At 41.5% G+C, this 72089-nt stretch overlaps 3 protein-coding genes across 4 annotated transcripts in view; 1 reads left to right on the plus strand and 2 right to left on the minus strand.

Moving 5' to 3' along the window:
• Nucleotides 1–5492: 5492 nt before the first annotated feature.
• On the minus strand, nt 5493–21820 carry LOC143288562 (uncharacterized). 2 transcript variants are annotated; one of them, XM_076597168.1, is made up of 4 exons: nt 21687–21820; nt 17871–18980; nt 14438–14555; nt 5493–11417 (listed from the first exon to the last, which is right to left on the minus strand). In XM_076597168.1, the coding sequence occupies exons 2-4, from the start codon at nt 18120–18122 to the stop codon at nt 9907–9909; spliced, it is 1881 nt and encodes a 626-aa protein (XP_076453283.1). In that variant the 5' UTR covers nt 18123–18980; nt 21687–21820; the 3' UTR covers nt 5493–9906. The 2 variants fall into 2 exon arrangements, with proteins under 2 accessions (XP_076453283.1, XP_076453282.1); XM_076597167.1 differs by lacking the exon at nt 21687–21820 and adding an exon at nt 21526–21675.
• Nucleotides 21821–22931: 1111 nt separating this feature from the next.
• Nucleotides 22932–43332, minus strand: LOC143288563 (malectin-B-like). Its single transcript, XM_076597169.1, has 4 exons — nt 42920–43332; nt 39522–39704; nt 34338–34395; nt 22932–31876 (listed from the first exon to the last, which is right to left on the minus strand). The coding sequence occupies exons 1-4, from the start codon at nt 43307–43309 to the stop codon at nt 31635–31637; spliced, it is 873 nt and encodes a 290-aa protein (XP_076453284.1). The 5' UTR covers nt 43310–43332; the 3' UTR covers nt 22932–31634.
• A 21823-nt stretch (nt 43333–65155) lies between these two features.
• Nucleotides 65156–72089, plus strand: part of LOC143288566 (mevalonate kinase-like) — a 15118-nt gene continuing 8184 nt past the window's right edge. The window contains exons 1-5 of the mRNA XM_076597178.1: nt 65156–65324; nt 66729–66888; nt 69564–69711; nt 70249–70556; nt 71598–71643. Of these exons, the coding sequence (XP_076453293.1) occupies nt 65250–65324; nt 66729–66888; nt 69564–69711; nt 70249–70556; nt 71598–71643 (737 nt within the window). The 5' untranslated portion in view covers nt 65156–65249. The remainder of the gene's footprint in view (nt 65325–66728; nt 66889–69563; nt 69712–70248; nt 70557–71597; nt 71644–72089) is intronic.

Below are 72089 nucleotides of genomic sequence, written 5' to 3' on the forward strand. Positions count from 1 at the left end.
TTTTTTTTTAAGTAAACTTGTACAGGTTGATTTGGAATCATGATACCAGAATCCAAAACTGGTTAATTACAATCTCTTGGTCCTATTTGTTTGTATTTATATTCGTATTTGTTTTATCACAACAGATTTCTCTGTGTGAAATTCGGGCTGCTCTCCCCAGGGAGAGCGCGTCGCTGTACTACAGCGCCATCCTTTTATTTTCTTTTTTGTGTGTGTGTATTTTTTCCTGCGTGCAGTTTTATTTGTTTTTCCTATCGATTTTGTTTTTGTTTTTGCCCATAGTTTGATCCCCTCTTACTTCTGGTTTTAGATGATTGACAGCTTAGTATAAGAGCATCGTTGAAATTCATTTACTGCGTAGGGTATATAGTCTTTTGTGAAGGACTTTGACTCTTAATTAACTCACTCAGTACGGCCAGTCCTCTCTTCTCCTCTACACAGACCCCTCGGATGTCCGGTGGGTGTCTGAATGACCCAGCCTTTAGCTTCCGTCGTCAGAATTGTGGTATTCTTTGTCAACATTCACCTTTTCTGTATAAGAGCCTTCCGCTTGCAATATTTTGATGGTGGTAATTGGGGGTGAAACGCTGTTAACGTCGTCTCTTTCGCCGTTCGTATGGAGAGAGTTAAATTAGGAGGCAAGATAGCATTGGCTCCTTGAGCTGCAGCATCGGGGGCTTTTTGATCTTTGCATGTGGACCATCCCAACACCGTCTGTCCAAAGCCCTCTTGGCCCAGAGAGAGGGGATGTAACTTGGGCAAGCCACTCTCCACAAAAATCAAATTCTGCCTCAGTCAAATAGTTGGAAAGGCAGTTGCTTCCTTCGCTGTTCTGATGGTCATAGTCGAACAAAACTGGCTATCATAATGTATGTAAGCACCATCCCTTCCTTCTGGAAATTCTATGCTAGAATTTTCCTCTTTTTCTATTGATCTCTATTTATTCTGCTTTTTTCCCTCCTGACTATTTGCTTTTTCTGCCTTTCCTTTCTTTCTAGCGAGCTTGTCTTGACACATTTTTCTATCTCTTTTCCGCAGTCTATGATGTAGTACATACCTGTGCTCTTTTTGCTCGTATGATCAGGTGAGAATATTGTAAACACTGGGGTGGGTATTAGCTGTTAAGTTCTGCAGTGTTATTGACCTGTAAAAAAATATATATATATTAATATCGATTTTTTTTTTTCAAAGTATTGTACTTTTGTCTGTCTTTGAAGCATTCTTTACTCTTTTTCACGATCTTTTTGTTATAATCTGGAGATGATGAACTAAGCATAAGGACTGACGTCCTGAGCACAGCCTGGGTTTGTACAGAAATAGCCCTTAACAGCTAAATGGCTATAATATGTCATAAACTGCGTTCTTTTACAAGATTTCTTTATGTGACCAAATGTCGTGTTTAATGCCGCTGAGTTTTCATTTAGTTTTGAAAGTCCTGATATCCGCCTTGTACGGGTGACTGGACTACGACTACAAACAACAATGTTAACTCACTCAGTACGGCCAGTCCTCTCTTCTCCTCTCCACAGACCCCTCGGATGTCCAGTGGGTGTCTGAATGACCCAACCTTTAGCCTCCATCGTCAGACTTGTGGTTTTTCTTTGTCAACATTTACCTCTTCAGTAAAAGAGCCTTCCGCTTGCAACATTTTGATGATGGTAATTGGGGTGAAACGCTGTTAACGTCGTCTCTTTCGCCGTTCATATGGAGAGAGTTAAATGTAAAAAAATCAGCATTCAGTTTTGCACGCTGCAAGCAGCCTTTGCTCGACACACGTACGAAGGGGAGCAACTTAACTGTAAGTCTAACATGGAAGGGACTATTTTGTTAGACATTACTTCCCTTTAACAGTGGAATATCCATGTCTTCACCATCATTATCGTCATCACAACCATCATCATCAGTTTGATCGTACTGTATTCAGCAGAGAGAAACAGAGGGAGGCTGGGGGGAGAAGAGAGAAAGAGGCGAGAAGAACAGGAGGAGGAAACAAAGGGAAATCCACAGACAGGAAGAAAAAAATGACGTAATGATGACGTCAGTCTGTCAGGCAGCGTCACTACACACATTTACTTCATGTTCTGAAACGTCTCCAGGGTTTCGTATTGACAAAAAGTGTTATGTCTCGGTCATACACACACACACACACACACACACACACACACATGCACACACGTACTATCACACACACACACACACACACACACACACACACACACACACATACACATATGCACACACGTACTATCACACACACACACACACACACACACACACACATGCACACACGTACTATCACACACACACACACACACACATGCACACACGTACTATCACACACACACACACACACATGCACACACGTACTATCACACACACACACACACACATGCACACACGTACTATCACACACACACACACACACATGCACACACGTACTATCACACACACACACACACACACACACACACACACATACACATATGCACACACGTACTATCACACACACACACACACACACACACACACACACACACACACACACATGCACACACGTACTATCACACACACACACACATGCACACACGTACTATCACACACACACACACACATGCACACACGTACTATTACACACACACACACACACATGCACACACGTACTATCACACACACACACACACACACACACACACACACACACACACACACACACATATGCACACACGTACTATCACACACACACACACACACACACACACACACACACACACACACACACACACACACACGTACTATCACACACACACACACACACATGCACACACGTACTATCACACACACACACACACACATGCACACACGTACTATCACACACACACACACACACACACACACACACACACACACACATACATGCACACACGTACTATCACACACACACACACACACACACACACACACACACACACATGCACACACGTACTATCACACACACACACACACACACACATGCACACACGTACTATCACACACACACACACACACACACATGCACACACGTACTATCACACACACACACACACACACACACACACACACACGTACTATCACACACACACACACACACATGCACACACGTACTATCACACACACACACACACACACACACACACACACACACACATGCACACACGTACTATCACACACACACACACACACACACGTACTATCACACACACACACACACATACATGCACACACGTACTATCACACACACACACACACACACACACACACACACACACACACGCGCAAGCATACATGCGGATACACGTACAGGTAGTTTCTAAAGATTACCTAAAATTTCATTTTACACACGTGCTGTGTTATTCTTTTTATTGGTGCAAAACGGTATGAATCTGATAAATGTGTGTGAACGTGACATTTGGTGAAACTGAGGTCATGTATGTATATGTTTTACTATACGATTTTGCTGGTCGTGTTTTGTTGTTGTTTTTTGAAGGAGTGCGCGCGGGTGAGGAGGCGGGGGTGTTCAAGTGTATTATTTTTCTTCTTTTTTTCTTTTTTTTTTTTTTTTTTATCTCATCTTTGTGTGTGTGTGTGGAGTGATGGCCAGCCTAGAGGTAACACCACGTCCACAGGATAAGCGAGAAAAATACATAAACACACCAGAACTTTCTCCCCTTCCACCAGACCTTGAGCGGTAGTCTGGACTGACGCTGGTCATTAGGATGTGGTGAGATGACAAACGGAAATCCCGTGTGTACTTATGCACGTAAGATAATCCATTGAGACAAAGGGGTTGTTCCTGGCAAAATTCTTTCGCAAAATCCATATGACTGAAAACAAATACGCTTATGGGCAGAAGAAAAAACAAGAGAGGCAAGGCCTTCAAGACTCATTTGTGATACACTTTAAAAAAAAAAAATTTAATCCAAGCTTTTTATGTATTGAGTATAATTTCAAAATGTAATGTTTAAGATGACAAAGATCAGTTTAAAGCAAATTAAGTCCCCTAGCATTAATTACAGAGTAATTTCCCTTTTTTACTATCTGCACCAAAACGTTTGCAAAATAAATAAAACTTCCATGCTTAGCAAAAGAAGTTCCTGTTTGAACAAAAAATGATAATAATGACTGCTCTTGTTGTTGGGTCAGAATATCAGATCAAAGTGCCAAGTTTAGAGAATACAAAAAATATAAATATAACAGTAAATGCAGTTTGCATATAATTAGGCTTCATTTTTTTGGGTTTTTTTGTGCCCATCCCAGAGGTGGAATATTGTTTTAAACAAGATGACTGGAAAGAACTGAATTTTTCCTATTTTTATGCCTAATTTGGTGTCAACTGACAAAGTATTTGCAGAGAAAATGTCAATGTTAAAGTTTACCACACACACACACACACACACACACACACACAACCGAACACTGGGTTTAAACATACTCACTTTGTTTACACAAGTGAGTCAAAAAAGCTGTGCTGCACTAAAGCGACACATTCTGCCAATGGAGAGCAGCCGAATTTTACTCACAGAAATCTGTTGTGACAAAATTGTAACAGAGTACAATACTTCTTTTTTTTCAACATTTTCTTCTTTATCATATTGTGAAAGTTGTATGAAATTACCATGAGACAGTCAGGTCGGTGAGTGCTGGCGAGTTGGGTATGGGTGGTAGGGTGAACATTCATTCTTTGTGTTGTTTAACTCTTTCCATACGAACGGCGAAAGAGACGACGTTAACAGCGTTTCACCCCAATTACCACCATCAAAATTTTGCAAGCGGAAGGCTCTTATACTGAAGACGTGAATGTTGACAAAGAATACCACAATTCTCACGACGGAAGCTAAAGGTTGGGTCATTCAGACACCCACTGGACATCCGAGGGGTCTGTGTAAAGGAGAAGAGAGGACTGGCCGTACTGAGTGAGTTAAACTGTGTGTCATTGTTAGTATTTGTTCTCAATGTGTACACCTTAATACATGTGTGTGTGTGCGTGCCTGGGTATCTGTGGGATTGTGTGTAAGTGCACTTGTCTTAGACATACTGAGCATTGTTCTGTTTCACATCTTCTACATGGCATTGTAAACGCGTCGTGTTCTGTAGGTCAACACAACAATCATATTCTTTAATAATAATCATCATGTCAGCATGACAAAAGCGCATGAAAGGCACACAATTATGAGACACGTTTGGCTCCTGTGTGTGAACAAAGTGAGTCTATGTAATATAATGTTTCAGGTGTGTGTGTCGAACTTCTGCAAAATAATTTTATCTGAAAATACCTTGTCAACACCAATTTTGGCTTAAAAACAGAGAGAGAGAAATCTGTCGTGTAGTTCACACAATCTGATTTGACATTGTTGTTTTAAGTCCATCCGACTGCACAGGGACATACCAGGATTGCACACATTCCAGTTATGATGGCAATGCACTTCCAGAAAAAGCACAAGAAACAATCATTTTAATATTACATTTTTATTTCTTTTCACAAAACTTTGACAGCACTTTTTCTTACACATTGACAAAAAAAGCAGTCATTCTAACATTTTAGTTTAGCAGTTTGTCTTTTTCCTATTTTCAATCAATAAGAAAATTTTACACATAAGCCATAAAATTATAAGGGCTTTGCCTCCAGTCCCTTGTTTCTGTTAACTCTCTCCATACGAACGGCGAAAGAGACGACGTTAACAGCGTTTCACCCCAATTACCACCATCAAAATATTGCAAGTGGAAGGCTCTTATACTGAAGAGGTGAATGTTGACAAAGAATACCACAATTCTGACGACAGAAGCTAAAGGTTGGGTCATTCACACACCCACTGGACATCCGAGGGGTCTGTGTAGAGGAGAAGAGAGGACTGTCCGTACTGAGTGAGTTAAAATGTTACAATGAGATGATGACGATGCTGACTGGGAATTGTGTGGCAATGCTGCTCTCAACATTTCCTTTCATAATATATTCTAGCATCAACCAGGCTTTAGAAATCACACAGACACATGAAGCGTTGGTCAAGAAATTTGAGCACCACCACCACTCCCCAAAAAGACGCATTCGTGAAGTGGATGATGCTGGACAGTGTGATCTGTGTCTTCCCATTTGAACCCACAGCACGACGGGCGCTATAGCCGAGTGGTTAAAGCGTTGGACTTTCTATCTGAGGGTCCTGGGTTCGAATCACGGTGACGGCGCCTGGTGGGTAAAGGGTGGAGATTTTTACGATCTCCCAGGTCAACATATGTGCAGACATGCCAGTGCCTGAACCCCCTTCGTGTGTATACGCAAGCAGAAGATCAAATACGCACGTTAAAGATCCTGTAAACCATGTCAGCGTTCGGTGGGTTATGGAACAAGAACATACCCAGCATGCACATCCCCGAAAACGGAGTATGGCTGCCTACATGGCGGGATAAAAACGGTCATTCACTTAAAAGCCCACTCGAGTAAATACGAGTGAACATGGGAGTTGCAGCCCACGAACACAGAAGAAGAAGAAAAAGAAGAACCCACAGCACTCTCATCTGTTGGTACGAGCTGGTCCATGGCCACACAAAATCCCAACCTCTGATGGGGCGTGAACCCATGACCTCCCAGTCGAGTTGTAAGTCCTCAACGCTTTGATCACTTTGCCACAGCCGCTGGTTTGTCCAGGCGGTCCTTCACATCCAAAGACGGCACAATGTGTTCCATGGCTGAATTCATATCCAGTGTCTGGAACTCAGCGCAGGAAGGCGGGGGGTGCAATTCTTCTCTTTCCCAATTTCAGCCATCCCCTACCGAAGTCAGCTACCCGTTCATACCCGGGTGGGGTGAGGATCACAATCAAAGTGCCTTTCCCAAGGACAAAACACCAGATGCCAAAACACGGCCTCAAACCTTGGTCACTGGTGATCAGTGGATCAGAAGTCCCAGTTTCAGTTTCAGTAGCTCAAGGAGGCGTCACTGCGTTCGGACAAATCCATATACGCTACACCACATCTGCCAAGCAGATGCCTGACCAGCAGCGTAACCCAACGCGCTTAGTCAGGCTTTGAGTCCCAACTCTGATCCACTCTCAAACCATTCACACATGACAAAGACAATGCATCACCCGAAAGCAGAAACGTGTTCTTACATCGTCTGTCCATTCAAGGTCTGGTGTGTCTTGTCTTCACAAAATGAACTCAAGAGTTTCAGTCTACAGGAAAACAGATTTTTTTTTTTTTTTAATGATAGGAAAAAAAATACACTTGCAGAAAAAAAAAGCACAAAAAAACATGGGTGGCTCTACACAGTGCATTGTGCCGTTGCGCTCTCCCCAGGGAGAGAAGCCCAAATTTCACACAGAGAAAATCTGTTGTGACAAAAATGTAATACAATACAATATAGCCATGGGAATGTGGCTATAAGCAATAAACGTTAAACAATAAACAAGTCCAGTAACTCATGCTCAAACACATGCACAGGACTTCAAAAGCCACTGTTGTTTAAAATTTTACCTTCTGCTCAATTAGCGAAGGCACCGGGAAACCAAGTGAGTGCTCATGAACTCTCTGTGTCTATAGCTTTCACACCATGAACCCTCTATGTTTAGAAAAACCACACCATGAACCCTCTGTGCCTGGTGAATTCACACTATGAACCCTGCATCTATAGCATTCACGCTATGAACCCTGTTTGTAGTATTCATTCCATGAACCCTGCGTCTATAACATTCACACTTTGAGCCCTTTGTGTCTATAGATAGTATCCACAGTATAAATCATCTTCGTTTGTACCATGAACTGTGTCTCTCTTTTTCACCCTCTCTGTGGCTGGACAGAATTCATTCAAGTCACCACACCACCCATTACATTGTGTCCCGACGTATTTATCCATGAATTTGGCAAAACATTTAAAATATGTCATGACAAGATTTAGGTTTGGGCTTTCAGATATTGCAATTCATCATTTTCGATACACACAGCATAGTGATCATGATCTTATTTGTCCATTGTGCACAAATGCAGAAGAAAACGAATTACATTTCATGTTTTGTTGTCCAAAGTTATGTGAACTAAGGTATAATTTCATACCCCAGAAATATTACTCTCAGCCTTCTATGCTTAAACTAGTTTTGCTTATGACGTCACGTCGTGGAGAAGAAGTCAGACGGTTTGCAACTTATCTACACAAAGCATTCAAAATCCGGTCATTTAGTTGTTCCTGATTATCAGTCTAGTATTGTTTTGTTTATTGCTATCATATACCGTATGTCATAATGTTTTCGAAATAAGTTTACACACCACCCCTTCATAAGGGGCTAAGGCCTTTTTTGAATAAACCATCCGAAAGGAAATTTTCTATCTAAAATTACGTTTAAATAACATACTTACCGTGACCCAAATAAAAATTTTAAAAATGCAGACTCCGGCAGGGGTCTGACATTCCTCTTTTCCGGCAGCCATTATGACTCCTGTTCCTGTGCTCTTCACACGGCTAAGTTTTTTCGTATTTTCTGCCTGTCTGTCGATTCTCTGGCGTTCTTGTTTGTTGTCAAATTATGTCTCCAATCAGGTCACATAATTATGTAGCTCGATTGGGCAATCGTGCTAAAATTAAGGCGCGATCGCAATCGATTCGCTGACACTCTGGGCCCTCTACTCCTGGCCCTCTCAACAACGCCAACCCACCGCCTCCTCCACTAACTCCGCTCCCTCCGGTCGACTCCAGACCTCCGCCACCTCCTCTGATGACTTCTAGAGGTTTGTGGTCACACACTCAGGTCAGTGTTACCTTTAATGTCATTTTTATCGATCCACGAACGCACTCGACGCGATCCGTGTTTTCTCGGCCCTGCCAGTCGGCAGTGTGTACGAATCCGAATCAGACAGAATTCATTCCATGTTTCTTTCCTCAGCGTCTATAGCACTCATACCACACACCCTCTGTGTCAGTAGTGTCAGTAATTTACAGTGTGAGCCCTGTGTCTAGCGTAGCCTGTCTCTTTTGCATTCACATCCTCTGTGTCTATGGTATCCACACCGTGAAACCTCTTGTGTCTATAGTGTCCACACACTCTTCTGTGCGTAGTATGAACAACTCCTTGACTGCTGTGCCCGTTGAACTCAGGGTCACAGTGACATCACTGATGACATCCATAGAAGGGAAATGACTGTGGAATGCTGAAAAATCACACACTTGATTTAGAGAGGTAATATCTCCAGGCCATTTTCTCACTTTTTGACTGAGTGTTCTGGCTACTGACTTATGACTTGAAACACCACTTTTTGCTGCGTTTTTTGTTTGTTTTTTGTTGGGGAATTTTTTTGGTTAACATCATAAATAAGACCTATGGACACATATCGTTTTCTTTTCAATCGCCAAAGACGTGGAACAAGCTCCCTGATAACCTCCGCCATTCTGATTCCCTCGCATCTTTTAAATCTCGTCTCAAAACTCTCCTTTTCCCTCAGCAATAAGTTCAATTGTGGCAGGTCCACTTCCTTTGCGTTAGCTGTGCTTGACTATGTGTGTATACATATGTATGTGTATATAACTTCCTACATGTATATGAATGTGTATTGTGTGTGTGTGTGTGTGTGTGTGTGTGTGTGTGTGTGTTTATGTAAGTTTGTGCCTGCCTATGTGTGCATATGTGTTAGGATAGCTGTTAGATACACATGTATGTTAAAATGTATGTATGCAGTGTGTGTGTGTGTGTGTGTGTGTGTGTGTGTGTGTGTGTGCAGTCACATTTTGGTGTGTGTATGTAACATAGATATAATGTTTTATGTTAACAAAAGCGTTTTTGTAAGGCACCTAGAGCAGATTTCTGGATAGTGTGCTATATAAGTATCCATTATTATTATTATTATTATTAAACTTTCTGTCACACAACACACACACACACACAGAGTTCTTTAGTCAGTGAGCAGCATCTCCGCTGTCAAAGGCTGCGGGTTCTCGATCTTCATCTGCTTCAGGAAGTGAGACTCCTGGCTGCCCAGCGAGTGAAGCGTGACCAGCACATCCATCAGGACGCTGAAGTAGCGGTCGGCGTGCTGGAAGGAGTACTCCGACTCCAGGTAGTGCTTCAGCAGGATGACGTACTTGTCGCGGAAGCGGTTGATCCACTGCCGGTCATCCACGCCCCGCTCCCTGGGGTCGAACAGCACGATGCAGTGCAGCAACGAGTACAGGGTGATGTCGTTCTTGGCGATCAGTTTCAAACGGCGGCAGAAGTTCGTCACCTCGACCATAAACTCGTCAGGGGAGACGCCGGGTCTTGTTGGTGGCAAATGCTCCTCGGCCACCTCCCCTAGCATTGTCAGCCAAACGTTGCGCTCAACGACAAAGATGGCGGCGATGACGATGCCGTAGCTGTGCAGGGAGGAAGCCTTGAGTATGGAGATCTGGTCGGCCTGCTGGAGCCGCGCAAACTCTGGGACCTGCTTGGCGAAGCGCACGCACAGGTGGAGCACCTTGTCCAGCATGGTCATGTACTCCTGCAGGCTGACGCGGTGCTGCCTGGGCAGACGGCCCGCCGGAACCCCCGGCTGTCGCTCCGAGAGCTTCATCATGGTGTTCTGGTAGGCCATGGCCAGGTGGGTCAGCTCCAGCCGCTCCTCCTGGCTCAGCGACCAGTACTGCTGCATGTCCGAGGGCAGGTCCTCGTGCAGCACGTGCCGGAACACCCCACCACCCCCTCCACAGGTGGGGCACCCCGTTTCCCCTACCACCTTTTGAACCGCGCTTGCATGCCCTTGGCTAACAACAACAGACGTGGCCATGCTTTTTGTGGTGGTGGTGGTGGTGGTGGAGGTGGTGGAATCTCCTCCGAACATTCCTGAAGGGGACGCCTGGCAGAGCACAGCTGAAGCTGGTGGCGCAGACTCCAGCACCGTCACCTCCGGCTTGGGGCATGCCCAGTACTGCACGGCCACTGGGCAGTCCAGGTTGAACTGGGAGCTGGAAGGGCTGGAGCCGTCCAGAGTCTGCTGAAGAAAAGCGTCAATGAAGGACAGGGGGCAGGAGGGAGAGGCAGCAGCAGTGGCGGGGGTGGTGGTGGGGGGAAGCTGGGTGTCTGACGTCGCAGAGAACGATGATGGCGTCGACAGCCCTGAGGATGGAAACGCCTGTGTGGGCAGTTCCGGTGAACAGTGAGGATCTGAGAACACGTCGGGAGAAAAGGGATCCGAGGACCCCCGGGACCCGTAAGGTGCTGAGGACGAAACGGCCGCAGGTGACTGAGAAAGAAGGTCTGCTTCGGTGCCGGTGGACGACTGTGGCAATGGAGACTGCTGGTGGTGGTGGTGGTGGTGGTGGTGAGGGGGAGCGCCGTCAGAGGCTGTTTCAGCCATGTGTTGGTCTTGCTCTCGCTCTCGGCGCTTCTCTTGTCTCTTCTCCTTCCTCGCCTTCTTGGCCTCATCATCTGCACACAGACATCAACTTTTTGCTGTTGCTGTTTTTTTAAGATTTTTTTTTTTTTTGATTCACTCACCACATTGGAAAGACAGGCTGTGTAATAAACTCTTGTCAAACACACACACACACACACACATACACACACACACACACAATTATCCACATTGCACAACATTACACCACACTACACCAAATTATACTACACCACAACACACATCCATTACACAATACAACACCTCTACACAACACCAAACTGCACTAAACACTGCAACAAATTACTCGACACAACAATATGCCACACCAAATTAAACAACACAAAAACTACAATTTAAACTACTGGTACACTTGCCACACCAAATTACACAACATTATGCACCGCATCACACCAGTTACACTACACAACAACATACCAGTTACTACACCAAATTACACTCTGCAACACTACACCAAATTACACTACACTACATGCCACCAAACACCACAATACAACACTAAACCACACCTTCTTCTTCTCCTTCTTCTTCTTTTTCGTTCATGAACTGCAACTCCCATGTTCACTTGTATGTACACGAGTGTGGTTTTACGTGTATGACTGTTTTTACCCCGCCATGTAGGCAGCCATACTCCGCTTTCGGGGGTGTGCATGCTGGGTATGTTCTTGCTTCCATAACCCACCGAACGCTGACATGGATTACAGGATCTTTAACTTGCGTGTTTGATTTTCTGCTTGCGCATACACACGAAGGGGGTTCAGGCACTAGCAGGTCTGTGCATATGTTGACCTGGGAGATCAGAAAAAATCTCCACCCTTTACCCACCAGGCGCCGTCACCGAGATTCGAACCCGGGACCCTGAGATTGAGAGCCCAACGCTTTAACTACTTGGCTATTGCGCCCGTGACTAAACCACACCAAAATGCACTACTCCAAACTACATCTACACTACACGCCACCACATTACATTGCACTACATGACACTACACAACACTACCCCACACCAAAATGCACTACACTGCATTTAACTTCACTACACTGCACTTCATGCCACCACATTTGTAATTGTATTTGTATTTCTTTTTATCACAACAAGATTTCTCTGTGTGAAATTCAGGCTGCTCTCCCCAGGGACAGCGTGTCGCTACACTACAGTGCCACCCATTTTTTGGTGTTTTTTTTGCTGCGTGCAGTTTTATTTGTTTTTCCTATCGAAGTGGATTTTTCTACTGAATTTTGCCAGGAACAACCCTTTTGTTGCCATTGGTTCTTTTACGTGCGCTAAGTGCATGCTGCAAACAGGACCTCGGTTTATCGTCTCATCCGAATGACTAGCATCCAGACCACCACTCAAGGTCTAGTGGAGGGGGAGAAAAATCGGTGGCTGAGCCGTGATTTGAACCAGTGTGCTCAGATTCTCCCGCTTCCTAGGCAGACGCGTTACCTCTGGGCCATCACTCCACTGCACCACAATATACACTACACTACATGCCACTAGATTTCACTGCAGTACTGCACTTCACTTCACTACACTCCACTACACTACATTTAACTACACTACACTACACACCACCACATTACACTGCACCACATTATACACTACACTACATGCCACTAGATTTCACTGCAGTACTGCACTTCACTTCACTACACTACACTCCAATCCACTACACTACATTTAACTACACTACACTACACACTACACAGTCATTTGGATGAGACGATAAACCGAGGTCCCGTGTGCAGTATGCACTTAGCGCACATAAAAGAACCCACGGCAACAAAAGTGTTGTTCCTGGCAAAATTCTGTAGAAAAATCCACTTCGATAGGAAAAACAAATAAAACTGCACGCAGGAAAAAATACAAAAAAATGGGTGGCGCTGTAGTGTAGCAACGCACTCTCCCTGGGGAGAGCAGCCCGAATTTCACACAGAGAAATCTGTTGTGATAAAAAGAAATACAAATACAAATACAAAAATACACCACCACATTACACTGCACCACATTATACACTACACTACATGCCACTAGACTACACAGCGGTAATGCACCTCACTACACTACATTTATCTATACTACACGCCACCACATTACACTGCACCACATTATACACTACAGTACATGCCACAAGATTTCACTGCAGTACTGCACTTCACTACACTACACTTCACTACACTACATTTAACTACACTACACTACACGCCACCACATTACACTGCACCACATTATGCACTACACTACATGCCACTAGATTTCTCTGCAGTACTGCATTTCACTACACTACATTTATCTACACTGCACGCCACCACATTACACTGCACCACATTATACACTACACTACATGCCACTAGACTACACAGCAGTAATGCACTTCACTACACTACATTTATCTACACTGCACGCCACCACATTACAGTGCACCACATTATACACTACACAGCATGCCGCTAGATTTCACTGTAGTACTTCACTTCACTACACTACACTCCACTACATTTAACTACACTACACTACACGCCACCACATTACACTGCACCACATTATACACTACACTACATGCCACTAGATTTCACTGCAGTACCGCACTTCACTACACTACACTCCACTACACTACATTTAACTACACTACACTACATGCCACTAGACTACACAGCGGTAATGCACCTCACTACACTACATTTATCTACACTGCACACCACCACATTACACCGCACCACATTATACACTACACTACATGCCACTAGATTTCACTGCAGTACTGCACTTCACTACACTACACTACACTCCACTACACTACATTTAACTACACTACACTACATGCCACCACATTACACTGCACCACATTATACACTACACTACATGCCACTAGACTACACAGCGGTAATGCGCCTCACTACACTACATTTATCTACACTGCACGCCACCACATTACACCGCACCACATTATACACTGCACAGCATGCCGCTAAGACTACACCACAGTACTACACTTCACTACACTACGCCAGACAACACTACACTAGACACACTCACCTAGAATCATCTGAGGCTTCATGCCCACAGCCAGACACTTGTCCAGGCGGCAGGCGGGGCAATGCCTTCGTGTCTGCTTCACTATCACACACTGCTGACTGAAGGTGCAGCGTGGTTTCTGTGAGAAACAAAAAAATGTCATCCTGTGACACCTCCACCCCATGGTTGATATTTGTTAAAAAGATACTCGAAATTACAGGCCTTGATCACATTTGGAAAAATCAATTCACATTCAGCGTACATAGACTGAAATACGTCATGTATAAAAAAAATTAGAAAATGAATAGATCAAATACTGGAAAGATAAAAGAGAAAAAACATTAAAGCTAAAATTTTACAATACGATTGTAGCAGAGTACAAAATTGAAAGCTATCTTTTAAATATATCAGATACAAAACACAGACTAGCTTTAACGAAACTCAGAATAAGCGCGCATGACCTAAAGATTGAGAAAGGTAGATATTTAAATATTCCACAAGAAGACAGATTGTGCAACAAGTGTAACATCCTGGAAGACGAAATCCATCTTCTTGATCATTGTATTAAATATAAAACCTTAAGGCAACAATTTTTAAAGGGTATTCAAAATTCGAATAACACAGGACATATTCCTAGTCAGGTGATGCTAACAGATGATGAATATATACAAACAAGATTGGGAAAATTTGTTTATGAATGCTGCTGCAATTTACTGCATTAACTGATTGATTAATTGTGTGTTTTTCATTCGTTCATTCATTTACCACTGCACTTGTGTCTTATAAACCTTACGGTTTCATGACAATAAAATCTATTCTATTCTATTCTATCCCCCCCCCCCCGCCCCCCCCCCCCCCCCCCCCCACCTGACCTGTAGGGGCATGGTGTATAAAAATGAACAAAACTATGCATCACTTTAGTTATAAATAAACAGAAAACATTAGACAACAAAGCAATTCTTTTTTTGGTTGTTGTTGTTTTTGTTTTAGGTGATTTAACAAGCTGTTTTTAGATGATATAAAGATAACATTAAAAGACAACATATGTGCAGACCTGCTAGTGCCTGAACCCCCTTCGTGTGTATACACAAGCAGAAGATCAAATACGCACGTTGAAGATCCTGTAATCCATGTCAGCGTTTGGTGGGTTATGGAAACAAGAACATACGCAGCATGCACACCCCCGAAAGCAGAGTATGGCTGCCTACATGGCGGGTTAAAAACAATCTTGCACGTAAAAGCCCACTCGTGTATATACGAGTAAACATGGGAGTTGCAGCCCACGAACACAGTAGAAGAAGAAGAAAAAAGACAACTATGCAAATTTTTCATATGGTGATTTGACATGCAATATAATTAATTAACCCCACCCCATTCAACCCCACTCCACACCATAGCACTCTGCACCATAGCACCCTGCCCCACACTCACTCTACCCTGCCCCATCCCATACCAATCCACCCAACTCTAAGCCACACCCCCCCTCCTCGACCCACTCCACCCTGCCCCACCGAGAAAGAGGTCCTCCACCCCACACCCCATCCCTCCCACATCACCCACCCCCCTCCACCCTTCCCTACCCCACCCATCCCCAAACCACACCACCTCCACACCACCCTTCCCTACACCACCCACACCCCACCACACCACTCTTCCCTACCCCACCCAACCCCAAACAACACCCCCCCCCCCCCATTTCACCCTACCCACCACCCAACCTCAACCCCCCCATGCCCCCAACAATACCCCTACCCGACCCAACCCCACACCACACCACATCACCCTTCCCTAACCAACCCAACCCCACACACCACCCACACCACACCACACCACCCACACCACACCACCCTTCCCTAACCAACCCAACCCCACACACCGCCCACACCACCCACACCACACCACTCTTCCCTAACCAACCCAACCCCACACACCACACCACCCTTCCCTAACCAACCCAACCCCACACACCACACCACCCTTCCCTACCCCCCCCCAATCCCCCCCCCCTCCACTCCACCCTACCCACTTCACCCATCCTCAACCCCCTACACCCCAAACAACACCCTTCCCTACTCTACCCAACCCCACCCAACCCCACACCACACCACACCACACCACTCTTACCTACCCCACCCAACCCAAAACCACACCCCCCCCTCCCACACACACACTCCACCCTACCCACTTCACCCAACCTCAACCCCCCCACACCCCCAAGAACACCCTTCCCTACCCTACCCAACCCCACACCACACCACCTTTCCCTAACCAACCCTACCCCCCACACCACCCACACCAGACCACACCACACCACCCACACCACCTTTCCCTAACCAACCCAACCCCACACTACACCACACCACGCCACCTTTCCTTAACCAACCCAACCCCACACACCACCCACACCACACCACACCACCCACACCACACCACACCACCCTTCCCTAACCAACCCAACCCCACACACCGCCCACACCACACCACACCACCCACACCACACCACCCTTCCCTAACCAACCCAACCCCACACACCACACCACCCTTCCCTACCCCACCCAACCCCACACACCACACCACCCTTCCCTAACCAACCCAACCCCACACACCACACCACCCTTCCCTACCCCACCCAACCCCCCCCTCCCCCCACTCCACCCTACCCACTTCACCCATCCTCAACCCCCCCACACCCCAAACAACACCCTTCCCTACTCTACCCAACCCCACACCACACCACACCACCTTTCCCTAACCAACCCTACCCCACACACCACCCACACCACACCACACCACCCAACCCCACCCAACCCCACACCACATCACCCACACCACACCACATCACCCACACCACACCACCCTTCCCTACTCTACCCAACCCCACACCACACCACACCACCCTTCCCTACCCCACCCAACCCCACCCAACCCCACACCACACCACACCACCCTTCCCTACCCCACCCAACCCCACACCACATCACCCACACCACACCTCCCTTCCCTAACCAACCCAACCCCACACCACATCACCCACACCACACCTCCCTTCCCTAACCAACCCAACCCCACACCACACCACCCACACCACACCTCCCTTCCCTAACCAACCCAACCCAAAACCACACCAACGACCCAACCCCACCCTTCCCAACCCCACACCACCCAACACCACACCACACCACACCACACCACACCACACCACCCTTCCCTACCCCACCCAACCCCACACCACATCACCCACACCACACCACATCACCCACACCACACCTCCCTTCCCTAACCAACCCAACCCCACACCACACCACCCACACCACACCTCCCTTCCCTAACCAACCCAACCCAAAACCACACCAACGACCCAACCCCACCCTTCCCAACCCCACACCACCCAACACCACACCACACCACACCACACCACTTTGAAATTAATCAAATCAAAGTGAAAGTAACTCACCCGAGGCTTCAAAGCGTTCCTGCGGAAGAACGCCTTGCACGTCTCGCAGGTGAGGACCCCAAAGTTGTGGGCAAGGGCTATGTCCCCGCACACCGCACACGTCTTCCCCCCCGCGGCTGGGGGGCAGTCCTGGGAGTGAGAGTCCGCCGCCTGGGGGTTGTGGAGGTGGTGGTGGTGGTGGTGGAGGGGGGGACCAGAAAGTGCACTTCCCTCCTCCACCTCCCCCTCACTCCCCTTCCCCTTCTCCCTCATTGTACATCCAGGGTGGATGGAAGCAGAGGGAGGAGGTCAGGCTGGTGGTGGTGGTGGTGGAGAGGTGGTGGTAGTGGTTGGTGGTGGTGGTGATGATCTTTTGACGTGGCGGTGGTGATGGTGGTTTCAGTGGCGGTGGTGGTAGTGATGGTGTCTTCTGTGAGTTTGTTGGTGGAGTTTGTGGTGGTGTTTGTGTGTGTGTGTGTGTGTGTGTGTGTGTGTGTGTGTGCAGTAGAAGTAGTAGTAGTAACTGTCTTCAATTTTACATCTTTCCACTCTAAATGATATTATTGTCCATAGTAGTAGCAATAGTACTTAGTAGTCTTCAATTTAATTATATAACTGTGTCATATTAGTAGTAGTGGTCTTTAATGTCTTTCCACTTTATATTACAGTGCGTGTGTGTTGCAGTCGTAGAAGTTGTAATCTTCAATTTAATAACTTTGGTGTGTAATGGTGGTATTTGTAGAAGTGGTCTTCAATCTAACGTCTTTCCGCTTAAGGTTGTATTAGTGTGTGTATTGTAGCTGTGGTAGCCATCTTAAGTTTATTGATATTTGTGTGTAGTAGTAGCAGTTGTAGTCTCACTCTGATGCATGAAAAAAAAAATCACTTTCAGTGATAAAGATAGTGTGTGTGTGTGTGTGTGTGTGTGTGTGTGTGTGTGCTACTAATATAGTAGTAATAGTCTTCAGTTAAACATTTTTTTTCCACTCTAATCAAAATAAATGTCCATCTGTCTGTCTGTAGGAAGGTATGTGCAAGTGAGCGACAGGTTCAGATTCAGTTTTATGTAATTGGTGTGCTGTGTGAACAGGGCTGATGAAGGTGTTGACTGGCAGCTTCTTGCAACAGACACTGAAAAATAACAGAAAAGAACAAAAATTAACAACCTGTAAATTTTTTCTTTTTTCTTTTTTTTTCTTTTTTTTAAGTTCAAAACATGAGTAGAAAATAATCCACATCAGTCATTTTGGAATGGCTGGTTTCTATGAGAGGAAATTCAAAGAACAACACATGCTAGTGCTGTTTTGTTTTGCTCCTTGTGTGTGTGTGTGTCTGTGTAAGCAGATTAGTAGATTGGTATATATAGAGATATATATAGAGAGATAGATAGATATATAGATAGACAGATAGATATAGTGGAGTGATGGCCTAGAGGTAACGCGTCTGCGGAAGCAGGAGAGTCTGAGAGTGCTGGTTCGAATCACGGCTCAGCCGCCAATATTTTCTCCCCCTCCACAAGACCTTGAGTGGTGGTCTGGACGCTAGTCATTCGGATGAGACGATAAACCGAGGTCCCGTATGCAGCATGCATTTAGCGCACGTAAAAGAACCCACGACAACAAAAGGGTTGTTCCTGGCAAAATTCTGTAGAAAAATCCACTTTGACAAGAAAAACATTTTTAAAAAAACTGCACACAGGAAAAAATACCAAAAAATGGGTGGCGCTGTAGTGTAGCGACACACTCTCCTTGGGGAGAGCAGCCCGAATTTCACACAGAGAAATCTGTTGTGATAAAAAGAAATACAATACAATACAATACAATACAATGGATCAGGTCTGTACACTTTAACACCTTGAAACTAAAATAAGGGCTGGCAGAGAGGTAGAGAGGAGCTGTGCGCTCAGCGTATGCATTTTTATCTTTTCAAAAAGGTTGACTTCTTTTATATGTCTGTGTGTGTGTGTGTGTCCGCCTGCACATGAGTGTTTGCATGTGTGTGTGTGTGTGTGTTATGTTTATGTGGGCAGATGTGTGCACAAATATATATATATATATATATATATCCTAGCCCATATGTATCTTTATTGATGACACTGAAGCTGCTGACAGAACTGGAATGTGGTATTTCAGCATGTGGCAGATTGATGTGTGTTCAACTGTTGTGTGACTTCTACATGCTACACAAGTAACATTCCAAACATATTTCATTTTAATACAGTTCTACTTACACCTACAAAACTTAAAGAGACAATCAAATTTCAATGTTAAATGTTTTGGGGATTTTTTTTTTCTTTTTCTTTTTTGGGGGTGTGAGGTTGGGGGTGGGGTGGGGGGGTTATGCTCACATGCAAGTCAATGTAATAATCATGTGTTTGATTGTGTGTTTGTGTTTGTGTGTGTGTGTGTGTGTGTGTGTGTGTGTCAAGAGCAGTGGCCCAGAGGTTATGCACCTCATCAGGAAGCGAGTGTCCACAGGTTCAAATCCCCTTCACGTGTGGACTGGGATTTTTACCCCCACATCTCTCAGCTTCTTCTTGTGGCACCACAAGAACTAAACCTGGTGTGAATATGAGCTTTGAATTCATACATATATGATAGAGGTATATAGTGAGGTAAAAAGTCAAGGTCATTATTTTGCAGCATGGGAAAAAAATATTGATCGAGACCTTACCTTACATCCAATCTTAATCAAATTTGGTATTGTGACTGGTCATAGACACAGCATGTTTCAAACAGAACTTCAAAAGAGGACCAGATTAAAGGTCAAGGTCACAAACTGGTATTTTTATGAGTGTGATATTGATAGGAAACGTTTCTGTATACCCAAGAAAGATCTTCATCACAATATTCATCAAACTTGGGACAAAGATAGGTCAGGGTTATCTTTTCATGCTTGAACAAAATCCAAATAAATGGACAAGGTCAGAGGTCAATGTTCAAGGTCACAAGCATGATGTAATTTTGATTGAACAGGGCATGGTGGGTTTTAGCCAAAATCCAAATGCTAAGTTATAAACTCAGGAGGTCAGATAATACAATACTTCTTCTTCTTCATCCTGCAATGTCCATCAGCCGTTCGTCCGGCTATTATTGACATGTGGGGAGGTGCGCAGCGTGGAGAAGGAGAGAGAAGAAAGGGAGGGGAAATAATTTTGGCCCAAACGGTTAACTGCATGCGGAGCTGCACTCAGGCCTTCTGGCAACCTAAGTGAAGCTGCAAGCCCGCAAATCGTCGTGCCACCGGGGGAAAAAAAGAGGGGGGGTGGCGGGGGGGGCAGAGGGGTTCAGTGTTCACTGTGATCTGGACACCTTGGGGATGAAGGTGTCCAAGGAGGGGGACTGGACGGTCTCAGCAGGGAGGGCATTCCAGTCACGGATGGTTCGGGGTGAAAAAGGAGTAGCTTCTGTAATCTGTGCTGCATGTGATCCGCTGGTACAAGCATACCGTACATGTGTGTCCGATCTAAAGCAATGTAAACGCGGATATGTGTGTCTGTATCACACTTTTTATGTATCCTAACTATTGTACCTATTTATGGCCCCCTATTTCATAAACGACAAATTCGTTTACAATGCAAGCATGTAAGAATTCGTGGGAACGTGTGTAATCCGCCTTTCTAATCAAGTGTAAGCACACAAACAAAAAGTGGTATAGTGAATGAACACGAACTGACATTAATTTCGACGACTGTGCCGCCATGTTTTCTTGTTGCCTCTTCTTGATTACCACCGACACTGGCCCCAAAAATCTCCGACAGGAAATGCGTCACATCAACTTCTGGTATTATCGCTTCAACTGTGCACGGAAAGTTTGGCCCCATGAACAGGAACTTACCTCACTCAGCAGACAATCATTTCATAACATTCGATGAGACTTGTCCAGATATATTCTCAGAAAGAAAATAAAATTATATACATGCTCACAGATCACACTTCTCTGCCTCAGTTGCGGCGAATCGTGTGTGTGATTGCGTGTGTGGCTTTCTACAACGGTGCATTTTTCGGTACTTGTGCACTTATAATATGAGTATCGAGCGTCACACACGCACTGTACAATCATTTCGCTACATACGATAGGTCAAGAGACTTTCTTAAAAAGAGAAGGAAAGAATTATAATTTTGAAATATATATATATATATATATATATATATATATATATGCACTCACGTAAATAAAGTCTCACACTTCACTGGATCAGTCGGCATTTGATTGTGCTATCTACAACGGTACATTCATCAGTACTTGTGCACTTATATGTGTACAGAATGTCGCACAGTTGGACTTTCTTTTTCTTTCTTGTTTTTTTGTTTTTGTTTTGTTTTTTCCCCAAAAAAAGGTCAACAAGACTTGTGAGTATCGAAGTGCTGAGGAATGCACAAATTAAGTCATGATAATTCCAATTAACACTTTTAAAAAAAAATATGCATCCTTCACACACACACACACACACACGTACACACACATACACAATCACTGATAAAGTTGCAAAGGAGCAGCACTGCGGTGACGTGACAAAGTAAATGTGTCATGTGGTGGCAAGAAAGCAAAGGGCTCAGTTCATGCCTGCACATGTACACTTTTTTTTCCTTTTCTTTTTTTAAATATACTTTTTATTTCTTATTATCTTGTTTGTAAATTTATCATGCTCTGTTTGTAACAGCAAGAGTTTTGTGGAGTTAATTGATTAATGCTGCTTGTGTCCCAAATGTCAAGTAGTAATGTGTGTGTGTGTGTGTGTGTGTGTGTGTGTGCATATGGTTTTTGGTGTTTGATTGTTGTTTTTTTGAGTGAAGGATAGCAAGTTGGTTAAGACTGCATGATTGATGAGCACACACACACACACACACACACACACACACACACACACATGCACACATACACATCACTACACATGTATGTATATGTACCATAATAAACCACACACACACACACACACACACACACACACATTATAAACACATTTGCACCCCCCCCCCCCATCCCCCTCCCCCCATACACACACACACACACACACACAGATGGTAATAAACACACAACATCACAACCCCCAAAGGAATCAATCAACGAGAAGTTTGAAAAGTCCATTTAATTCAGATCTCTCCCCCCAAAAAAACCAACACCCAATAACGAATAACCTCCTCTCACAACATCACTGCAGTAGTTGTAGGCACAAAATGAGATGCAATTGATAATGGTTTGGACAGACTGACAATTCTAATACACACTCCACCACATACACAAGCTCTTATTATGCAACATTTTGATATTCATTTTCACAGATATACCACATGGGATCAAGTTCACATTCACAAATATCCCGCAAAGATTCAGTTCATGTTCACAAATATCCAACAATAGTTTTATCAATGTTCACTGATATGCCACACAGTGTTAGGCTCGCTCACATTCACTGATATCCCGCATAGTTCACAGTCACAGACACTGCACATGGTTCATAGTCAGACAATGCACATAGTTGACAGTCACAGACATCCCTCATAGTTCACAGTCACAGATGTCCCAAACAGTTCACACTCAAAGACATTCCACAAAGTGTCAGTTCACATTCAGACATCCCACACAGTTCACATTTACAGGCATCCCGCAGAGTATCTATTCACATTAACAGACATCCAACACAGTTTCAGTTCACAGACACAGACATCCCACATTGTTCACAGTCACAGTCATTCCACAAAGTTTCACTTCACAAAGACATCCCACATAGTTTCAGTTCAGATTCACGGATATCCTGCAGCTTCACTTCAGTCACAGACATCCCACATAGTTCACAGTCACAGACATCCCACATAGTTCACATTCACAGACATTCCAAATTGTTCAGTCAGTCATTCCACATTATTCAGTCACAGACGTCCCACACAGTTCACATTCAGACATTCCACATAGTGTCAGTTCACATTCACAGACATCCCACATAGTTCACAGTCACAGACATCCCACATAGTTCACAGTCACAGACATCCCACATAGTTTCAGTTCACATTCACAGACATCCCACATAGTTCACAGTCACAGACATCCCACATAGTTTCAGTTCACATTCACAGACATCCCACATAGTTCACAGTCACAGACATCCCACATAGTTCACAGTCACAGACATTCCACATAGTGTCAGTTCACATTCACAGACATCCCACATAGTTCAGTCACAGACATTCCACATAGCATCAGTTCACATTCACAGACATCTCACATAGTTCACAGTCACAGACATCCCACATAGTTCACAGTCACAGACATCCCACATAGTTCACAGTCACAGACATTCCACATAGTGTCAGTTCACATTCACAGACATCTCACATAGTTCACAGTCACAGACATTCCACATAGTGTCAGTTCACATTCACAGACATCTCACATAGTTCACAGTCACAGACATTCCACATAGTGTCAGTTCACATTCACAGACATCTCACATAGTTCACAGTCACAGACATTCCACATAGTGTCAGTTCACATTCACAGACATCTCACATAGTTCACAGTCACAGACATTCCACATAGTGTCAGTTCACATTCACAGACATCTCACATAGTTCACAGTCACATACATTCCACATAGTGTCAATCCCACATAGTTCACAGTTACAGACATTCCACACAGTGTCAGTTCACATTCACAGACATCCCACATAGTTCACATTCACAGACATCCCACATAGTTCACAGTCACAGACATTCCGCATAGTGTCAGTTCACAGTCACAAATGTCCCAAATAGTTCACAGTCACAGACATCCCACATAGTTCACAGTCACAGACATTCCACATAGTGTCAGTTCACAGTCACAGATGTCCCAAATAGTTCACAGTCACAGACATCCCACAGAGTTTCAGTTCACTTTCACAGATTCCCACATAGTTTCACTCCAGTCACAGTCATCCCACATAGTTTCACTTCACATTCACAAAGCAGACACACCGAGACAGTTACTTCATGTGTTCTTTAAGGCAAAGAACCGCAAGCAATTGTTTCAATATCTACTAACTGTATAATCAGAACGACATGTACTCAGGTGGCAAAACCATGGCGAATGCATGGTAAGCATGCAGTATGACCTGAACCAATGAAAACGATGGAGAAAAAAAAATTAAAGGAAGAAAACTCCAGTAATGTCCATCTACAATGTCTGTTGTTTTTCCTCTTCACTTCAGTCTGCAGCATGCTTTACATAACTTCACTTCAGTCTGCAGTATGCTTTACATAACTTCACTTCAGTCTGCAGCATGCTTTACATAACTCAAACTTGACAAACCAATAGTCAAGACGGTGGATTTTTTGTTTTTTTGTTTGTTTTTTAGTTTTTGTTGTTGTTGTTATTGTTGCTTCTTTAATGAGATTTGTATAGTCTTAAGGCCTGACAAGCATGTGTTAGGTTTATGCCAAGTCTGAAAACGGATGAAATTTAGTCCTGCAATTTCACTAGACTATACTCCGTACGCCCAGAATTTGTAAGACAAACAGCGCGTTTATTTTTGTTAAGTACTTCTAGAAGTGTATAATGATGATAATGATAATAATGATGATGATAATAACAATAATAATAAAAATGATATTAAGTTCATTTCTATTGTACTTTTCATTAAATTACAACAAAAAGAAACATGATACACAAAAATTACACACACACACACACACACACACACACACACACACACACTGGTGCTTCAAAACATAATCACCCTGTACATGCCGCACGATCACACATGTTAGTGATGCCCTCCGGACACAAGAAACCAATGAACTCCAGGCTGAACAAACCAAGGGTAAACTTCAATACATGCAGCAGCTGACACGCATGCGCATATGGGAACTTATTCGGGAAAATCCCTTTCTAAATAACGATGAAGGCGTTGCCAAGAACAAATTGTGAGAAGTCCAGTCGTTCGTTGTCAGACCTTCACGCCTGCCACATAAATATTCACTTTGCTGCAGCGAAAGTTTTGACGTTCAAAGTCCAGACACTTAATATCACTTCAGATCCATCTTTCTACCAGGTTTCGGGACACTTCGGATCTTTGATTTAGTTGTGGTAAAAAAAAAAAAAAAAAGATCAAAATAAAACAAATAAAACAAACACAAAAAAAAATTTTTGTAAATTGTGTTGCATTCAAAGAAATAACAAAAAATAAATGTCAGAGGCAGAAGGACTGAAAGAGAGGTAAAACAAATTTGGTAAAATCAATGAATGCTCACAACTAAAAAAAAAAATTGTAATTTAAAAAAAAAAATCATGAAGGAAGACATGCCAAAAAATGGTTTGTCTAACATCACCAAGCTGAACAAGAAAGAGTGGAAATTGAGAGGCTGGCTGCGGATCAGCTGGCCTCCATCTTAAGCGAAGCAACCACCTGCCCATTGGCACTTTTTAATCCAGCGATCATGTCTCTATGCCTCATTCTTTAAGTCTCTCTAACTGAGCTGGCAATTTTGTTGTAGATGAAAATTACCTTGGGCAATATATACAAACTGGAACTGAGAAAGAGAGAGAGAATGACAGAGAAACTGGTAACTCAGTTGTAAAGTGCTAACTGTGAAGAAGACTGAAGGGAGGGAGGTGGGCAAAGACTGAGAGAGATTATGGCACACACACACATGCACGTGCGCACGCACACACTATTAACATTATCATCATAAGAGAGGAAGAGATGCCAAAGATCAAAGTTTGTTTGCTTGTTTTGTTTTGTTTTAAACAGAAAGTGCACAGATAAGCATTCACTTGTGGAATGTGCATCCATCATATGCTCGGACCACTTTCCTGTCCTTGTTGTTATAGTATAATGCAGAACAATGACGAAACATGTTCGTGGAAATGTCTACACTCTACTACTGTTCAGCAGTGAAATGTACGCTGCCAGCCTCCCTAAGATGGTGGCCAGCAGGTGCGGGTGTCAGCCTGTTATTTTGGTGCAGATGCCACTCCTTCCTATTCAGCTCGGTGGTTAACTTCCTTTAACAAAGGGAAATAAGTCTGCCAGTGTTCCTTGTGATGCTAGCGTGTAACAGAGACTATGGAATGAGAAGTTCATGCCTCAAACCCTACTTCTGGTTCTGTTTTGTTTTGTTTGTCATAGTTCAAAGCAACCAGTTTCATTCAATTTACACTATACACATAGTTACTTCAGAAATCACTTTACAACAAGTGCACCAAATTTTACAACAATCCATTCAGGAAGAAAATTTAATAGATCATTTTCATGACTTAACCCTCTTTCAGTCTTTGCTACTTGGTCTGGAGTACTGAGATTACTTAGTTTTACTTTGGGATGAAATAGGTTAATGTTCACTTCATTACTAATACATGGCCACAAGGGCATTCCAGGTTGATCGCTGAACTCGAAGTAAAAATGTTGCAAGTCCCGAGTTTGAATCACAGACACCCAACATAAAAAAGTGGCATTTTCACTGCCCATCTTAACATGGCGTTGTTCTGGTGGCGTCAGGGTAGTGTCAGATATCTCCCCTACCCCCACTTTCATGCAATGGTTATCCCCATCAACCATATCATTTCATGCAGTGATGTTGATCAAACTCACAATAGTTTTGGCCTTTTCCCCCATTTCACATGTTCCAAACATACGCTTGTCTTTGGGAACGGTGATAACTATTTGAAAGCAGAAAACAACCAAAGGAGATTTCAAAACTGGTGTAAAATGTGAAACGGTTTTCAACAGAAGAATATTACAACTGCTACCCAAGATTTCAAAACCTGTGCAAAATTTGAAACACTTTTCAAAGGAGGATCGTGACAACTGCTACCAAACTTTGTCAAATACAAACACAAAAAGAAAGACATCTCTTTTGCTCTTTTTATCACCATCTGTTCACCATGTGGCAAACCAGTCACTCTTTCTGTCACCATCTGTTCACCATGTGGCAAACCAGTCACTCTTTCTATCACAATCTATTCACCATGTGGCAAACCGGTCACTCTTTCTATCACAATCTATTCACCATCTGGAAAACCAGTCACTCTTTCTATCACAATCTTTTCACCATCTGGAAAACCAGTCACTCTTTCTATCACAATCTGTTCACCATGTGGCAAACCAGTCACTCTTTCTATCACAATTTATTCACCATGTGGCAAACCAGTCACTCTTTCTATCACAATCTATTCACCATGTGGCAAACCAGTCACTCTTTCTATCACAATCTGTTCACCATCTGGCAAACCAGTCACTCTTTCTATCACCATCTGTTCACCATCTGGCAAACCAGTCACTCTTTCTATCACCATCTGTTCACCATCTGGCAAACCAGTCACTCTTTCTATCACAATCTATTCACCATCTGGAAAACCAGTCATTCACTCCAAGGACACCAAACTTCTGCTTTCAATACAGACTGAAGATACTATGTGACATCTCTAGTAAAATACATGGGAATAATACAATATTGTTTTTAAAAAGACTGGAATTCAGTTCATGGCAAACACAAGTGGCTTACAACTTCTGGAAATATTTTGACTATGGAAGGTCCACTCTTTCACCAAAAAATACACGCATGAAATATTGCAAATATAATATTTTCAATGGCACCACAGTTTAAGATTAATTATTTAATACCAATGGCACAGGTTAGGACTTTTTCCAACCTGTCAACAGCTTCCACACACTTTGAACATATGTAATTCTTTTTATCATGAAATATAATGTATATCTCATACTCTGGTCCTTAAAAGGTACACAATTCATCATCATTCCACAGCTAGTCACTTATCTATAGGTGTAAACAGGACATGTATAGCATACCAGAGTGGGGATATTTCAATATACTATCTCCAAAATCACTTTGACAACACAGCACAATCAGAACGGCAGTTAATATGCAGCTTAATCAAAATGATGTAAATTATAAAATACTGCTATGGAACGTAAAAGCCAACTGCGTACACAGCAGAAATCTACCAGCGAAAAAAAATAACAAACAACAAACTGTAGGAATATTAACAACTGTTTTCTTTTCCAAGCCATACATCAGCAATGTATATTAGGAACATGTAATAAAACTGCTCAGTTGAAGATAAATGTTAAAAAAAAAAAAAGTTTCAGCTGATACTAATGATTGTGTAATAATACTGTTTCGTTGCTGTTGGCAGTGTCAGATCTACGTTGATGTGGCTACCTAACAAGATCCAGTGACCTTGCTGAAACAATCCTCCAAGGAATTGTTGAGGGAGGAAGATGGAGGGAAATGCAGAAGAAAAAAAAACAATGGACTGACAACACTGCATAATGGACAGGAAAACCATTTGCAGAGACGCAGGCTTTAACACACAACCGACAGACCTGTAGGAATCTGGTGAACAGTTCTTCTGTGTGGTGCCCCGATGACTTCTCACAAAGCTGAGGGAGAAGAACACCCATTTCAGACATAAACATCACATCCACAACTTTCAGACTGTAAGATGTGATGACAACTGCTGTCCCTTCAATATGATAATAATGATTTTCTCCAGCACAGTACAAGCTATCTATTCTGTCTAAGCAACAAAACAAAAAAAGAACTTATTTTAAACACACACACACATAATTCACCACAAATTTCCATCCATGTAGATTTAAGACACTGAATCTTTCCAAGCTATATTACACAACCCACTACAAGTCACACTTAATTTCAGGTTTCAATTTTAAAGCAATGAATGAATTTCTGTGCCTTGTCCAGCACTGACCTAAAGACATTCTGATACTAGCTGATGCTTACAGTCCAGCTGACCACAGAGGATCACATCAGGACAGTTAATCCGCGGAAAGATTCCGCTGACAAAACATAACTGCATGGAGCAGTGCCCTTCTGAGCAAAAACTGATAACTGTTATCTTTCAAGCTGCCATTACCCGCTGTAGGTGAACAGTTTTCTTCAGATCAGGTCCATAAGCACTGTGCTTCTTTCAACATTGTACAGTTAGTTGCCTGCAACACTGAACATAACTACGGAGATGATGCAAACTACCATGTAATATCTCCCTACTTACTTTACTGTCATTCTCTTCTCTTAAAATCCTATTTCTTCTCTTGGCGGTGAGGTAAAAAATAAAAACAAAAATAAACCCAAACTGGATAAGAAATCTCTTTGCCTTCTGTAGAGATTAATAATAATAACAATAATAAAAATGATAATAATAACTATAGTAATACTAATGATACTCATAACAATACTACTAGCAATTATAATCATATCTATATTGTGATGAATTTTGTGCAGAATCAAATCAACAGCATGAGACAGGCACATTAAATTCCAAAAAGCTCTTCAACTCTGACAGTGTACCTATCTTCATCCATCATACTTAGTGTTCTGTCTTTAGGTCAGCAGAGGCAGTGCAGTAGCCTGAGAAATACTCTTCTGCACACAGTGATATGAACGGAGTGCATGAAATGAAATAACTGTTGAGCTTCTTTTGTATCAGCTGGTCCATTCATTTTTTTTTTTTTTTTTAATCTTCATTAGTCAACACTCTATTCATGACATCTCTCCTTCACACACACACACACACACACACACACACACACACACACTAATACACACTGCCCAGTCACCTACCCACCCCACACATATGCATGAACACACACATTCACCTATTTATGCACAACACTAATAAAACACACACACACACAAACACACACGCACACATGCCCCCTGCCCCCGGCCAACACACACACACAACATACACATGACACATGCCTAATACACACTGACACATACACAAAACACACACAATACACACTGATACATACACAAAATACACACACACATGCCCAGCATATACACAAACATACGCACAACATGCATGAAACATACACCATATTTACATACCCATGCACAATACACAACACACACATACATGCAGGCCATCCAAAACTTTTAAAAATATATATCTGTCAATCGTGTTAATATCTCCTCAACCCTTGAAAGGAATCTCCAAAGGGACAAAATAATATTGATTTTTTTTTTTTAACTTAAAAGCAACAACAAAAGCAAGATAAACAATTGTTCAAAAACTGACAAGCTGAGGAGACAGAAGTGAACAGTTTTTCCTGATGAACAAAAGTTCTCTCCTATTCGATTTCCCTCCCTAGCTCCTGGGTGACGGCATCACAGTTTGCAGAACTCACGGTTCTGTTGACCAATCAACTGTTTTCACTTCCAGTCCTTTTGACATTCAAAAAAATCTGACCCATCAAACCATCACTCTTGACACACACAATCACACCTACTCACACGCACTCCTCACAACTCATACCTACTTTCCTTCTTTATTTTGGTTTTGTTTTGAGCCATAAACATTGTTATAACATCAACACCAAACAATCCAAAACAACAGCTGAACCAGATAAAAATAAACCAATGAACTCAACAATCAAATCTCTGGAACTTCATGGTAAAACATGAATAATGCACACAAAAAAAGAAAACCCAAAGAATAAACTCTCCAGATTCTGTAAAAAGACAGAAAGAGTTAATAAATAAACATCACATAACACAAAACATGTACACCCCCCAAGAAACAAGATCTGAAAGATTGATTCCGTGAAAGAAAAAAAGACAGAAACTGAGAAAGAGGAGAGTAAACCACCACCATCAGATAACACAAGACATGCACACCCCTCAAGGAATAAACTCTCAAGATTCTGAAAAAAAGAAAGAAAAGAAACAGACAGAAAGAAAGAAAGAAACAAAGAAAATAACCATCCGATAACAGGAAACTATGTAACACCAAGTGTCTGACCGTTCACCCCTCCCCGCTCACAACTTGCATAAACAGAAGAGGAGAGGAATGAAGGCCCCGATGGCAATGAACACTGGCAGCAGCATGGTGCTCGTGTTGTCCCCTGCGTAGGGGTCCTTGACCCTTGGGGCCGAGGGTCGGTGCTGCCTGGAGGAGGCCTTTCTGTGCAGACGCTCACGCTGCAGCTCCTCCTCCTCCTCCTCATCTTCCTCTTCCGCTGGGGGCTCTCCGTTGGGCAGCGGGGGAAGCCTGGGCACGTCTGTGGGGTGACGAAAGGAAACCCCAAGAGGAAGCCCAAAGGCATTCGTAAATAACAACAACAACAACAATAATAATCATTATCATAAGAATCATTATGATCATTATTATTACTGCTATATAATTATTATCATCATCAATAACAAATGCACAGCATTAAAATTTACATCTTGTGCAGAAATGAATCAAAGAGCTTTCATGCCCAACTGTCACAAGCACACATAACATTAAAACAAAGTAAATCAGTAAATGATAACAACAACAACGATAATAATAATAATGATAACACTTAATATCATAATCATTATCGATAACAAATGTATAGGGAAAGAGGGAGATCAATCTAAGCGCAAGGTCCAGAAAGAGAAATATTGGCAGCCAACAGTGGAGTATTTGAATTTGTGAACACAGTATCAGAGGGGATCTAAAGCTGATCACATAGACTGAGATGGGTGACCATGAGATGGAAACTGCATGAGGATTGTCAGGCTTAACATTGTATAAAAATGGTGGCCAAAGACCCCAATAAGCGTGAAATTGTAAGATATTCTGTTGAAAAAAAAAAACACAGCTGTTCTGGTGGGGGAACTCTAGACAGGTAAAACTGATATCTTTTTTTTTTCTTTTTTTTTTTTTTGCTGCCCCATCATCTGCACCATTTCAGTGGCGCTATTTCCATGACGCTCATTCTGAGTCCCTCATAAGGCTGTCCCCCATGGTTCATCTGTCCCTGTCTGGCAAAAAAAAAATCAAATATCTAAAAATCATGCCATGTTTCTTGATAAAAAAAAAGACAGAAAATAACAAATGCTAAAACGTAACCACCACCCCTCACCCTCCCCCCTTCCCCATCCCCCTGGCTCTCACACCTCCCCGCTCACACACACATGCACACACACGCACACATACACATGAATAATCAAAACTGGCTCGTTTTGTTCAAACACATCAGCCCCAAATTGGAGTACTGAAACATCCTGTGTTCATTTCTAATCTCCTCCAGATCATCACTGGATCCATGCAGTTCACCCCAATCAAGGTCACAGAGCAAGTCACTGCTATACCTCCCCTCCACCAGAGGAAAGACGAAAAGATCATGGCTCAGGCTGAGAAATTCAAGTGCCACCTACCACAAGCCAGCTGAATCCCTCTGACTTGCCGCAGCCATGGAATAAAGACTAAAAAAATCTCTACATATCCACAACAATTCCTCAAGTTGCCTCAGGACACACCCAGGATGTTGCATTCAAACAAGCTCCCACACTGGCCATGACTGCTGAGAATACCCAGAAGAATCCTGGATTCATGCATTCACTAACGGCTCAACAACCATCACTGTGACTGATGGAGGAACAGGAGTACTCATCAAATCTCCTGAGGGACATACCTCCACAGCACGGATACCAACTGGGAACCACTGCTACAACTACTTGGCTGAAATTCAGGCCTTCATGCAGGCTGCCACCATGGTTTTTGACTCAGAGAGCAAATGTCTCCAAGCTGTCTTCCTCTCTGATGTGCTGTCTGTTCTGGAGTCCCTTGCAGGGGACAAATTTCCTCACCTCATGGAAAGACTACAAGAAGTTGCCAAGAGAAGATGAGTAGTCCTGGGAGCCTGCCCACTGCAGAATCCCAGGCAACGAAGCAGATCAGCTCACCAAATTCAGAGCAAGAAGAAGTCAACCAGAAAACAGTATCAGTTTCACAGAGAAGACCCTTGTGAAGGCAATTTTATGACCAAAAACCACAAGGGATGCATATCACCTTCTTGAACACTAGCAACAGGTGGTGATCATAAGATCATGAACTAGCCATTGCCATCTCAATGCCCACCTGTTCAGGAAGATGAAGCTGGCACCTTCTCCTATCTGCTCCTGTGGTCTCGAAGACCAAACACAAAAACACTTTCATGACACCAACCTTACTGCACACCAAGCTCCATGGCTCCAGACAGGACTTGGGAGAGAAGACGGGCTGAACTTACACTGTGAAGAGGCAAACAAGAAGATGAAATCTAATCTAGCATGCTGCCCAACAACCTGTCCAGGGCTTGAAATACCTACCTGTCCAACTGCCTGGGACATACAAACCTTCTAGCCGACAGGAAGTAGAAATGCTCTCTCCAGCTGCCCACTGGGCAACTAATTTTTTACTGTGTCAGTGAAAGGGTGACTGTGCAGACCGATCATATTTCCCTCCTCTTCTTTTCACTTGAACACCTACATCCCCTGCCCGATTTTCCTCAGCCTGTAATACATACTACCTATGTAAAGAATAATGTCTGTTGACGTGTCATTGAATTACTGGTAGTTTCTTACAATAGCCATCTTTATCTGGGGAGGCCATGTTGAAATTTGCATTGACAGGTAGAATCTTTTGTAATGAACTTGTCCGCAAGACATCCTAAAAATTAATTATCTGTGATTTTCTAGCCCTGCCATCTCGACAATCTGATGACCTACCTTCCAAAGATCCTTTCATCACATAGATGGCATTCACCTTGGGGTTGTCCAGGTCTCCCTGTCAGAGCAAAATGAATATTTATCTCATTTTTCAGATCTCAAAATGTGTGATGAATTTCAGAGACTGTTATCAATGATGAATACTTAATAAGGTCCACACAGATGAGACCAAACAAAATTCCTTCCTTTTCCTGACATTTTCCAGTCTACAATAAGATTTTTAAAATTCCATACCAAAATTAAACCCAGACTGAACCAAAAATTTGTCTGCTAGACTGCTGATGGAATAGACTGGTGGATATCCTTGTACTTATGTTCAAATCTCCATCATTTTTGTTTGTTCGTTGTTTGTTTGTTTATTTTTTGTGCATTTAACAGTTTGTTGAATGGTACTGGTAATGGTACTTTTTTTTTTTTTTTTACATTATAATTTTTTTTTTTTTTAATTTGTGTAAGCTTATCTATTATTTATTCACCTTTTTTCTTTCTTTTTTTTTTTTCTTTTTTTCCCCTCAAGGCCTGACTAAGCGCGTTGGATTACGCTGCTGGTCAGGCATCTGCTTGGCAGATGTGGTGTAGCGTATATGGATTTGTCCGAACGCAGTGACGCCTCCCTGAGCTACTGAAACTGAAACTGAAACTGGTCAAGGGTTTTATCAAAAATTCCAAAACTTTCCCAGACCCTGAAGGGCAACACATATTTTTCCAAGACTTTTAAAAGCTCCTTAAATGGTTCTATATTTTCTCAAGACTCTTGTAGTTCTAGACTTTAACAATAATAATAATAACAATGTACATGTATACACACACACACACACACACACACACACACTCTCTCTCTCTCTCTCTCTCTCTCCCTTTTCCCACTCTTCATACATTCAAAGTGAGCTGACATGGGTGGTGCTGGAGAACAAGGAAGCTGAGAGTGCTAAAAGATAGGTCTTAAAAAGATGAGTTATTAGTGATGAGCGAAAAGCAGAAATGGAATCAGATGCACGGATATGATGACGAAGGTTGTTCCAGATGTGAGAAGCAGCAAAGGAGAAAGAACATTCACCACAGGTTCTTGTATTGACACGAAGAAGTTTCAAAAGATAACAGTCAGAGGAAGAGTGAAGATTTCTTGCGGGAGTGTAAACACTGATAAGATCAGAAAGATATGTAGGTCCTGCGGAGTGGAAAGCAGAATAGCAGAGACATGCAACTTTGTATCTAATTCTCGCTTCAATGGGGACCAATGCAGAGGTGAGGAGAAATATGATCAGTATGTGAGACTCTGAGAATCAGATGGGCAGTATTGTTTTGAAGTTTTTTAATTTGCTGAAGAATATTACGTGGACAGCCTATGAGAAGAGAATTACAGTAGTCGATTCATGACAGCACAACAGCAGAAATAAGAGTTTTAGTAGTTTCAACAGAAAGGTACTGACGGATTGAGTTGATGCGACAAAGTCCACAAATGACAATGCGTATCAGATTTACTACCTGAGCATGCATGTTGAGGTTTGAGTCAAGAATGACTCCAAGGTTCCTTGCTGATTTAGAAAACCGAACTGTGGCATCACCAACCACAGTAGAGGCAAGAAAATAAGTAGATGTGGACATTCTTGCAGAGGAAATAACCATAGCATCAGTTTTGTAATCATTTAACTTTAGTTTGTTGAATGTTATCCAGGATTTAACATCGAGAATACAATATAACTGGGATTGTTAGCCAACAATTTCTGCAATCTCACAATTTCTCACATTAAGAGAAATGGTGGGATTGTGAGAAAATGTGGTTGTTCCCCTCCCACATTTTCTCTAACTTTGCGAGAAAATGTGGGGGGTGCCCCCACGCTTTCTCAAAAGGTGTGAGAACGCGTGGAAGTCCCCCTTATTTTTATTGAAAAAATTTCCGTTATCACTGGAATTAGTTTCTTGTTTTTCCAAATGCAAATCTTTGAGAAAAATGGGAGAGAGAAATGGAAAGAGAAAGAGGGGGGCAACAACAACAATGATCATGATAATGACAGTGGCGTCAGCAAAGACATCAACAGTAATGACACTGAAACTGACATCTATTTATTGTATTTCACATAAGATGGATCACTTTAATGCATCAACCTCAAATTTAAAAACAGAATAAAAACAAACAGCAAAATTAAGGCAATGTGTATAATTCTAACCAAATATAATACACCACAATTTGAACCAAACCTTTCCAGATGGATGTTGGTAATAACATCGAAATTATTCAAATTTCTACATAAATGTGACAGAAAAGGAAATTTTCTATCTAAAATTACGTTTAAATAACATATTTACCGTGACCCAACTAGTGCAGACTCCGGCAGGGGTCTGACATTCCTGTCCTGTGCAAACTACTATCCGCCTACGGCACTAAGGGACATTATAATTATTCCCCTTGCGCTCGTTTTCACCTGTGTCGGTTACGGTGACATCGAACCACGGACTCTCACACACAACATGACACTCCTCCCTGTTCAGCGAGGACACGTCGCACAAGGGGTTTATGTGCTCTAAAGACACATTCCTTTTCGATGATTTTCGGCGCCAAGGGAGGCAACTCCACATTTGTAACCTAGGCGCTCGAAGCTGTGGTGCTTTTTGTGGGGAGTGTGAAAACAGTACCAAATAGTTTGAAGTTTTGTTGTGAAGCAACCTTTTCTGTCACATTTATTTAGAAGGTTCCTTCCTTTCATGCTTGTTCATAAGTTCATCTGTTTGTGTTAGCATCCTTCCACATACATGGTTGCACTAAAAATAGATTTGCAGTTTCAGAGAGGCCACTCAAAACATGAAAATATTGTAAATGGAGAGAGTTACCACTCTTTACTATTTGTTAATCATTTCATCTCCATGCCTAATTCTTTGTTCGTTTCCAGCTGAAAAACCACCGAGGCAACCATGTGTTTGTTATGTATTGTCCATGTGTTCTGTGTGGCTTGTTCAGGATTAAAGAGGCTATGCCAGTCTTGAATAAAAGCTTATTTGTGTTTGCACATTTCTTCTGTCTTTGCTGCTGTGTGTACATGTCAGATGATCGGTATAAGGACAGGCCCGGCGCTTCCTTTTTTTGAGGAAGTGTCTGGGTTTTATTCCCATGTATGAGTACCTTTTATTTACCTGTGTGCAAGCTGAATAGGTAGCGTAAGCAGAACTGACTTGAAGTTGTGTAACTTGTTAATGGAGATAGTTACCACTCTTTACTATTTGTTAATGAAAATATTATTTTAAAATAAAGAAGTTGAAAGAAGAAGAACAAATCAATCAGCCAAGCAAACAGACAGAAAGAAACACTCACACACGCACGCACGCACGCACACACACACACACAGGCACACACGCACACACTCACTCACCCACTTACCCACTCACTCTCTCACAAAACCACTCACATACACATATATACACATGCACACATTTTTTTAACCTAATAGTAATACTGTGCCATCACAATCACCATCTTCACTATCATCACCATCATTGTCATGACTTTCGTTGTCATCATACCCTCTTTCTCCTTTGGCTTTCCCCCCTCTCTCTCTCAAATTGACTGATGTTGGTAAAAGACAAGAAACCAACCCCGATGAAAAAGGAAATATTTCATATAAAAATATGGGGGATTTCCCATGCTTTCTTGCAGCTGAGAGAAAACATCGGAGGGGAGCGACCACACTTTCTTGCAATCCACAATTTTTCTCACAGTGAGAGAAATCATGGGACTGCGAGAAATCATGGCATGTACAACTCCATTGATTATTCAAACAGCTTGTGGAAATACGTTATGCCCCACACATTTGTGACCAACGCTGCTGGTGAAACTGTCAATCTTCATACAGCAGCTGCAAAATGGTTCAGCCAACATTAACATGACAACACCCAACATGTCGCATAGGTCTTTGTTAATAATACTTAGGCAGCAATCTGTCTTTGTGTTCCATAAACACAATAGTAGCTGCACAAAGTGTGTGTGTGTGTGTGTGTGTGTGTGCACGCGTGCACTGGCTTGCTAGCTGGAAGAGACTATAATTCAAGGTCCCGTGTAGCATGCACTCAGAGCAAGTGAAAGAGCCAAAAGCAACAAAAGGGTTGTCCCTGGAAAATTTCTGTTGGAAAATACTCTGTAATACTAAAAAAAATTATACCTGCAGATTTTTTTTTTTTTTTTTCACTTTGGTGACGTGCTGTCACACTGAGAAATCTGTTGTGACAAAAAAAGTAATGTAATTCAGTATAACAATGCAATATATGCATTTATGGACACACACACACACACACACACACACACACACACACACAAACACTGCCAATAAAACACAGGCTGCAGACACTGCAGGAAATATGTGTGACGGCACCAACACCAGCCTGAATGGGTGTGGCAGGTGTGGGTGATTTTTGTTGGGTGGCATGCACCAGCTTGGAAGAAAGATGGGATGTAACACCCAGCAAAGTTTCAGTTTCACGAAGGTGTCAAAGCGTTTGGACTGATCAATACGTATCATTATATGTGCGCTCCACAACACCTGCTTTGGGAAAAGAAAAAAAAAGGTAAAGAAGGAGACACCTGATCTTTACATCAATCCAGTGCGCTTGTGACACCTTGAAAGCCTACCCTAGGTTTGTGTAAAATGTCATCATAAAATGAAATAACACATCTAAATAAAGCGAAAGATACACAGAAGACAAATAAATGAAATCACTCACTGTCCGCACAATGTATGTGTGAATATGTGCGCTGAATTGAATGAATGCATGCATACCTGTTAAAGCTACTTGTAGTGAACAGACAATAAGAGAAGAAGACAGAGACAAAAAACCACAAGAAACCAAATGTCCTACTTTTTCTGTTCTGTGTCTCGGAGTCAGTCTGTCAATGTTTCTGTAGGTATGTAGAAATGTCATTTGTTCACTGGCTTATATGTATGCTTAAGGACATCTGAACAAACGAATGCGTGCCGAAAAGTACAATTTTGTTTAACAATTTATTATTATCATCATTATCATTATTGTTATTATTATCATTATATTCTTTTTATTATTATAAAATTTGTATTCAGCTAGACAGAGCTAAGTTTGTACTTTTCTAAACATACATAAATCTATGTACAGTCTGCTATTTGTCCTCTTTTTTTTTTAAACTTAACTATTAGCTATAAACAAACCAAAATAAAGTCCCACCTTCACAAACTCCAGGCTGATCTTCTTGCTGTCTATCCTGGACTGCTCTCCGCCCACACGCAGTCGTCCCCCCTTGATGGAGAAGGGGATGATCTCGTCGTGCGCCACGCCTCGCCCCACCCGGTTGAAAATGTCCAGCTCGCTAACCACCGTGTGCTCCCCGTTCAGCACAACATCAAACACCTGGTGACAGCAAGATGGCAGCATAAATTTGAATCACCACGTCAAACACCTGGTGACAGCAAGACGGCAGCATATATTTGAGACATTGTGTAACAGCCTAAAACTACACCCTCCCCCAACCACCCACCCCCTGTCTGGGGTCGTCAACATGCATATATAGACTAACCTGACATGTCAGCCTCGGGGGTAAACTTCAACTAACTGGTGAGAAGTGACTTCCACCCCACACCTCCTGGCCCTCCCTGGTTGGATTTTACCCCTCATAATGGATAAGGGTGGGGGAGGAGGGTCATTGTAGGCTAGCTTGAAATGACCCCTGAGAATAAATTTGGCCCAGCTAGAATCAAGAAGTAGAACTCCTCCCTTCTGTTCAGTTATAATGGAGGAGAGTGAATGGGGTCAGTAAAGGCTATCCCAAAATGATCCGCCTTCCTTTTCATTTCAATAGCTTGATCAAACCTAAGAAAGGGGCCAATGATGATGTAAAAAAAAAATTTTTGTTAAGTTAATAATTCTAATGAAAATAAATGATAATAATTTTCTTTCATGTGCAAAATCTTGACTTGCAGCAATTAAGTTACTCTATTAGTATTACCTTACTCATCCTCTTTTCACACACACACACACACACACACACACACACACACATACACACACACACCACCTACAAAACAGCTAAAGAAATGCCAAGCAAAACAAATAGGGTATATTTTGCATTGTTTCAATTCATTCAGTTATTGTCTAGTAGGGTATATTTTGCATTGTTTCAATTCATTCAGTTATTGAGCTAGACACTGACTATGACTGGACAGCAACAAGTTTTTTTGTTTGTTTTTTTGTTTGGGGTTTGTTTTTTGTTGTTGTTTTTCGGGGTTTTTTTGGGGTTTTTTGTTGTTTTTTGTTGTTGTTGTTGTTGTTTTTTTGCTGTGCACAGTGAAAATGACACCATGCTCTAAAGCTGTCTTCAGAAACAGGGTTGTTTCCTTTCCCCTCCCCCTCTCCCTCCCTGTTGGCTGTTCCCTCCCTCCCCCCAACCCTCCATCTTCACCTCTCCACCTTGTCACCCTATTGCCTCAAAAATAGGTGTGTGTAATTTAAATTACCTGAGGTGCAGTGGCAGAATCAGTAACAGGTGCTGGACTTCTTATGCTGTGTTCATCAAGGATCAAATTTTCAGATCAGTTTCGGCATTCATGGTGCTCTGTCCTCCGGGAAGGCATTTTACTATGATTTCTGACACTTTACCCAGGTGTGAATGGGTACCCGATTTTGGATCGGGATGGTTTAATGGCAGAAGGAATGGACTGGGCCCTGCCTTCCTTTGATGTTCAACTGACATAGTGGATATATGAATTCACTGCCCCGATGGCTGTAACCTACTTTTGACTATGGGACCTTTAATATTTATCATAAACAAGTATGTATATAACTGTGTGCTGGTAAATATATAATTTATATATATGCAAGCAAAATATCATGTCATGTGTGTGCATGTGCACACAAATACTGAAAAAACACTTTTCATTTCTATAGATACTATGTTACATTTACACTTACAGGATAAAAAATAAATAAATAAATAAATTAAAAAAATAAAATAAAACAGAGGAAAAAGAGTGGATGAATCAATCTTTCCAGCAGAAGGAACTAGGAGACTTTGTTCTTGATGGATCAGGATAGGCTGAGAAATGGAGCAGCTTAGTATGGGGGTTGTGTGTGTGTGTGTGTGTGTGTGTGTGTGTGTGTGTGTGTGTGTGTGTGTGTGTCTGTACGTGCATGTGCCATTGTGTGTGAAAATGTACACTGCCTACATAGTATATGTGTGTGCTTGTGTGTACCGGCATTAGTGCATGTGTGAGTACATGTCTAATTTTTTTTTTCATACAGACATACATTGTGTGTGTGTGTGTGTGTGTGTGTGTGTGTGTGAATGCTTTGTGTGTGTGTTTATATATATATATAAGTGCAGATTTTAAAAAAATATTACAACTTTTGTTTTATAGATTTGCCTGTTTTTTCTTGCCTTGTTCTGCTCAAGTTGGTTATTGAGAGATAATTCCTTTTTTGAAAAAATGTCCCTGCCTAGCATTTGGTAATTTCTCCTTGATTGAGTAGTGGTTTCTCTCTGATTCGAAGTCAAGAGCAGGTAGCAAGCCCAGTGAGCACTCCCAAGTGCCAAACAGCTGTCGCTTGCTGTGCAAATCAACCTTCCTTTTGGAGGTACTTAGGACCAACATGAGCAAATGAGAGCTTTTTAAACCACCACCCACCCCAAACACAAATACAGTTTTAAAGGTTAAAGAGTTAACGAGGACTGTTTTTTTGGTGTGTTCTCCATTCCATCATGTAAATACAAAGACATCTGGGCCTGGATTTAATATTCATTATGATTATGTACATATATATATATGTGTGTGTGTGTGTGTGTGTGTGTTTACACAATGTATGCCTGTGGGGATATGTATGCACTTGAGTGTGTGTGCATGTATGTGTTTATGTGTGTGTGTGTGTGTGTGTGTGTGTGTGTGTGTGTGTTCTGCTCAATGCACAAACCAGCTGCTTGAACCAAAAGCAATTGATCTGTGGAAGGACGCAAACCATTGATCACCCCTCAAAGAATTTTGCCGCGCCTCCCTAGTAATTAACATCACAAACAGCAAAGGACAAAGGTTCATCCACTGCATATTGCCTACTGCTCAAAAATCAATATTCTTCCTTAACACACACAAAAATATATATAATATTATGAATGGAAAATTTGCCCTTTTACATTCATCAATATATCTAACAAAACTGCATGTACAAAAACATAAAACAAATAAGAGCAATGGCGTCAGATGATGACAAATCAAATGAAAGTTCTATTAGAGAGGCTCTGAGAAATATGGTTGGCAGAGAATGAGGTAGGGGAGAGAAAGGATGTGAGAGGAGGGTGTGGGGAGAGAGAGAGGGAGGGAGGAGGAGAGAGAGAGGGAGGAAAAAACAGATCTAATGTATCTACCATGGATCTTTCAAACTGAACTTATTATCAAGACGGCAATTAAGTGTTACACATTTTCCTCCCTCTTCTTCACGGTGGATGGGTGGAGAGGAGGAAACAGAGGACAAAGAACCGATTGCATGCAACTTAGAATACTTCTCTGTTTTTCCTTCTCTGTTTTTCTTTCTTCTTTTTTTTAACATATAATCTATTTAAGATCAAAACCATACACCACCTTCTGATTGCTGGCCATGAACCACACTTCGCTGAACTTCATCACCAGCACATAGTCCCCGTCCTTCCACACAGGCATATCGTAAGTGAATGTTGATAGATGGTATCGCTCCGTCTGATACAATATCTGATCTTGTGGCACCACCCTCTGGATTATCAAGTTTTTACCATAGTCCGATGCAAAACCAACATCGCGCAACGGATCGCTGTCATAGCGAATGCCGTGCACGTCAGTGTGCGCATTGCCTCCACAGTTTATCGCCCAGATCATTTCACCAATAGCAAATGCATTTGAGAAAAGACACAAAACAATGAGGAAATTGAAGAAAAAGTGTGTCTTCGTGAAATGCCTGTGATAGCAATGATAAATGACTCCCAAAACTGGAAGCATGATGTTCGTTGGTTGCCTGTCACGCTTTTCGCCGGAGAAGCAGACGAGGAAGTGACGAGAATCAAAGGCAAGCGCTTGCGCAGTCGTCAACAAAGGCAGACAATTTCTGCAGGGGCCGTGTCCCAACGTCACTGGCTTTCCACTGACTATCAAGCACAGACTCTCTCTCTCTCTCTCTCTCTCTCTCTCTACCCGATTTGTGGGCACAAGAACCAGATGGAATGGTTAAAGAATAATCTCAAGAATCGTGAGGTGCAACTACTCTCACCGTTTCTGGAAGAATCTAGAACTGAATTAGAAAGCAAAATAATAAAATCATGTGGTGCGTACAAACATAAAATCAAACTGAATGAGCATTCATATTGTATTGTTTGGAACTTACTGATGTATCTGTGTGTATGGACCAAATATTTGATTTCTTAGCAATCCTGAAAAGAATATATATCTATCATATAAATGCAAACCGCCAAATTTGACTGCCTTTGAAAATTACATCTCGATCCTCACGTTATAAAGTATGTTAAATAGCAATGAACGAACGTTTTTAAAGCAAAGTGGTTCCCATATCAGTTACCAATAAAGAATAGTCTTATTTCGTAACACATGTTATAGCATGTACTACCTGGATTTTTTTTTAACAATAAAATAAAACAAAAACTACATGCGGCCTGAGACCGTATTTGGGCTGTCGATGAGTGCGTGCATGTCAACTGTTGTGCCAGGGCTTATCGTGCATGTGCATGTTTGGATAATGTCAGTTATTTTGTTTTGCTTCTTCATTTATATTGCCAACTGTGCTATATCTTTCTGTCTGTCACTCACTCATTTCATTTCAAGTTGCCTGAAGAAGAGCCTGTGGCTCGATTCGTCGGCTCAGTATTTTATCCCACGTTAGTCGACTTTTACCAAGATTCATTTAGCCTACCTCTTACTTTGCTATATCCCCCTTTTTTTTTTCTTTTTTTTGTTTGTTTGTTTGTTGTTGCTGTTGCCATTGTTGTCTGCTTCCTTTTGAAGTTGTTTGTTTGATATTTTTTCCCCGGCTTCTTTTTCATACTAAATTCAGTGTCACCGTGGGTGCCGGCGGTGAAAAAAGAAATCTGATCGAGTCTTCCCATTTCTTTTTGTCTTCTTCTCTTATTATCATTATTACTGTTGTTGTTGTTAATGTTGTCTTGTTGCCGCTGTTGTTGTTCACTTTTATGTTCACTGTTATATTTGTTGTTGTTGCTATGCTGACAACCAGCATAACAATGTGTCACGGTACTGTAGTAACTTTGGTGAAGTAAACCATTGACAGATATCAATCAAAACACAAAATATGGCCTATCGTGGTGGCAAACACGATTTCATCAAAGATACACGGTTAGAGTTCAGAAACTACCACCAGTTTGCCGCGCAGACGACTTCTCAACGGACTGACAGCCAGATAGGGAGTCTCAGTATGGCGTCCAGTTCAGTGGCTTCAGCTTTCCTGGCCAGTGAGCTATCCATCTGTTTTTATGACAGTGAGAGGGCGTCCACGAGACTACTGCATCTCGAGTCATTGTGTGGTCATGGTGAATGTGCGAAATGTGGGCCGTTTGTGTATAGTGTGTCAGTACATGCACGCGTTTTTGTCAGTGTGCGGATAGCGCTCATTCTCATTGTTAAAATTACTCAATTGCCTTCTCAGTTTATGCTATTGTTATTACTAGTATTAGTTATTTTCCTTTTTCTTAAACTGACTTGTATTTATTTTGTTTTGTTTATTTTGTGTACTGACGCGGGCGTCAGTGAGTGTGCTCATTCTTGTCACACAGTCACAGTTATAATTACTTCAGGATCAGGATCAAGATCAGGATATGATTTGGGGCGTTGTTTTATACAACTTAGCCATTTTTGGCTTTTTATGCCCCTTCAAATTTACTCCTTTACATTGTTGGTCAGGTCGTTGACTAGCTCAGTCATTTTATCCATCAAAGTCATATTTCGCTTTTGTCAATAACTCGTGTTTATCTATGAGGTTCTTAAAAGTATTTATACTAGGTGCACGTTTGATACTGTTTGCCTTCTTTGTATGCTTCTTCCATTATTTCTAGTTATTTTCCTCTTTCGCCTTAACTGACTTGGGTTTATTTCACTTGATTTTGTGTAGTGTTTTCCTTGAATTTTATTCAGTTTCACTTAGTTTACAGTTCAAACACACAAATATACACACGAGTCAACATCAAGTTAAGGGTTGCTCCAGTCTCTCTTTCACAGGCATGGAGTACACGTCATGCTTGCATCCAGACCATGCATGTGAGTGTGCATGCCGCTTTAATTAATAATGCAAGTGCACTTTAATTAATAACGCAAGTGATAGCATATGATATCCGCGTGCGCATGTGGATTGACTGGATGCTTCCTCTACTGACACACAATGGACAGAGTGAGTGGTGGAGTTTATGACCTACTGGCTGACGCCCATATGATCATGTTAATCATGGCTGTGGTGACGTTCCGTAGACTGATGGCGGTGTGATTCAAGAGAATGGGTCCTGGCAGTCTGTCCGGCCTGGAGTCTGTCTGTCTGGTGTTCACTGGGAACTCCCCAGGACCAGGATCAGGAAAGATATGTTGCAAGGGCCAATATGGCCATCAGTCGTCGCAATGGACTTGGGAATGCGCATAAAAAAACCCAACCTACTGTTAATGACGTAAAACTGTTATAGTTGGCAGGCGGAACTTTTGATGGCCTCCATGAATGCTGCGGTCGACCGTGCACACAACTCTTTCCTCCAGCCGATTCCATTCTGCCTTTTTTTTTCTTTCTTTTTTTAATTAAAAGGCTTTGTGTGAATGAATGCTTATATAGCGCCTGTCCCCAGTCAGAGACAAAGTTCAAAGCACTTTACAAACATGTGGTCACCTGGGAAGAGCTGACTGACGGCTGCCATTGGGCATTTATCATTCGTATCCCATTTCATTCAACTATCAGGTATCAGGCACGCACACTCAGTCTTTATTAATGGGCAAAGTGCGTGCTGCACACAGGACCTCAGTTTATCATCTCATCCAAATGATTTGATGCTCAGTTTGATTTTCCAGTCAAACCTGGGAGAAAGGGTGATAATAATAATAATAATAATAATAATAATAATAATTGTATTTATATAGCGCTGAATCTTGTGCATAGACAAATCTAAGCGCTTTCGCACCAGTCATTCTCACCCACGCATAACTCTAAAACTGGAGAAACTAAAGACAAGGAAGAGACAGGGAAGGGAGGCTATTTTGGGGAGAGGTGGGTTTTAAGGCCAGGCTTGAAAGAGCTGAGTGTGAAGACCTGACGAAGCGAAAGAGGAAGTTCATTCCAACTGCAAGGTCCTGAGACAGAGAAAGAACAGCGGCCAGCAGTCGAGAGTTTGAGTCTGGGTATGCGTAAATGGAGTGGATCCGAAGCTGATCGTAGTGAGCGAGATGGAGTGTAGAGGTGAAGGCAGCCACAATGGGTGAGAGAGGGAATGGAACCAAAACTCTCATGGACACTGTATTGAGTGATAAACATTGTATCCATTCCGCCACTTCCTCTTGCATAAAGACAATAATACTGACAATACATAAAGAAGAATAGATATGATTTGTTAATGACACACTTTCATAATACATGTACAAGCAACATGCTATGAATAAACACTGAACAAGAATGTAGTAAATTATACAAAGAATAATGTGTAACAGCATAATATTAATAATCATCACACTTAACATTTTATGTGAATTTATACAGTGCCTATCCTCAAAAAGTGTGTGAGAGAAAAATAGTGTGTATAAGTTGCATTATCAAAGATAAATATTCCTGGGAGTGTTGATAGCAGGAATTCAGCATCAAAATATATAGTATACCATTTTAAATACTATTTTCTTGATTATTCTGGACAAAATTTAGATTACAACTAGTGTGGTTTTTCATTTTTCTGGAAATTTTGATAACAGCACAGCAATTTGTGTTGACAGGTGAAGAGTAAAAAAACAACAACAAAAACAAACAAAAGGTTTAAAACATGTCAGTTGTGAGTTAATAATCCAACTACACACAAACCATGTCAAATTCATTAAGTCTATTAAACTTAAACAACATATAAAGAATACATAGATAAAAGACCCCTATCCCCCCCAAAGCCCACTTCTACTACTGGAGTATACACATTACACATACCTTGCAGACATTCCCTTGAAAATGAAATAGTATGTTTGTCATAACAGTGGGGTTAAAAAGGTCACACACACACACATAGAAGCCCATTTAGCACACATAAAAGAACCCACGACAACAAAAGGGTTGTTCCTGGCAAAATTCTGTAGAAAAATCCACTTCAATAGGAAAAACAAAACTGCACACAGGAAAAAAAATCAGTACAAAAAATGGGTGCCGCTGTTGTGTAGCGACGTGCTCTCCATGGGGAGAGCTGCCTGAATTTCACACAAAGAAATACAAATTTGTAGATCTATATGACGGGATGTGAGAGTTGCAGCTCACACAAACAGTGGAAGAATCTTCACACAAATCATTGCACATGTTTATGTTCACTGAATATTCATAATGCAGCCAACAGCAAACATACCAACCCTTAAAACAAGTCACAAATAAAACCCAATTCATGAATTGCTGATAACATGAAATGCAGCATCAAGATCTATACTTTTTTTCAATAGTATTATTTTGAATAGTTTGGACTGAAGTAAGATTACAACCATAGTATTTCATATTTCTGGAAAATTTCTGAGCATCTACACAGCAACATGTATCAGCAGTGAATGGGTTAACAACCCAAAGCTGAACAAGTCAGTTATGAATTAATAATCCAACTACACTGAACCATGTTAAATACAGTAAGTCTGTTAAACTTTTAAAGCATGAGAAAAATAAACAAACAAAATGCAAAACAAAAACAGAGAGAGCTTCAAAAATAGACAGACAAAACAAAGAGGAAGATGTTCCCATGTCAGTGGTAAATAAAATGAAAACTCTAGGGGCCTATTTTGATTTTTTTTTTTTAACACTAAAAAAACACTAAAAAAAACCTGGCTGTACTGGCATATATGAAATAGATCGTATGGCACATTTGGTTTGAGAATGGAGTATTTAAAACAACAACAACAACAAAAACCCAACCCAGTTGTGATAAAACTTTTTCAATTACAGCGTTGTCTATCTATGTAAAGCAATCAACTGGTTTACCGCTTACTGTAAAATTAATATACATATATATATATATATATATATATATATATATATATATATATATTACAACTTATTGTCTAATGTAAAATTGATATGTGTCTTTATAAATTTCTTTAAAAAAGTAACAAACAACAGACATTTGAAAAGGTAAAAAGAAAAGTAAAGGCGTCTGGATATGAAGGAGGACTAGACGAGCATGATTAATCCCCAAAATATTCTAATCTACAGTGGGATGGAAAGTCATCTGAAACCACAAAACATTAATAACATTGAAAACAATCTGCTCATCTTCCAAAACTCACAAGGAAGAGGGACTGTTTAAATTAAAACACATAATGCACCACACAGAAAATAGGTTATTATCACTGAAAGAGACTGACAATATGATACTGGTACTATTCTAAACAGAATACAATGCTTGAATACAAATTACGATGTACTTGTAGTTAATTCCAACCCTAACTCCTGGATCCAGTGGATACAGAGAGGAAAATGACAGACTGGCAAACAGACAAGTGCCGTAAAAGGAAATTTTCTATCTAAAATTACGTTTAAATAACATACTTACCGTGACCCAACTAGTGCAGACTCCGGCAGGGGTCTGACATTCCTGCCTGTGCAAACTACTATCTGCCTATGCGGAGAAAATGAAACTACGGCCGATAACCTCCCGGAACTATCAAGCCAAAACTTATCAGGAAACTATTAACTCTCTCCATACGAACGGCGAAAGAGCCGACGTTAACAGCGTTTCACCCCAATTACCATCATCAAAATATTGCAAGAGGAAGGCTCTTATACTGAAGACGTGAATGTTGACAAAGAATACCACAATTCTTACGACGGAAGCTAAAGGTTGGGTCATTCAGACACCCACTGGACATCCGAGGGGTCTGTGTAGAGGAGAAGAGAGGACTGGCCGTACTGAGTGAGTTAATGGCAAATTATACAAAGGAACCCCATCCACATTTTGGCTTAGGACATTTAATTTTGAGTTTGATAAATCAGCTTGGGTATGATGAGCAAAAGAAGTCACAAAAGAAATCAGATATAGAGTCCTACATTGGAAAATTCTTTATATTCACCCAACAAACATAATTTCTAAATAAAATGAAAATTAGACATAGCGGACATCTATTTATCATTATTGGGAAAATGTGTGCAACTGTATCTGCCTACAAATTTGGTTTTTTTAATGCTGGTGCTCCATGACATGCATGCAGTTAGGCTACATCATCAACACACACACACACACACACACACATATATAATATATATATATATATATATATAAAACAAATAAACAGATTTCATACATGTGTCTCACAAAACATACCAAATTACTTCCTATCTCCCTTGGGTGCACAAAAAAGCAAAATATCAAATACAAATATTTAAGATTCCACAATCAATGTCAGCATTATAGAAATAAAATCATGACCCAGCACACATTCCCTTGAAAATGAAATATTATGTTTGTGAAAATGGGTTTAAAATGGTCATACAAAAAAAGAAAAGAAAAAAAAAGCCCATTTGTAGATTACAGGATTTGCAGCTCACAAGCAATGAAACATGGATGAAGAATCCTCATGCAGAACCATTGCACATATTTATGATCATCAAACATTATTTGATTTTGAGCACAGCTAAAAGCATACACCAGATCAAACTTTGTAACATGTTAAAAACATAACCTGAATCATGTTAAAAACATAAAACCGTATTCATAAATTCATGAACAATTAAGTGATGAAACATATATGATGATTTGAACTAAGACTTAACTCTCTCCATACGAACGGCGAAAGAGACGACGTTAACAGCGTTTCACCCCAATTACAACCATCAAAATATTACAAGCGGGAGGCTCTTACACTGAAGAGGTGAACGTTGACAAAGAATACCACAATTCTGACGACGGAAGCTAAAGGTTGGGTCACAGAGACACCTACTGGACATCCGAGGGGTCTGTGTAGAGGAGAAGAGAGGACTGGCCGTACTGAGTGAGTTAATTCAATCAAGTTCAAGACAATGACAGCACACTTCAAACATGCCAGCCATCTTTTCAACTGAGTGTCCTTTCTCTTGCAATAGTCTTAACTTCAGCTCTTCTGTTGGCGGTCGTGGACTCACACACGAAGTTAAACTTCCCACTCAACATCAGGTTTGTCCACCTGTGAATTTCAAGACATTTGTTCTTTGTTTCCTTCAACAAGAGATCCACGGCTGTAACATGGTTATTATGGAATGGTAGGCATGTTTGTGACATGCACAGAAAGTTATATAACAATATGCTGTGTGTCTCACTGACAGCGCACTGCCCTTGCAGTGGCAACATTGGATGAGAGCCTTGGTCTACAGGGAGAGGTTCGCAGAGTGCTGGGAGGGCATGAACACCCTTTTATTTCCTGGCAGGACCGATGACGTGGTACAGTGCGTTATTTGTGTATTTTGTATTTCTTTTTATCACAACAGATTTCTCTGTGTGAAATTCGGGCTGCTCTCCCCAGGGAGAGCGGGTCGCTACACTACAGCGCCACCCATTTTTTTTTTTTTTTCCCTGCATGTAGTTTTATTTGTTTTTCCAATCGAAGTGGATTTTTCGACAGAATTTCGCCAGGAACAACCCTTTTGTTGACGTGGGTTCTTTTACGTGCGCTAAGTGCATGCTGCACACGGGACCTCGGTTTATCATCTCATCCGAATGACTAGCGTCCAGACCACCACTCAAGGTCTAGTGGAGGGGGAGAAGATATCGGCGGCTGAGCCGTGATTCGAACCAGCGCGCTCAGATTCTCCCGCTTCCTAGGAGGATACGTTACCTCTGGGCCATCACTCCACATATGCGAGCAGGCACACTTATAACCAGTTATCACAATGCTAAAATCACAGCATGCATTCTATGATTCCATGTTAACTGAAGGTGATCAATCTTGCAGTTCAGCTGAACACAACTGCATGGCGGTTTCCAAAATGTGGGCAGGTGCAGGAATCACTGAGGCGGATGCAATGAAGAAACCAGATGACACACACTACCCTTCAGCAGTATCAGAAAGCAGAACCATAACTTTCACCTTGAATGCCAATGTTGGAAGGCTTGTTAAATTTTCTAATCAATCAGTGAGTTCAGATATCTCAACCGATACTAACAACACGTTCAATTCATGAATGAAAAAATATTTTGATATTTCTTTTTTTTTTAATTTTATGATTTTGCAAACGAAACTGCGTTGAAAGTTCATGGGGGTGTGTTTCAGTTTCCTTCAGCCATTTTTAGCAAGTTGAGTCATTCTGTTGCAACTCCACATTTGCAACCCATGGCAGTTGACAGCAATTACCTCCCTTGGACATGCCCAGCATGACACTCAAGCCACAACCTGATTTAATGAAACGCCAGAGTGCTAGGTACTTTTATTTCGCAAGCACTTCACCTGGTTCTGGCCAGTCCTGCTCCCTCTTACTTGAAACCAGAGGACATGTCTACTCACAGACTCATGTCCACTGCAGTTGAAAGGCAGAAGGCAGAATTTGAAGGTGACCATTCTGCTCCAAGCTCCAGCTGCCTTCAGCTCCTTCTCCAGGTGGTTCGCCATGATCTGCTCATCCCACATTTCCCAATCTGGGTAAGTGACGGTGAAATCACACAGGGCTGGGGAGCGTACCACAGTCTGGGCCAGAAGACCTGGTTTGTAGAAATGGTTGGGCAGCAGCACCACAGTCTTAAGATTTGCCCCAAGTGTCTCAATGTGCTGGAGTATGTTATCATGACCCAACCATACCCGTCTGCTTCTCAATGGTCTGACTTCCAGGTGGAGATGTTGCAAGCCCAAACATTGCCTGCAAAGACACAACAAAGTCATCAGATCCTAACGGAGGGAAGCTTTATCCCAACAGCTTGCTGTGAATGTGTGATACTCCCTCAAAATGTTTAATGGTTTACAGAAATAAACAAAAACTCTCTCAGTAGCAGGACCTACCCTCCCGGGGGTCCACCCTTTACTGCATTACACCTTTCACCTTTCTAACTCTTGACTGACAAACCTGCATTTCACTCCCTGAAATTAAAAACAACCCATTTACTTCAGGGTCATTTTGGTTTTGAATTTTAAATAGCTTCAGAAGAGCAAAGCATTCACACTAAAGATCTCCCTCTTGAAGTATTTCAACTAAGCACTTTAGCACAGAGGAAGAACCAGGTAGGTTTGGGTTGATAATATTTCAGATTTATGACAAGGGTATACTGTCTAGTACACTAATTATGAAAGAGGCAGACTTCATTAAACTAAAGAGCACTCTTCCATAAGTATTTTAACCAAGAACTGCAACTCCTAGAAAAAAGCAGTCATTTTAATTCTGAATGCTTAGTTATACAGATAATGTATGTCTTGCGAAAAAAAAAAAAAAAAAAAAAATGATCACCCATTCAAGAGAAAATGAGACAGGCTAATCTTCAGACATCAGTCTCAGCAGGAAAAATGGACTGAACCAAAATTAGATGTGCTGCACACAACCAACATTGTCTCTAAAAAAAAAAAAATATAGTAAAAACAGCTTGTGATATTTCATCAGTGTTGACCCACTTGTTTATGATGATTAACAATGAAACATTTCTTCTGCACACTCCCCTGGTTCTAGTCATAGTACTAGTTGTATACTGTATACTTTAAAATCTGTGGTTCACAAGAACAGTTTAATAATGCAAACCAACATGACACATAATAAAAACAATACAGACTGTGGAAGCATGCATGCAGTCATGCACACACACACACACACACAGCTCACAACATAAGCAGCAATAATTAATTGATGGACATACAATCTAACCACCCCTTTCCCTCTCCCAACATACTGATATTGTGATAGTGATATGCATATGCATGTATCACATACATAGGCATGCACACTCACATTCAATTCATACAAACTTTCTGGTCAATGTTAAAAATGACAGAACTTATACATTAAACATTATTACTGCACAAATAGTTTTATAGGCTGAGGTCAAATGCAAAGTTAATTTCACATTGAACGTGCAGACTATGGCCTTCTGATGACCACTGGGGTTCAAACCAGTATCTTTCTAGTCAAGATAACAAAGAAAAAACAACAACAGTTCTTTACCTCAAGATGACTTTCACAAAGTTGTCTTCCAGTGAAGGACATTCATGTATACTCAGGTGCGTAAGGTTTGAGCACCAAGATGTCAAGGACATCAGTTCTGTTTCCGTGATGTCATACCATGGACAGATGGAGAAAGACCGTAATTTGCTGCCCTTGTGTTCTTCCTGCCGGCTTGTCTGTGAGAGCATACGTCCAAAGACTCCTTTACTGTCACCGATGAAACAATCAAGGCTTTCAAGGTCTGGAAGCATTTTGATCAGCGAAGACACACCCATGGCAGATACAAGGTGACACTGGTGGATTCCAACAGACTGCAGCTGTGGGCATGTCTTTGCCAGAGTCTCCAGACAGGCGTCTGTCACTTCCAGACAGCTTGTCAAGGTTACCGACCTCAGATTTGAGTTATTCCAAAACACATTTGAAAATGTGTGTGTCTCATACCAATCAAACCCGTTTAATTCCAAAACTTGTAGTTTACCTTTCTTCATTTTTCCTGGTGTTTTGATGCCAGAGAGAGGTACTTCCCCTGTGTCATCCTCATCAGAATCTTCCTGCCCATGTACGGGGTGTCGCTTCAGTTCTTTCTGCAAGCTCACACGTACTTTGAGAACGGTCAGATGTGGAAATATCTTGAGTGGTAGCTTTGAGCCAGAATCACCCATTTTTCCTTGGACAGTAAAACCTAGCTCTTTCAGGTTAGGAAAACCTGTTGCTATGGCGGGGAAACACTTCTTACACAGTTCTGGGCAGTCTACAAGCTTCAGACCAGTCAACATGGAGTGTGGTTTTCGTACCACATTACGGAAGGCTTTTGCTGTGAGATCTGAGCAATGAAGCTCAAGGTCTTCCAGGTGTACACAATTGTCCAGAATATTTCGGACACAGCTATCCTTCAAACTCAGGTCCATGTACAGCTTTTTCAGTGAAGGGCCAGACAAAAAGAAGTCCTTGATTGTTTTTGAAACTCCTGGTACAAGTTTGTATTTGGAATTGGTGACCAGTTTCAATGTTCCAAGTGTCTTCATTCCTTTCAGGACTTCAAACAAGTGCGATACTTGGCGTGAATCATGTATCCACGACCACCTGTCATCTCTTGTATTTGTAACATTTTCTAAATGGAGACTGCTTAGAGCACTATACTTTGCCAAATTCTCCTGGGAAAATGGAGCAGAAGTACCAGAATGGACAATTGTAATTTTCTTCACATTGGGGTAACGGATCTCACCCATGATGGAGTACTTGGCACTTACATTACCTCTTTCTTCAACAGACTCAATCACTGATGTCAACTTTTTTCTCTCATATATCATACATACTTTAAAAGCACCTTTCGCTTGTGTAGAACAACCTGAGGTGTTAGTTTCACCATCAACATCTTCAATTTCAAGCAAGCGTGGGAGGATGCATTCTTGACTGAGCATGCCACGTACAAAGTTCTCATCAAGGTCTGAATCTATGACCAGATGTTTCCAGAAGCCAGGCCTAAAAGACAGCTGATAGAAGTATCTGCAGGTTAATCTGATCGTCCAAATGTCAGGGGCCGGTAAGTATGAGATGATTTTGATGATCACATTCTCTGGCAGATCAAGTATCTTGAATGTACCCGAATCCATTGCTGCAATAGAAAAAAAATCTTTACATAATAATGAAACATATTGTAATTCATGAATGTGTTACTTATCTAGCACGTCCAACCTTTATTTTGTCCTTAACTTCTGACCCTGTGCCCTTGACTATCAATGGCGTTTGAGCTCATCCCATGACCACCCCAAAGCTATGCTATAACTTTGACCAATGATTAATTTCACTGGGGTTCATGTTTTCTGTATCATGTGGCCAATCACTGATGCAAAAGTGAATGATTATGAAAGATACAATCACTATCATCTACTTTACTAGCAATCAAGGTTACTATCACTTATGCCAAGTAACAACCTTGACTCTTGATTTCAATCAGATCATTGCATAAAATGGCCTTGCTAAAGCAATCGTCCAATGAACCAGAGGGAGGGAGATGGAGGGGAAGACAGAAAGAAACAAAGGGCAGACAACACTGCAGACGGACAAGAAAACCATCTGCAGATACCCTGTCTTTGAAATACAACCGACAAACTTGGAGTTATCTGGTGAACAGTTCTAAACAGCACACCAATTACTCTTGATAATAATAATGGTATTTCTATAGCGCTGAATCTTGTGCAGAAACAAATCAAAGCGCTTTCGCACCAGTCATTCACACGCATGCATAACTCTAAAACTGTAGAAACTAAAGACAAGGAAGAGGCAGGCAAGGGAGGCTATTTTGGGAAGAGGTGGGTTTTAAGGCCAGACGTGAAAGAGCTGAGTGTGGAGACTTGACAAAGTGAAAGAGGAAGTTCATTCCAATTGCTAGGTCCACAGACAGAGAAAGAACGGCGGCCAACAGTCAAGTGTTTGAATCTGGGTATGCGTAAACAGAGTGGATCCGAAGCCTATTGTAGTGAAGAAAAGACGAGGAAACTTATCTACTAAACGGATCATGTAAGTTCATTATCAGATGACGTCAGGGAGCAGAGAATTACTGTTCAACATCCTTTAGGCTATACTCACACCTTGTGAGGAGCAGGCTAGACTAAGACGAACAGACACCAGAAATGTGTCCACACTTTATCAAAGGTTCGAACTTAAGAGGGCAGAATAATCAGATTGTGGAGGTGGTTGAGCAGCCATATGAGCGAGGAGGCAGGTGAGACTCTATGGCGCATCTCCAAAATAACACCTCAGGCAGTAGTTTGGTCTGCTCACGAAAGGAATAGGCTTTCAGGCACTAGGGTGGACGAGCTTGTGTCAAGGTGGTAGGACGGCAATTAGGAATATATATATATATATATAATGATACATATCTGCTGAGCAGATGCCTAAAAGCAGCATAACCCAATGCATTTGTTAAACTGGAGTGCATGCATATAATTTCAACCACTATTTAATCCGAATGTGTCAAAAGTCATCTAATCAAAAGTTTCTAATTCTATATGTACAAAGATATCCCTGTCCATTCTGTTTACCCATAAAACTTTGATGAATGAACAGGCACATTTCACAAATGTTTATTTTAATTGATCTGTAAAGCAATTTCTTCATTTGAAATTCTAAATGAATTGCTTGAGTTGGTCCCCCAAAACCAACATATTTGTCTGCCTGTAACTTTAAAACAAAAATGTTCCCGAACATAAGTGTGGTGTCAGACGATTCAGAATAGACCGCTGGAGAGTTCCGCTGCCATCTTGGATCTTGCGCATACGCATCTAACTTTTACTCGAAATCGCAAGCAATGCCAAAGGCGATAGACATAGACAAAAGCAGCAAATATGCGCTGTCCTCCATTTCTTCAGTTGATAGCCTCCATTGCTACAATCAAACAATGTACAATATATGCACAATGGAAAAAGAAAAATATCTGAAGCAAAAAGTCGAAAAAAAGAAGTCATGTTTCGCATGTCCACCTCTCTCGATCACCTTGTTGCTCGAAATTTCCCGAGAACCAACCAACTTCGAGAGCACAGATTATATGACGCGCATCTATAAGTCATGTAAGCACAGAACTTTCCAGCAGTCTATTAAGTAAATTTTAGATTTCGATATGACAAAGGCACAGGAAAATTCATATTTTTTCTCTCAGTACTCAAACAAAGACAAGAATGGCAAGTGGAGGAGTGACCTCATGCAATACTGATTATACAGCCACAAGAGAGCCGACAGTGAATGTTCAAATATTTCACGCCTATAAGCTGATGCATGAATCTTTGGAACTTCGGCTTAAATCCAGATCAAACTAACATTTACGAACTGCAGTCATAAAAAAATTTCATGTATTGCCACACTATCAGCTGATGTAAAATCAGCCTGGAACATACACCACAGAATGAAAAAACATCAATGAAGATATTCCACAGAACGCCTGAACTTTTAATAAAAATTAATTTTTTTCTAACTCTGAGTTGGAAATTGGCAAAATTCGAAGAATCGATGGGACCAGGCTAAAGTTGCAACCCGTACAGAGGGTAGCCAGTAACTTGAACCATTGAAAACTGAATACATTCATAGGCTATCTTGATTCAGAAGGTCTGGGGGAGACGATTAATGCCTGTTCACTTCTCATTTCCATTTATTCCTTTGCTTTCAGCATGTTACTGAAATACGGCAAAAGAGTGCATTATTTTTCTGCGCGGTTTTGACCGGCATGCACCCGAAAACACTGAAAATACTACAGTTCCAGGGTGTTTTGTGCAAAGATTCTTACCGACAGCAAAGACAAGACTTCGAAGATTCGATATTTATAAAAAAAAAAATCCCCACATTGATGATACTGACCTGAGGCCCTAACCACCTGTCTTTGTGTACAGCTAAGAATCGCAAGGATGCGATTTTAGCCGGTTTTTCACGTGCTGCGTCACATACTGTTGGTCTCACAGTTATAATTAGTTGCGCGTAAGGCTTTTTTTTTATTAGTTTTACTTTAAAAGAAATAATAATAAAGTATAAACAACAACAAACCTGTGTTACTTTGCTTTTCAGACAGTGATTTCTTCCCCGTTCGCGTGGCGTCTCGACCAGTTGAATACACCGGAAACAGTGTCAGGACCTGCGCAACTTCAGAGGTGAAAGTCAAAGGAAGAAGAATGCATGATGGGAGATTTCGAAAAAGTTTATGCGTTATGTGTGTGGTTATCGCGTGATTTTTTGTGGTTGTTGTTGTTGTTTTTGTTTGTTTCTTTTGTTTTGCTTGTTTGATTGTTGTTTTGTTGTTGTTTTTAATTAGTGTGTGACTCAACTCAGCAGAGGGAGGAGGGTAAGGGAGGGAGGAGGTATCACATTTACAACAATCTGACTAAAATAATAACTTCCAAACTAATAAATAAATAAAAAGTAGATCGTTTTAACAACCCAATTGGACTATCCAACAAAGATTTGAAACAGTCCAACATTAATAGTGACAAGTCAAAGGTATATACATGAATCTTGAAAAAAAAGTTATAACAGCAACCCAGTTGGATTATTTATCAACGATTTAAAGAAACTGAACAATAAAAGTGATGAGTCCAATATTTCTTGCATCGGAAAAGATGCTAGTACAGGTATATGACATTTTAACATGTCACAAGTAAATATATGATCACTGGTTATAGGATTACCACACATACAGGAAACACGTTTTACCTATTTTGTCTTGAAACAGTTCAGTTTCCATCTACAGATCAATGATGCAATCTGCCTTATACTGTAAATGTGTTGTAAATGTTTACCAATATTTCCATAGATATTACTTTAGTTTCTTCGTATAAGTTTTAACAGCCCAGTTTCCTTTCTTCTGAAGGAATCCAGATAAATGTTGTACTAGTAGCCCTCAGTGAGAGTAAATGAATCAGATGTTTAATTTCAATAATGATTTCAGATCTAACTTTTGAGTGTAAAGATTTGATAGTATTCATGACTAACTTGGACTCAGCACAAAAAGAATCTGGTGTGTGTGTGTGTGTGTGTGTGTGTGTGTGTGTGTGATGGTGTGTGTGTGTGTGTGTGTGTGTGTGTGTGATGGTGTGTGTGTGTGTGTGTGTGTGTGTGTGTGTGTGTGATGGTGTGTGTGTGTGTGTGTGTGTGTGTGTGTGTGTGTGTGTGTGATGGTGTGTGTGTGTGTGTGTGTGTGTGTGATGGTGTGTGTGTGTGTGTGATGGTGTGTGTGTGTGATGGTGTGTGTGTGATGGTGTGTGTGTGTGTGTGTGTGTGTGTGATGGTGTGTGTGTGTGTGTGTGTGTGTGTGTGTGTGTGTGTGTGTGTGTGTGTGTGTGTGTGATGGTGTGTGTGTGTGTGTGTGTGTGTGTGTGTGTGTGTGTGCTGACTAAGACTGTTGCTTTGTTGTTGCTGGTGTTGTTTTTATCCATATGACTATTGCTCTTAAATTTCATCAGTATAGCTGCTCAGTGTAGTATGCCTCATCAAACGTTGTCTACTTCACAGATGTTTGTTAACTCACTCAGTACGGCCTGTCCTCTCTTCTCCTCTACACAGACCCCTCGGATGTCCAGTGGGTGTCTGAATGACCCAACCTTTAGCTTCCGTCGTCAGAATTGTGGTATTTTTTGTCAACATTCACCTCTTCAGTATAAGAGCCTTCCGCTTGCAATATTTCGATGATGGTAATTGGGGTGAAACGCTGTTAACGTCGTCTCTTTCGCCGTTCGTATGGAAAGAGTTAAAGTTGTGAATTGCATGTAGGCCCATGTACTAAACTTCAGTTCATGTTGTAAAACGTTTACAAGCAGAGACGTGAGAAAAAAGTATTTTAAAAAAATTGAAATATATAAAGTGTGAAGATGTATATTTTTTAAAAGTTCAAGAGTCGTGGAGATGTATGCAGGGTGACAGTTTTGGCGCATCCCTGTGTCTGTATTTCTCTCAGTGTCTCTATCTTTGCGACCAACCCCCCCCCCCCCAACACCCCCCACCTCCCCCCCACCCCCCAGTGCTCTCTCTCTCTGTCTCAGTCTCTCTCTGTCTCTGTCTCTCTCTCTCAAACAGCGAGAGAGAGAGAGAGATCAGTCGAGTCACAAAACAATTAAGACAAGAGAGGCAAGGCCTTCAAGACTCACTTGTGATACACTTTAAAAAAAAAATCTAATCGTTAAAATGTGTTCTGTATTTGTTATTATAAAGCTTCGGGTTAAAAAAAAAAAAGAAAAAAGTCCTAACCAGATTCGAACCCCGCGTGTTGGGGTGAGAGGAAACTGTCTTTACCCATTACACTATCGTGGCTCCTTAACTGACGTTCTAAAATTTAATATTTGAACATACTTTTTTAAAAGGGCGATAAATCAATTGCGGTATTGGCAGTGAGAACGCTATTTAAATTATATTATTCTGGTGTACCTTGGGCATTCAAAAAATCTTTAAGGGCAATAAAAAATTCTTTTTAAGTCCGCGGTAAAGGAGACGTGGCTATCACCGCAATCACACTGCAACATTTAGCCGTTTTCTCTAGATCTAGATAGATGTACAAGTTTAGTTACACCCGCCGGGAATGTAGTACGACACGGTCGATTCAATTTCTCTTTTATGTTCATTTTAGTTTTATAGTTTTAAAGTTGATATGAAAAGTAAGTATTTTGTTAAACTAACAACATGAAGAGCCAAGTACAAGTACTTCTAAACGTCGTAAGAAGTGAAAAGGACTTCATTTTGAGAAAAGTCAAGACTGGAAATTTTTTCGTTTCATCGTGATCATTTCAAGGGTATTAACTCGCATGATTTACAATTTTTAACTGTGAATTCCGACTGATTCTGTGGATATTTTTATGGCAGTTTGGGGCATAATCCAGTAAGTGATGAGGCGTTCACAAATCTTTCTCTGAATAAATATTTAACGGTCTCCTTCTCCAACTTTCCATCACATGTTATCGTGTATTGTCCATTGAATATAGGATTGAACGGGCAGGTCAACAACTTGAAACAAAATGGCGTCGTTCGCGAAGAATATGAGCACGCACTTTGAATGTGTATAAATATGTGTATGCAATTGATTTTTGCCCATGACCTTCAGGGCTCAGCCAATAGATCTGTAAAGTCCACTCGTCGTATTGATTTTAGTATTTTCCAAAAAAGACCACTTGGGCGAATGAACATAGTGAAAGCCCTGTACACTGAGAGTAAAACACACAAGCTTTTTATGTATTGAGTATAATTTCAAAATGTAATGTTTAAGATGAGAAAGATCAGTTTAAAGCAAATTAAGTCCAGTAGCATTAATTACAGATTAATTTGCCTTTTTTACTATCTGCACCAAAACGTTTCCAAAATAAATAAAACTTCCATGCTTAACAAAAGAAGTTCCTGTTTGAACAAAAAAATGATAATAATGACTGCTCTTGTTGTTGGGTCAGAATATCAGATCAAATGCCAAGTTTAGAGAATACAAAAAATATAAATATAACAGTAAATGCAGTTTGCATATAATTTGGCTTCTTTTTTAAAAATTTTTTTTGTGCCCATCCCAGAGGTGCAATATTATTTTAAACAAGATGACTGGAAAGAACTGAATTTTTCCTATTTTTATGCGTAATTTGGTGTCAACTGACAAAGTATTTGCAGAGAAAATGTCAATGTTAAAGTTTACCACACACACACACACACACACACACACACACACACACAGAGACAACCGAACACCAGGTTAAAACATAGACTCACTTTGTTTACACAAGTGAGTCAAAAATGATATACACTTCAATTCGTGATCTTTATTGTCCAGCTAACGGAAATAATCGAGAAAACCGAAAAAGTTCAAAATAGGACAATCTTTAGTCTGGCTAGCCGCGCCGGGTGAATGAAACTGATCTCTTTTTGTTGTTTTTTGTTGTTGTTGTTGTTGGTTTTTTGTTGTTGTTTTTTGATAAATGGGATGCTGTCATTTTTGTGTATAACCCAACTCCAACCACCTGCGCGCGCTCGACCTATCAGTGAAACCGTCCAAACGTCGTTTTTACACAACACCTTCATATAATGGTAAACAGTTTTTTCGTGATGAAATGTAAGCTAATTATTCAGGATTCTGTTCTGTATGCTGTGCACCATTTTAATATAATAGTAGCCATGCATGCAATGAGCTATGTGTGTGTGTGTGTGCGCGCGCACGCGTCTGACTCTCTGCCCCCCTCCCTCTCTCCTATCCCTACCCTCATGGCGCACACACACACACATCACACATCACACACACACACACACACACACACACACACACACACACACACACACACACGCCTTTTTTGTGCACTGATACTCTGTGAAATTGATGTGGTTTTTTTAAATGTGCATCACTTTACACTGACAACAGATGAATGTGGCATTTTATTCAGGAGGGCTTAAAGGACTGAATGATGCGTTTCCACACGTGTGTCTGTTGTTGTTCTCGTTTAAATGTTTCTCTTTTTCTTCCCTTCACCTCAGGTTGTTGTTGTTGTTTTTTCTACTGATTTTCTTTGATTCAACTAACATCATCAACTAGAAAACTGACAAGACTACTCCATTCTTACTGATGCTGCTGAGAGATTTTTTGTTGTTGTTGTTGTTGTTGTTTTTCATACTGCTGCTATTACTATTACTTCAACTCCTACTGGAGAGAAAGAGAGAGAGAGGGAGAGAGAGAGAGAGAGAGAGAGAGAGAGAGAGAGAGAGAGAGAGGAATACGTAGGTTGACCTATACTACTACTACTACTACTACCGGAGCTGCTGCTTTTGCTACTGCTGTTGATGCTACTACTACTACTACTACTAAACACCCTTCATCTACCGTGTCTTTGCTGCTGCTTCTACCGTCAGTATTTATTATTTTAATTTACTAATACCGCTACTGCTGCTGCTGCTGCTACTACTACTACTACTGCTGCTGCTGCTACTACTACTACTACTACTACTGCTGCTGCTGCTACTACTACTTCTACTACAGAGGAGAGTGTGGACAGAATGTCAAATTATGTCAAATCAGAGTGTTGTATGTATCGGTCAAATTTTACCGTTTTGCTTATAATTTGTATGTATCACAGACTTCACCACCACACTTAATTTCTATCGAGATGATAAAGGCATACTGATTCTAATTCTGGTTCTGAAGAGGGCAGATAGAAAGAGAGTTCTGACAATGAATGATAAGTAAACTGCCTAAAGTGCCTGTCAGCCAGCGTTATTGTTCGTTTCTCGAATGTAACTCAACAACTATTTTATAAACCTACAGCTACACTGAGTTGTTATTTCTGTTGCTGCTGCTGCTGCTGCTGCTGATGATGATGATGATACAAATAATTACAATAATTACGCTACTACTTCTACTACTCCTACTATTACTACTACTGCTGCTGCTGCTACTACTGATAATAATAATTATTATAATACACACACACACACACACACACACACACACACACACATACACACACTCTCTCTCCCTCTCTCTCTCTCTCTCTCTCTCTCACACACACACACGAATAAAATAATCACCATCATACTTCCTGTCTCTTTCCCTGTTGCCCAAGTTGTGTTGATGGACAACAGTTATCTGAGCCATTGGTGCGAGTGTACGTCACATGATGTTGTTTTTTTCTAACCGGTGTGAGAAAGGCAGAGAGAGGGACGAGGAACTGACTGCACTCAGTGATGTCCTGCAAAGTCCCAACAATGTCCCCGGACCATCAGGTGAGCTGTGGTGACTACTGTTCACACACACACACACACACTCTCTCTCTGTCTGTCTCTCTGTCTGTCTCTCTCTCACACACACACACACATACACACACACACACACTCTCTCTCTCTCTCACACACACTCTCTGTCTCACACACACACACACACACTCTCACTCACACACACACTCTCTATCTCTCTCACTCTCTCACTCTCTCTCTCTCTCTCTCACACACACACACACACTCTCTCTCTCTCTCTCACACACACACACACTCTCTCTCTCTCACACACACACACACTCTCACACACACACTCTCTCTCTCTCTCACTCTCTCTCTCTCTCTCTCTCTCTCTCTCTCTCTCTCTCACACACACACTCTCGGCTCTCTCTCTCACACGCTCTCTCTCTCTCACAAACACACTCACTCTCTCTCTCACTCCGTCTCACACACACACACACACGCGCGCACACACACACACACACACACACACACACACACACACACACACACTTGTTGACCAAGTTGTGTCAATGAGTCGACTGAGCCGGTAGCCAGTGTGGTTGTACGTACAGTACATATATCACATGATATTGTTTTACTGTCATGTGAGCAAGACAGATCGAGAGAGGGGTGGGGGAACTGAGTGTCCTGCATTGACCATACAATGTATCTGGACCATTAGCTGAGCAGTGGTGACTGCTGTTGAGTTCTCTCTCGACACGTTCACTAGAACATTTCAGGTAACACTGATGTAGGGTATATTCATAAGAACCTCAGTGTAAATAGGGAGAGACGCATTATTTAGTTTGCCGAGGTAATTCAGACTGCCTTCATTATGATTTTAAGGAAATTTATTAAACGGGTAAGCAAGTGTATGTTTCTATCCATGAAGGAAAAAAACCCCGTTAAAAATGATGATAATACTAATAATAATGATGATAATATGATAATAATGATGATAATGATGATGATGATAATAATAATAAAAAGAAGAAGAACAACAACAACAACAGCAGCAGCAAAAACAATACTACTACTACTACTACTACTACTACTACTACTACTACTACTACTACTACTACTACTACTACTACTTCTAATAATAATAATAATAATAATAATAATAATAATAAATAAAATAAATAATTTTTATAAAAGATCGAAGAAGAAAAACGGGTTTCTTTTCAAGGGAGCGAATCACATATTTGATGAAGCTCAGCTTCACCAAGAGTTACCTATTCCTCGTTGAAAACGAAAATAACACTCGAAAGTAAAACGTCACTTCCTGTCGAATGTGGCATGAGAGGTGGCATGATGTTCTGATCGGGGATAAAGTTCTGTTTGGACACTGGGCAGTCTGCTTCGGAAGGTTACACATATCCGAAAGTTGCAGACATGATGAATGACATTGTCGTGTCCGCTCCGGGCAAAGTGATATTGCATGGCGAGCATTCTGTCGTGTACGGGAAGGTTGGTACGATCATTAGCTGAAATATTTTTCAGCAGATTTTTGTATTTTGCTTTTCCCCCCAATCCCCCTTCCCTCCCCGTTTCCCATTAACAAAATATATACTTTTTTCTCTCTGTGTGTGTGTGTGTGTGTGTGTGTGCGCGCGCGCGTTTGTGTATGTGTGTGTTTGAAGGTGTAGACAGATGACAGAATCTGATCACTCAGTCTGTAAACAGTCTGAAGTAAATTCACACACTGATAATGTGATCTTGGAAGACCAGTCGTGTCACATAAACTGACAAAGACAATGGATTAAAGTGTGTTTTGTGTACGTGTTTGTATGTGTATGACTTTGTGTATACGTACAGGAATGACTTTGTGTGTCTTATGTTTGTGACTCATTTAATCCCTTATAAGTTCTCAGTCACACATATCTGTTGTGCACAGTGATACACATGAAAAAAAAAAAAAAAAAAACGATCAGAGAATTCACAAAAATGTTCTTGTATATGTGTGTGTGTGTGTGTGTGAGAGAGAGAGAGAGAAAGAGAGAGATTGTGAAAATCTTGCCTTCCCTACCTTGTATTCTTTGACAAGGGACTTCATAGGTAGCTTCAGCTTTGCTTGGTGACAGTAGAGTGCGACCAGGTGGGACACAAAGCCATTTGCGTGTGTACTTGTTGATCTTTGCCTCAATCGACTCGACTGTGCTACAGCTGATATCATATGTCAGGAGAGGCCACAGGAGTTTTGGTATCAGCATGGACTGTAGGCACTGGTCTATGGTATGCAGGCCTTCTTATGCTGTCTGCTTGGTTTCCTTTCCTGTTTTTGTGTCTTTCAGGGACTCATCATACCATCTTCCAAGGCTCTTGACTGGTTCATCTGACACCGTTGGAATGGCTTGGATGGCTACAGTGAATGTAACTGTTTCAGCTACCTTTCCTTTGCACAGTGAGAGGCTCCATGATTTCTTTGGTTTGAAGTTCATCCTGGCTGAGGCAACTACCTCGTTCAGCCGCTTCAGTATTTCACAGGTGTCATCCTCTTTTGTTGAAAGGAAGGACTGTTGTGTTACCCATGAAGGCTTTCAAAGGTGGTATCTGGTATCCATAACCGAGGTCAGCTTGATCGGTTCTCTTCATTGAGGCCTTCAAGACCATTGCCAGCACGAACAGGAATCGAGACATTGCACAGCTTATTATCATTTATTATTATTATGTATATTTGAATATGTATATATATATATATGTATATATATATATATATATATATGTGTGTGTGTGTGTGTGTGTGTGTTTGTATATATAAATAATTATATATGTGTGTGCGTGCGTGTGTGTGTGTGTGTGTGTGTATATGTATATGCATGTATGTATGTATGTATGTATATATACATACTATTTATTATTTATGTGCATCAGGTGGCTGTGGCATCCAGTCTGAACCTACGTTGCTTCCTGCGGGCAAGCCTTGCAGAGGATGATGGCCTCCTTCTGGACCTGCCGGACGTGAACATCTTTCAGAAGTGGTCACTGTCGGCCCTGCAGTCTGACCTGTTGCCGCACCTTGACTTTGGAGCTGGTTGGTCATGACTGTCTTAGTCCCTGTGACTGTTTTCTGTAACTCTCTCTCTCACTCTCTCTTGCTCTCTGTCTCTCTCTGTCTGTCTCTGACTAAGTGCGTTGGGTTACGCTGCTGGTCAGGCATCTGCTTGGCAGATGTGGTGTAGCGTATATTGATTTGTCCGAACGCAGTGACGCCTCCTTGAGCTACTGAAACTGAAACTGAAACTGTCTCTTTTAATCCGTCTCTCTGTCTCTCTTTGTCTCTGTCTCTATCTCTCTTGCTCATATCATCATCATCTTCATCAACATCTTGCTCCGTTCACCAGAAATTTGAATCACGTTGATGATTATGATATGGATACGTATGATAATGCCTGTCCTCGGTTGGAGACCAAGTTCTAAGCTCTGTACAGTCAATTGCACAACAGGTTGCCTACCTAGATGGAGCTGACCAACAGCTGCCATTTTGCGCTTGTCATTCGTTCTCTGTCTCATTCAATCAGGTTTCAGTCGCACGCACATGCACTCTCATACAGACATGTAACATTTTACCTGTATGACGGTTTTGTTGATTTACCTTGCCATGTAGGCAGCCACACTCCGTCTTTTTGGGGTGTACAATCTGGGTATGTTCTTGTCTCCATAACCCACGGAACGCTGATATGGATTACAGGATCTTTAAGGTGCGTATTTGATCTTCCTCGTGGGTATGGGTTTGAAGGGGGTTCAGGCACTAGCAGGTCTGCACATATGTTGACTCAGGACATTGGAAAAATCTCCACCCTTTACCCACCAGGCGCTGTTCCCGAGATTCAAACCTGAGACCCTCAGATTGAAAGCGCAGCGCACTGGGCTGTTGCGCCCATTGAAAGTACTGAAATAACGTAAAACTTTGACCAGTTCAGCTACATCCGTTCCAGTCAACATGGAATTTATATCAGGTCAGAAACATTGATTTCCTTCAGGGATTGAAAAAGAGTCTGGGGCAACATCCCGAAACAAGATCTTCTTGGAGCTAGCTATGAAATGTTTGTGTCTGATATGATGCAGATCCCAGCAGTCAGCCGGATGTTTTGTGCTGACAGACTGATAGTACAGCAAACCATGGAGCTTCTTTCCCTTTCCAGATGAAAAAGAATGTGATAGATAAGAATGTCATGTATATATATATATATATATATATATATATATTGTATTGTATTGTATTGTATTACTTCTTTTCACAACAGATTTATCTGCATGGGATTGGGGCTGTTGTCCATAGGGAGAGTGCATCACCACAGCACAGTCAGCACAGTGCCAAACTTTAAAAAAAAAAAAATTTTTTTATACTTTTTTTTTTGTCTGTCTGCAAATGTATTTGCTTTACTATCAAAGTGGATTTTTCTTCAAAACTTTTTGGGTTTTTTTTTTTTGTTTTGTTTTTTTTTTGCCTTGGGTTCTTTTTCAAGTGTTAAATGCATGCTGCACTCAAGGTCTCAGTTTATCATCAAATCTAGCGCCCAGAGCATCACTGAAGGCCTAGTGGAAAGGGGAGGGGGGGATAAACATGATGGACCATATGAATAGGACTCAAACCTGTGGACACTCACTTCCTAGTTGGGCACTTAACCACCAGTCCACCGCTTCATATAGAAATCCTCGTCTATGCTGTATACTGCAATAGCCGAGTGGTTAACTCTCTCCATACGAACGGCGAAAGAGACGACGTTAACAGCGTTTCACCCCAATTACCATCATCAAAATATTGCAAGCGAAGGCTCTTATACTGAAGACGTGAATGTTGACAAAGAATACCACAATTCTGATGACGGAAGCTAAAGGTTGGGTCATTCAGACACCCACTGGACATCCGAGGGGTCTGTGTAGAGGAGAAGAGAGGACTGGCCGTACTGAGTGAGTTAAAGTGTTGGATTTTCAACCTGAGGGTTCCCGGTTTGAATCTCAGTAATGGCACAGATTTTTTCTGATCTCCCAGGTCAACATGTCTGCAGACCTGCAAGTGCCTGAACTCCCTTCGTGTGTATACGCAAGCAGAAGACCAAATACATACGTTAAAGATCCTGTAATCCATGTTAACGTTCGGTGGGTTATGGAAACAAGAACATGCCCAGCACGCACACCCTTGAAAACAGAGTATGGCTGCCTACATGGCGGGGTAAATCAACAAAACAGTCATACCCGTAAAATGTTACCTGTCTGTCTTGATTGTGTAAGTGTGCGTGCCTGAAATCTGATTGAATGGCAAAGGAAACGAATGATGAGCACCCAGTGCCAGCCATCAGTCAGCTCTACCCAGGTGAGGTAGGCAGCCTGTTTGTGCAAACAACCCCGAGTTTGTAAAGCGCTTTGAGCTTGGTCTCCAACCGAGGAGAGGCGCTGTACAAGTATTTATATCAGTTTCAGTTTCAGTAGCTCAAGGAGGCGTCACTGCGTTCGGACCAAACCATATACGCTACACCACATCTGCCAAGCAGATGCCTGACCAGCAGCGTAACCCAACGCGCTTAGTCAGGCCTTGAGATAAAAAAAAGGGGAATAAATAATAGATAAGCTTACATAAATAAATAAATAAATAAATAATAATTATAATATAGAAAAAGGTAGTAGTAATCATAATAAGGATAATAAAAAAAAAAATATCATCATCATATCATCATCATCACTCAGATAACCGGTTTTATTTTTCAGAGGCCGACGGTTCCCCCAGTCCCCCGTCAGACAAAAGCCTGCAAGTGTTGCGGCAGTTTGTCGGGATCCAGAACGGCTCCACGGAGACCAGGGAGCTGGCTGTCGTCTCCTTCCTCTTCCTCTACTGCGCCATCTGTGGGAAGGAAAGGTCGGTGTGGTACCGTGTTGGGGGGGGGGGGGGGGGGGAGTGAGTCGCTAGCTGTGATGCTTTGTGGCCGGAATTAGAGATGTGGTGGTCTTTTTGTCACGTTATGTTTGTTTATTTTAATCATTTATTTAGTTTGATTTTATGTTATTTTATAGTATTTTATTTTCTGAAGGTTATCAAATCAGCAAGGAACAATAGCTCCTCTTTCTTTCCAAAGTATTTATATTAACTTTGAGACAGTATAGATTTTTTCCAATTTTGTATATTTTTCAATCGATCCAGATAGGTATGAATAATAGATCTGGATACGTAAAATACTTTGTAAATTTATAATATTTAACTGATTTCAGCTGAATATATGAATGATAATCTAGTAGTTCTTGGTGATTTTAATCGTGTACTCAGCAATTTTTTTTTTTTTTTAATCTATTCTGAATTGACATAACATAATGCATTTATATACAAAATAAAACGATGGTCGACCCCAAGAAAGTCTGGGTAAAAAAAATTTTTTTAAATGATAAAAAAAAATTTCAGACCGCTTCCGCCACTACACCTTCGCCTGATTTCCCAGCTCCCTGTGGGAGCAGGTCTGGGATCCTCGGCAGCGTTCTCCGTCTGCCTGGCGGCCATGTTGCTTCAGTTGTCTGGACAGACTCGGACACGACCCTCCGACACCATCAGCGAAAGTGCTGAGCGTCAAGGGGATGCTGAACCCAGCAAGAGCAGCAGTGTGAATGATTGGTCGGAAGCCGATCGGCTGCTGATCAACCGGTGGGCATTCCTTGGGGAGAAGATCATCCATGGCCAGCCATCCGGCATCGACAATTCTGTCAGCTCGCTCGGTGGGTTTTGAACATGTATTTGTTTTTGTATTTTTGTATTTTGTATTTCTTTTTTTATCACAACAGATTTTTCTGTGTTGAAATTCGTCGCTGCTCTCCCCAGGGAGAGCGCGTCGCTACACTACAGCACCACCCTTTTTTTTTTTTTTCTTTATGCAGTTTTATTTGTTTTTCCTGTCAAAGTGGATTTTTCTACAGAATTTTGCCAGGAACAACCCTTTTGTTGACGTGGGTTCTTTTACGTGCGCTAAGTGCGTGCTGCACATGGGACCTCAGTTTATCGTCTCATCCAAACGACTAGCGTCCAGACCACCACTCAAGGTCTAGTGGAGGGGGGAGAAAATATCAGCGGCTGAGCCGTGATTCGAAGCAGCACGCTCAGATTCTCTTGCTTCCTAGGCGGACGCGTTACCTCTAGGCCATCACTCCACATACAGTCCATGTGGGTGTAGTGTTGATTATTCTTTATCATTGATATATATATATATATATATATATATATATATATATATATATATATATATATATATATATATATATATATACACATATATATAGCACTTATCTTCAAACACCAAACTCTCAGCATTTTACAGGTTGCATTGAGTCGTTTGCACAAAAGGCTGCCTACCTGGGTAGAGCCATCTGACTGACAACTGCCCTCGAGGTGTTTTATCATTTGTTTCCTTTGTCATTCTATCAGGTTTCTGTCATGAGCATGCTCTCACATGATGTACATGAGAGTGGGATATTTTCGAAAGGATTTTTGCCGGGGCAACCCTTTTGTTGCAGTGAGTTCTTTCAGGTGCGCTAAGCGCATGCTGAATACAGAACGTGGGTTTATGGTCTCATCTGAATGACTCGCATCCAGGCCACCGGTCATGGTCTGGTGGAGGGAGAGAAGAACATGTATGATTATTTTCAACTTATGTTATTGTTTTGTTTGCAGAATTTTTTTTTTTTTGTTGTTTTTGTTTATTTCAAAGGAAGTGTGTTGAGTTTTGTTTTTTTAAACTAATGTATGTTCTTGTTTATTTCCAGGAGGTGCTATTTGCTTCAAGAATAAGGTCATTGATCCTGTGAAAAAGTGAGTATCCCCCCCGCCCCCCCTGCACCCCCTGTGTTCTGTGTTCAATAGGAAAATAATTATACATTGCCACAGAAAGGCAGGGAGGGAATGTATGTGTGTGTGTGTGTGTGTGTGTGTGTGTGTGTGTGTGTGTGTGATTACTTTTGTCATTGACAGAATCCATCTGTCTTGCTCATAGGCCTTTTACTACAGTGTCGTCTGTTTTTGATTTTTCTAACGATTGTTTTCCCCCAATTGATGTTGATTAAGATAAGATAAGATAAGAATAACTTTATTATCTCCAACTGGAGAAATTTGGTCAGGTGCATTATCACAACATAGACAAGTAAACAACACGGGGACCATAACTGTAAAAGTTAACAACAGCTTTTACGGATATTACGAAGATACAAATGTAAAAAAAATTCCATTGTTAGCGTTCATGGCCCTGTGCTGAGGAAATA

This window comes from Babylonia areolata, chromosome 12 (genome assembly GCF_041734735.1).
Source record: "Babylonia areolata isolate BAREFJ2019XMU chromosome 12, ASM4173473v1, whole genome shotgun sequence".
Lineage (NCBI taxonomy): Eukaryota > Metazoa > Mollusca > Gastropoda > Neogastropoda > Buccinidae > Babylonia > Babylonia areolata.

Excerpts from the sequence above, each read along its gene's own strand:
- LOC143288563 (XM_076597169.1), bottom strand. The coding sequence starts at position 43,309 with ATGCTTCCAGTTTTGGGAGTCATTTATCATTGCTATCACAGGCATTTC. Across the intron at positions 39,705-42,919 it reads TCATGGCCAGCAATCAGAAG|GTGTTTGATGTTGTGCTGAA; the intron begins GTGGTGTATGGT and ends TGCTGTCACCAG. Across the intron at positions 31,877-34,337 it reads GATGAAAGGATCTTTGGAAG|ACGTGCCCAGGCTTCCCCCG; the intron begins GTAGGTCATCAG and ends GTCACCCCACAG.
- LOC143288562 (XM_076597168.1), bottom strand. The coding sequence starts at position 18,122 with ATGAGGGAGAAGGGGAAGGGGAGTGAGGGGGAGGTGGAGGAGGGAAGT. Across the intron at positions 14,556-17,870 it reads GGAACGCTTTGAAGCCTCGG|AAACCACGCTGCACCTTCAG; the intron begins GTGAGTTACTTT and ends TGTTTCTCACAG. Across the intron at positions 11,418-14,437 it reads GAAGCCTCAGATGATTCTAG|ATGATGAGGCCAAGAAGGCG; the intron begins GTGAGTGTGTCT and ends GTCTGTGTGCAG.